This window comes from Anastrepha obliqua, chromosome 4, assembly GCF_027943255.1.
Source record: "Anastrepha obliqua isolate idAnaObli1 chromosome 4, idAnaObli1_1.0, whole genome shotgun sequence".
In the NCBI taxonomy this organism is placed as follows: domain Eukaryota; kingdom Metazoa; phylum Arthropoda; class Insecta; order Diptera; family Tephritidae; genus Anastrepha; species Anastrepha obliqua.
Genome location: NC_072895.1, coordinates 4,277,038 through 4,349,126, shown reverse-complemented (window position 1 = coordinate 4,349,126; position 72,089 = coordinate 4,277,038). Strand labels below are relative to the sequence as shown.

Genomic DNA, 72,089 nt, shown 5'->3' with positions numbered 1-72,089 from the left:
AAAAAAAACAACAGGAAATAAATTCAATATATTTGCGTGATTAATTCCCATTGCCACTAAAATTCACTTAAATCCCATAATTTATTAAAAGAGATACAGAAGACCCAACGAACATTTGAACTTCCGCCAACAAATTTTTCAAAGCTAGAAAGAAACAACGTCCAATGGACCAGAGACGACGGTGCACATGTTTTATTTTGTACCGAAAATGTGCCAACAAACACAACAACAATTTTGGAAATCGTATAATTAGCGTCAGCGCCGAAGTCACATTTGGCTGTAGCCAAGCAACGCCTACAAGGAAAGCCAACTGACTGGCTAGATGACTGGTTGGCCGTCACGTTGACGGATGGATGAGTGCCTGACAAAGGACAACAGCGGCTCGATAGCTTACCGGCTTACATGCACGCTTAGGTGTACATTTGCACGCACTTGCTCGTACACATAACGTAATTACACATACATACACACACATATGGATCGACTATACATGACGACGTCCCAATTCTTTTCGTTACTACTCAGCTTCTCTATGATTCGCAGCCGCAAAAGTAGGGACAGTCAATTGTTGTAAGAGGGGAAACCGGAAAGTCGCATGCACGTCTGTGTGAGTAAATGCGACTGCTGTCCATTCATGCATCCGTAAGATAATTATTATAATTACCTGCGTGAGTTTAGGTTTCTACATTTCAATGGTATAAAAAAATAAAAGTTAGACAAAATACCCAAAAAGACGGAACTCGAAATGAAGCAATGGGAATGAATGAGTGAAGAAAATGGTAATGGGGAATGGCAAATTGTGAAAAGCGGGAAATGTCTGTGCGTGTGCAACTAACCACAAATATCGCCGAACATACTAGCATACTTCATATATATATATATTTTTGTGTGTGTGTGTGTGTGCATGCAGTAGTTATATATTAAGTAGGTGAGGGCGCAAGCTGCGCTGCTGTGAGATAAATTCATTTGTTGTTTATAGCGCACAGAAAACACATATTCGCTTTTAATCAGGAAGTACTTGGCTGCCAGCAAAATACACACAAATATACATATGTGTTTGTATGCACATATGTGTTAGCACGTCTGTATATATTTATAGGTGAATATCGATGCATTTATGCACTCACATTTTCATGGTCAGTGGTCAGTCGAGTGGGATGAGTGGACAACAAAGTTTCTAACGCGAGTATTAGAAGGGTGGGCACAAAGTTTAAATTGGAAAATATTTTATTAAATGCAGTATACATATACATATGTAGTGGTGAAGCTTTAACCTTCTAGCCTACTCGCGATTGGCCAAGTTTGACAATGCGCGCCAATCATTTCTTTCTCCTGCCAACCGGCGCCAGTTGGAAACACCAAGTGATGACAAGTCCTTCTTCACCTGAACTTTGCAACGTAGGGGAAGTCTTTCTCTTCATCTGCCTCCACCAGCTGGTATCAAATCGGATACTATCAGAGCCGGAGCGTTTGTATCCATTCGGATGACTTGACCCAGCCAAAGTAGCCGCAGGATCTTTATTCGCTGCGCTATGTCTATGTCGTCGTAAAGCTCACACAGCTCATCGTTCCATCGCCTGCGATACTCGCCGTTACCAACGTGCAAAGGTCCTCATATCTTGCGCAGAATCTTTCTCTCAAACACTCTTAAGTGACGCCTCATCGGATGTTAAATCGTCCAGGCTTCTACGCCATGCGTTACGACGAGCATTCTGAGAGCCTTATAGAGTGTTAGTTCTGTTCATCGAGAGAGGACTTTACTACTCAGTTGCCTACTTAGACCAAAGTGGCACTTGCTGGCACGACAGATTCTCCGTTGGATTTTAAGGTTGACATTGTTGTCGCTGATGCTTGTCCGAGACTACTTATACAACAATTATGTATTGTATTATTCACAGCTACACTTCGTATCTGAAGGTCATATAACTATCCGCAACCTATGAACCGTCCGGTAGCCTGCAGCTCGGCTTGCGCGAAACTCCACAATTCCTCCATACCGAACAATGTTGATTTGTGTGGCTTAACATTTTCCAGTAAAAAAATGTCATTAAATTACAAGGTGAAGTCTAAAATAAACAAGACTGGGGTCATAAAAATGTTTTTGATGAGTTTGAGCCTTGGAAGTTACATCCCTAGCTGATTTAAAACACACCAGAAATGGCTGTGAGGACATAAAAGGCAAGGAAAAAATCAGTAACCTCCCAAAACTCCATCGAAATTGTTCGTAATTTTATCAAAAAAGAACCAAAATCATCGTCGAAATTAATGGAATCGGAGTTGAATATCTCCAAAACATCGATTTATCGCATTTCAACTGCTCATTTGGGCCTACGCAAGGTCTGTATACGTTTCATTCCGCACAAATTATCTGAGGACCAACAATTGCTCAGAATTCAACATTCGAAAGACCTCATTAAAGAGGCGAGAAAAGACGAGAACTTCCTTTAAAACATTGTAACTGGTGATGAAATGGTGGATGGTGTTGTTTTCAACATGAACCTGAAACTATGCTTCAAAGTGCTGAATTGAAAGCCCCAGACGAGCCACCAACCAAAAAATCGCGTTTGGAAAAGTCCAAAATCAAGACGATGCTCATTTGTTTTTACGATTCCAAGGGAATTGTCCACGAGAAGTTTGTGCCAACAGGTCAAACCGTCAATGTTATTTTCGGTCTTGGCATTTTGAAGTGTTTGTTGCATCGCATTCGTCGAATTCGCCCTGAATACCGCAAAAGAGGAAGCTGGGGCTTATTGCATGATAATGCACCATCTCATCGATCCACTCTTGTGACTGATTTTTTGACTAGAAATCGCATTTTAACCATCAACCACTCACTGTGTTCGCCTGATATGGCTCCCTGTGACTTCTACCTATTCGGAAAATTGCAATTAGCCATGAAAGGAAAGCGTTTTGCGTCCAGAGAGGTCATCCAAAAGACTTGTACCGACATCCTGGAGGACATTCTGGTCAATGACCACGAAGCATGATAATGACGCACTCTTTCGAAAAGCTTTTAGATCAAATAAAATCGATGTTATTAGAACAAAGCTCCTCCTGTCGTTTCTATTTTAACTCAATCTTGTATATTTTGGATTTGAGCTTACATAACGTTTCGATCTCTTGGCTTTGGAAGAAATTCGAAAGTGGCATGGCTTACGCCAAATCAGCAATCAGCATAATGGCGCAGGGGCACCATTTTTTCTTCTTTTGGTTTTTTTTTGGGAGAAAAATGCGTTCCTAATCGTGAAACCAACCGATCCCCCCTAATATTAGTATGCATTTCTGTGTTTCTCGGCGCATCTTTAAAGTATTATAATATTTTTTCGGAGAGAGGGTGGTCCGATTAGTGCGTGTGCTATGTAATTATGCGCAGTTAATAATAATCGAAATATGACATAAATAGACGCACCCTCACTTCGCAGCCCCGAAAAACATTAGATATTCAAAACAGCATTTGCTCACGCCGGGACGCACTTGTATGCTTGCATGCTTATGTATGTATATACACACACATCCCCTCTGGCATATGCACATCTGTGATAAGGGAAACAATTGTGCGGAATAATTGCGGCGAGTGTTTTGTTGGCCACCTTTCACTGGCCGATGGAAGTCCAGCAGTAATTCCTAAGCACTTATGTGTGTATGTATGTTTATGTATGTGCGCATATGTATTCCATTACATGCTATGTGAATGCAGTGAATTTGGGTGAAAGGTTAATGATTGTCTTTATATATGTACTTTGCACGTTTGGCCACTCGTGTGCACCCAATAATGCCACTTTTTATTTGGGCCTATTAAATAATGAGCCACAGGTACAGACATTGGCGGTACGAGTACTGCTCTAAGTCGACTATTTATTTGTGGCTTTGATTGTCACTGCTGATAAGCTGTGGAGAAGATAGAGACACACTTTTTATTGGCCTATTAATTGAGCCATATCGCGAATGGCACCGCATTTACATAATTAAAATTAATAATTAGTTAATGAATACGAACAATTTCCTCTTCGTGCAGATTACCAAAGCTATAGCATATAAAGCATAATCGGAAATTAAAAAACAGTTCTATGATTTAAATAAAATTATTTCCCCCAAAGAGCTTGCAAAATCCTAGTGTTGAATATGATTAATGGGCACTTTAGAGTTCCCAGATTAAATAACTGCGTTCTCCCGTTTTCATTGGAATGACCATAAAGGACTTGCTGAAAGACACCTTAAATACAACCTGGGAATGGTGTAAGAAAGAGGAACTATCAATAGACCCTTCCAAAACCACTATTGCCTCTTAACCAAGAAAAGGGTTTTAAATATACCCGCTATGAAAATAAATGGAATGGAAACTCTCTAATGAGAGAGGTAAAATGTCTAGAACTTATCCTGGATAAAAAACACACCTCAACTCAATAATAAAAAAGTTAGCGAAAACCCTTTGGACAACAAAACAACTTTTAAGTAAATCCTGGAGCTTGAGCCCTAAAATGATCTCCTTGATCTACACCCAATGGCTTTAACAAACAACCTAAAGCAAGCTACCAAAAAACGGATCTAAAACCAAGGAATACTGGAACGGCACAAACGGTCTTAATCACTCCAAAAAGTTCTTGAACTTTAGTATCGAGAGAGCAAAATCTGCGCTAACCCTAGAAAAAAAGGACCTTAGATTACTCTGTGGAGCACTTATAGGCTACTTTGCATTTCAATACAATTGGACTCTAGGACTAGTTTATGCAGGTTCTGCTGTGATGAAGAGGAGTCCATGGAACACTTAATCACCGATTGTGAATCATTAAGTCACAGGAGACACAGAATCCGCAGAACGGAATTCAGAATTAGCAAAACGTTATGGGCCATCTACGACCTCAAACAAACGTCAACATTGATAAACATGAAATGGCGGGGCGCCTGGAGACTCATAACCGGCTACTGGCATGTCGGTAAACAAGCAGGCAAAATGGGCATCCCTCACAACACACACTGTCACAGTTGTAAGCAATCAGAGAAAAAGGAAACGATTTTGCATGTCGCCCTATGGAAGAAGAAAGTGTCAATTCTAGGCAAACCACTGTTCGAGAGTCTCGAAAAACTGTGTGGCTTCGACCTCAAAGGCCCAATAAGGTTCTTAAACCGCACAGACTGGATATAGTCACACTGTAAATAGTCGTTAAACAAGTTGATAGCGAGGAAGCGCTAGTTGGATTCTGGATGAATCACCACTTCAAATGACCAACCGATCAACCTACTAGAGGATGAAGACTTCCAAATGCTCCCTCCTAAGGAGCTGGTTCGATTCCTCGCAATATTTAATAACTCAAATTAAGCACTTAGGGGCGCACAATAGATCAAACTGGCCGCAATGCATAAAGACCTTAGCCTAACTCGTGCAATCATTACCATTACCATTCATCGGAAGTTAGGTACCTTGAAATGCTTGCTTGGCTCCACACTCCATTGGAAGCTACACATTGAAAATCGACTAAAGAAGACCGGCATAGCTTTCTACTCCTGTAAATCCATGTTCGGCAAAAAATGGGGACTCACACCAGAGGTCGTGCTTTGGATGTATATTACAACGTAGTGGTTCTGGAAATTTAATTTATGGACTGGTTTGGTGGGAAGCTCTTTGGTCAAAGTAAAATATTACTAAACTGGGAAGGTGCAGAAGTTGTCCCAATGCTGTCCTTAATGTTCTTTTGCACTCACTTCCATCCCATCGACTTTCACGTTATTTCCATGGCTGCTCAAAGTGGTCTCTGGAGGTAATCTTTTAGGAAGTTAACACTGCATTTCCCTGAACTTTGTACAGATCTCTCTATCCGCAAAATGGAGTTTGTTGTGCCAGTGCAAGCTTTCTAAGCCAGCAGGTTGGGAACGAGGAGGCAAAGCTGTACCTATTCTGGTGTCTCTGTATTCATTGACGGCTCGGAGCAGTGGTTTTCTCTAAATCAGGAGTTTTCTGTAAATAAGCAGTACTTGAGACTACTAGACTTAACTAAGGTAATGCCATTGTGTGGTCAAGTAGGTTAAGGAAAGTGCCTTTTCTTCGTCAATGGACTCACGAATATCTTCGACAACGTCAATAAGAGCAGTTCTACAATTATATCCTTTTCGGATTGCCGGGTTCAAGGACGTCGGATGGATGAACACACGAAAAACTAAATTTCAGAACATTTGGTAGAGGGCAAGAAACATCTATGTTAGAGTTCGTGACTCAAGCTACCCAAATATTTAGAAATTTTTCATTTATTAGGGTCAAGATCTACAAAACCTTGACAATTTTTTGTATCTTTTCTAACGGTCATACATTTTATTCCGCCTCTCTAAAGCTTTTTAATTTCTGAGTTGAACCGAAATGTCAGTGTTAAATAGATTTACTAAATTCTTATGCAAATATTGCATTTGAAACTCAAAAGATGACAGCAGTGACTCTTGCCCCTGACTGACCTCAAAGAGCTTCATTCTAAAAATGTTTCATCGGCTTATGTTGACATGTGAAGCAGGTGCTGAATCGCAAATCCAACCATCGAAAACAACAAATACAAAATTGAAACGAACGTATGAAGATGGACCTGTCAAGTTTCTATGAGCCATACTTAGTATTGTTAACGAAACCACTTCACTTCCTTCGATGTCAATTATTTGCATAGTCGCCTTTACACGTTCCCATATTCTGAACGGCTGTGTGGTTGGATAGCAGCTACTGCATTTGCTTGTTAGCAGATACCAGCAACCGAACTTCTTGCAACATTCCCACTCTTCAATGAATGTGGCGAAACCAACATCCACGCCATAAAAAGTGTCCTCCCAAATGAGGATCGATGCCTTGCATTTCATGGGAAGCTAAGCATCAACAGCAGCACAATTGCCATGCACGCAAACGAGTGCTAGCGAATTCCAGTCTATTCAAATGAAATGTTCAATTAATTTGAATAAACCGCCACAAATCCTTCAATGCGTCACATCACTCCTAACACACACACGCACACACACACATGCACATAGCTCGATCAAAACGATCGTTAGCGGTTTTCCTACCCGCGCCGAATGACATTTGCTGCCGGACATACCATACAAGCGGGGTGAACCGCATTCATTCTTGTTGTTGTGGCAGCCAGTTTTTATGGCCCAGTGCATAGAAGGAAGCAAATGCGTTGCTGTGCATAACTGCGCGCAGTATTCAATAAATTCGCACAAAACCGCTAACAAACAAGCCGCAACGAATGTGGCAGCACAGCAGAGGTACGATACACTCAATACAGCCAACTACAAAGCCAAGCAGCCAAACAGCCAGCACACAAACAGCAGGCAGCGTGCGATCGCGCGAAATGCACCGGCCAAAAAATTCTTATCATACCGCTTGCGGTTGCATAGTGAGTGGTGCCACCATTGCCAACCCCTGCAACGAGCGTCCCATGCGCTGGTTGGTTGCTTGGTAGGTTCATTGGCTGGCTGGTTTGTTTGTTTGTTGAGTAGCGGATGCACTCACCTGACTGGCGGTTTTCGGGTCTTTTGAAGTATCGCCGCTAGTCGCACTCATCAAAGAGAAATTGTCACAACTGAACTAAACTGCGAACTCAGCAGCGACGATTGCCCGCGGAAAACGCGACTGCAAATTCGACTTCAACGTTGGAAGGTGGAAGTTGTTTCTGTAAGACGACATTCTCCCGCGCCATTGCGATTGCGCTTTGGCAGCAGCGAGCATGACTTTGTCAATCGCTACACAAACTTGGAGTGATGATTTTGAACTGTTGGACAGTTGAACGCTGGGATACTGTCATCAAAATGACTTTGTTGATGGCTTCTTTTTCTTCGCTCCGCATGAGACGCTCGAGGACCGTGACGCTGTGCTACTATGGCGAACTTCTGTATATAAATATGTATGTATGTATGTATGTGCATGCACTTAGTAAGTAGGTGAATACGAACACCATAGACACCGCTGCTTCAGCTGAGTAGTAGCGCGCAATGAATGTTACGAAAAACTCTGCATTCTTCTTCTAGCGAATGCGTCTCTTGGCCAACTGCAGGCACTTGCACACACACAGTTCCACACAACCACAAAGCGGATTAACGAAAAGGAAATTCCCACAATTCCCCATGGTCGGTGTCAAGCTATGTAGCCACGAAAGCGCTTACGTGTGCAGGTCCGCCCGTCCGTCCGTGCGTGCGTTTGCCTTGCAGGCCGTATGAGAAGCGGGCGGACTACACTTATAGCCGCAATGTCGGTGAGCTTTGAAGACATGTTCTCAACACAACTACACTCGCGCTTCCTCCGCACTACCACCGCTTTACTACCTACTTGTTGGCGAAACTGATCGCGTCCCTGTTTGATTGCCTTCACTCCGAAAGATGGATGGATGATGGCTGTGCGGCTTGGTGGATATAAACAACACGTTGAATGCTCGTCGCAGTAGCTGCCGAATACCACTGGTTTTGAATGAAACGCCAACTGTCAAATAACTTTAGACATTCGTGAGTGCGCGACGAGGCTGACGGCGATTCCTGTACGTTACTCGAATTGTTGCATTCGTCTACTGGGCATTTAGTCATGGCCTTTCTCAAGTGCAACAGTTTGCAACTCAACTAGCCAAATTATTTCTTTAATCGCTATACCATTCGGCGCATTTGGTGCATTCGTCGCATTGGCTCAGCCAAGTATCGTCTATCTGTCTGTCATGCTCATCGCTTGGCTTGGAATTCGTAAGCAGCATGTCCCATTCAGACCAAAGACTTCCAGCATCGGCACTGCCATTGTAATAGTCTTTGCCTTCGCTCTTAACAACGTTTGCATTCTCGATACGTTGCTCTCTCCTTCTTCCACAGTGTTCAGCTCGGTACAACTACATTACAAGCTGGCAGAATTTTTACGAATACCACGTCTTGGCCGGGCTATTAAATTGCGTTACGTGATTGTAAATTCATTGATATAATCCACAAGCCAAGGCAGCAAGTTATTCACGCGATTCGAAGGGAGGACTGCACTCGTACTACAAATAGTTCCTTGATTCATGCTTACTACTTCCAACTATTCGCTTCATAAGTGCAAGGTTACGCATGGGAAAACGATCTAGGAAAATTCGTAAGCGAAATAGGTTTGCCTGCATGTACTGCCGCGACAAGCTTTAAAACCAGGCCTGATTTTAGTACTTTTTACTTACAGTTTCGGTTAAGAAGAATAATTAAAAAAGTGTTTATTTACAAACGGGAACTAATAATACAATTATTCTCACACGTAAATAAAGCAGCACTGGTTGTCAGGGCCTTCGGCTCGCTGATGCATAAATGATTAGCTTAAAAGTTTTTCATGTAAAAGTGAAACTAGAAAAATTAAGTAATTAGTACTACTTTAAAAACAGAGTGCGTTCTGCCTAGAATGCGGAGAAGAGGATGAGACCGCGCACCACTTTCTGTGCGTCTGCCCAGCCTTCGCTCGAATCAGGCTTGAGGTCTTTGGCGCTGATGTGTTAAGAAGAGACCAACTTGGCTTCTTGGCACCACTACTCAGATTTATTCTGTCGGGTCGATTTAAAGAAAATCAAAAAGGCAACCCGAGTGTGGACAATGGTACTGTACTTGCTATATAGTTGTCCCGGCATCGAAAAAAAAGTTAAAAATATAATAACTACTTAATAGAAGAAAGAAGAAAACATCAAATCAAATTTTTCAATCCTAATTGAACTAGAAATTCTGACATTTTTGATGTGCCCTATGATCAAAAAGTACCGGGAATGACTAATTGACTGTTTTCTGCGATTGCCAAGGCGTAGTGCACCATGAGTACCTTCCATCGGGTCAGACAGTCAATAAAGAATGTTATTTATCCGTTTTGAAGCGATGGAGAGATGCTGTACGTCGGAACGTGGGCAAACGGCCGGAAATGTGGACGAACAATTCTTGGATTTTGCATGACGATAACGCGCAATCGCACCGAGCCCAAATTTTGCTGGATTATTTGCGAAACACCAAGTAAATACCATCGTGCAAGCACCGTATTCACCTGATATGGCCCCGTGCGACTTCTTCTTGTTTCCCAAGTTAAAGTTACCACTTCGTGGAAGGAGATTTCTGTCGATAGAGGAAATCAAAGAGAATGCGACGAAGGAGCTGAAGGCCATCCCTTCGTCGGCCTACCAGGGTTGCATGAAGGACTGGCATAAATGTTGGCACATGTGCGTTGCTTCAGACGGGTCATATTTTGAAGGAGATAAATCAAAATTGGCCTGAAATTTAACGCTGTTTTATTTTATTTAAACAATCCCGGTACTTTTTGATCGTAGGGTATAATATTTTCTGAGGAAGTAGTTCTCAACAGTACAGAAGGTATTCGATTACGGAAGATAATTTTTCTGATCGGTGAAAAATGTGGGCAGTCGTTGAGTAGATGGCAGATCGTTAAAGGTGCTGAGTGCCAGTGTTGGCAAAAAGGAGGACTAGAACCATTGCAAACGTATGAATGGGTGGTGATAGTGTGCCACAGTTGTAGGCGGACAAATGCTTTACTATCGTTGTAACAGTAATTTAGTGGTAGTTTACTCAGCTTATCATACGGCTGTAAGCAGAAGCCTCCGTGCTATGCTAAATCACCAACAAAATTTATACTGCCGAAAGCTCAAATAATCTCGAAATTGTTGTCAATTTCGTAATAGGCCCATAGTTTGTGACGCCATTCCATGTTCGTCCGATTATACAAATTCAAGGCAGAATAACAGAAATTATGTGGCAGGAAATCTTGGAACAACGCACATACAGGTATTTGAAAGATCTACGGGGTCAAAAGTCCATTTAACAAAACAATAAATACATTTACAAAAATGACTTCCTGAGGTACCTGACCCTTCCGAGAACAAAAGCCAGCCCCTCCCGCGCACCCTACAAGCATTTGACATACGATAACGGCAGTCGGAATTCGATCGTAGCACCTCGTGCACGTTATCTGATCTCGGCACTCTTGCAAAACCCAAACTTTAAAAGTGAAATTTTATGTTTTTGTGTTCAACAGTGGAGTAAAGAGTTATGGATTCTGAAGCATCAGGTTAGTAATGAATGAAATCAATTAGAATCTTACTAATTTTCAAGTATTAAAGTTAACTTTTCAACCCTATAAGTACACACCTTCGCAAACTACTTTTTTTTTCTTAAAATAATATTTGTTAGTCAATAAGTAATACTATCGAGATAGATCCGGTTAAGATTCGATTGTAATTGTTTAGTATGTACCTTGTTTTGACAATTCATCAAAGAATTTGATCCGGATAAGTCCGGATAAACGGTATTTTAGTACTTTGAATGTTGTTGGTAAAATTTTATGAAAAAGGTCTTTTCCATTACAAGGGATTAAGCGAAATATTTATTTGTTGTAGGTTCAATGGGAACATCGGGAATGAGGATTGTGACTAGAAAATACTTGTTTGACCTCATGAACAATGAAAATTTACCCAACCTAGGGGCAAGGCTAAATTTCTTGAAAGATCAGTTATGTCTATTAAAGGATTCTCTGACAATCAAATTGAGACGTTGAAAAGCAATTTTGCACATTTCGAATCAGAATTTAAAAATCGATGGACTAAAGCTCATTATAAAGAAGCGGTATTCCTAAAAAGTAATGAATCTTGGCTGAACGGAACCTTCGCCATTCCCGTTGTTGCCGACAGTCAAATCGAACAGAACGACCGAGTAAATCTTTTGGAGATCTGAGCGAAAGAAGTAAAAGAAGAAAAACTGAGGAAATGCGCTCTAATTTTGATCAAAACCTTATCGTGCATGCTGCGCAAGTAGAATTAAGAAAGTCAGGAAAACGAGATGCTTCGAATGTGCTAAAAGAAATCATTACTTCGCCAACTCGCGCAACCAAATATAAAAAGGCCTATTATCGAATAAAGTCATCAAAAGATAAAATTTGCCCCTTATCTGTCCAGGAAGCAATGCAAATGTTTATCGATGCAGATCTAACACGAGACCAATACGAGACAATAAGAAGAACAAATAAGAAATTCTTTCCTTGTTATAGTCTTTTACAAAAAGAAAAAAGAAATGTTATCCGCCACCAGAATCTTGCACTGTAAATAGTACAGGTGCGGAAGCCGAATTGCAACCCTTGGTCGACCATACCGTTAGACGATTATCGGACTAGCTGGAAGAGGTACTAACAACATTGAAGGTCCAAGAATGTGAGACCCTTAAATTAATTTGTAAATGGGGTTGCGACGGGTCCCAACAGACCCAGTTCAAACAAAAGATTGAAAATGATACGGATTCAGATACGAACATTTTTCAAAGCTGCTTTGTTCCTGTAAAAATTAGTATGCGGCCAAAACATGGAAAAGACTATATGGGAAAATGCTCATGCCTGCCGATCCAAACCTAGAATTTTCTTCACGTAGCGATGAAGAAAATCTAGATAATACCATCTGATTGGATGCTTTTTTTAATTGTTTATATTTTTTTATGTTTGATCTTGTAAATCTTTCTTCATTCTCATATTATATTTCATTCAATAAATGTTTTAAGTTCATTATTTTAGTTGGCTTTATTCAGAAACATCCATTAGCACACGTTATACCCAAAAAATACTTTGGCCCCTTAGATTGTTCAAATACCCCTATGTGCAACGTTTGCTTGAGGGAAATCAAAAAGAGAGCATTAACTACTAGAGAACCGACAAAAAGGCTGCCTTATGGCAGATCATCCAGGGAAAATGGCTCAAGATTACTCCAAGTCAATGCCAGATCAGGTGCTCTCCGATTTGCGGAAGTTGTAAGAATTTTTCAACAAAATATTAACAGTGCGAAGTATAGAGTTAATACAAAAGAATAATTTTCTTTTAAAATACATTTTTTCCAGATGACTTATGTAATGGCACAAAATCTGTTGCGGATTACATTGTTTTGCTTTTAAAAGTTTATTGGTTAACGTACAGTAACCAATTGTATGAGCACAAGTGTTTATATGTATTTTATTTTAGGTGATGCAATGAGTTGGACTGATTTTTCAACTTGCTTGGTCTGACATTCGTATTAAATGAATTAATTTTATATACATACATTTAACCTGGGAAATTGTGGGTCGAGTTTAGGTGCTTTGCTAATAGTCAGTGAAATTAAATGCTACTTTATCGATTTTAAATTATTTTTGTACATACAACGGGTAACTTTAATATTCGGTTTTTATTATATGGTCCTAAATTTGAATTATTCTTAATGGAATTTGAAAATTTGATAAAATCATTTTTCAATACATATTTATTTCAACTTAATAAACGAATATTGACAATAGTTAAAAAAATTTAATTTCCATAAACAAAATAGGAACAGAACCAAGCCGCATTTATTAAAGGTGGTGGCACTAAATCCACAACAATGTTTTGTACGTCACGGCAAAGTATTGGAAAAGTATAAAACAAAAACTAAATTCGCCTTGTTTTATTTCGTGCTGACAGCCACGTGGACACAGCGAAAGAAACAAAGACAAATCAGCTGATTTACCAACACCACCTTTAATAGATTCGCTTTGAATAGAACGCACAGAATAGTCAACGGTTTTCGGTTTTTCAATGCGGTAACAAAATAATTATACAAAAATGCTTAAAATCAACAAAATTAATATTTAGTACTAAAGCCTTATTTCTAATAACATCGGATAAATGTTTTGACAAGTTTTTAATTATTTTTTGCATATAAACTGGTCCAATTTTCACGCATTATTCCTGCATCTTTTTTTTTAGTTCCATGGGAGAAGTGTTGTTGTTGTTGTTGTAGCAGCATAAACAATCCCCATACATACACAGGGAATGCTGGTGAAGTGACAGTCCTTGGCCGGATATAAATCCGGGTCATTCCGGTTGCGTAGAACTGACTGCCGTGGGAATGCCATGGGAGAAGTCGCACACTAGGGTTTAGATCGGTGATTGGGGAGAGGTAGCAATAACTTTTGGCCAATTGTAGAGCACCCACTCTCGTACAATATGGGCTTTATGCATAGGGTCATTATCTTAGTGCACTTTAAAACTAGGCATAATGCCCATTTTCTAGGCCTAGAATTTTCAAAAAATCGATTTTTTTTGATATTTCGAAAGTATAGACTTTTAGGAATATACTGTAAAATTTTTTGAAGGATATTCCCACGCTATTTTCGATTCTACAGCCGTTTTAGCAGGTACAGTCAGATTCGTCACGCGGTAGCATTAATGGAAAATATGCACTCTCAAAACTTTAAACTTGTCAAAAAAAAAACTATTTAATCGAATCGTCGGTCGTATTAGAATCACATTATTATTCCAATTATTTCATATCTTTTTTTATTAAAAAACTGAAAAAGAACCCGATTTTTAGAGTGTCAAATTCAAAATCGCGCCATTTCGTCAAATTTTTTTTTTGTTTTTTATTCTAGTGGCGAGGCAAAGCTTCAGTCGTACTGATTAATAATTATAATTATAATTATTATATAATTTTTTTGGTCTTTGAGTTTCAGATAAATAGAAGAGCCAAAATTGGCATCACCGTTCGGGTCCAATTTTTCGGGAAGCTCAACTTCAGCGCCGTTTTTAAAATTACTAAAATAAAAAAAAAAAATTTTATTTTTGTATGTAAAAGAAGTTAAAAAAAGCCTTAAAAATTTAGATATCGTTTTTCTTTTTTTATTGTAAAAAAGATTCCTGAAAATACCTCAAATTTTCGAGCTCTAGACCTCCGGGACCCCTTAATAGATTCAAATATATTTCACTATTCATATTTGTTTCTATAAAAACAAAATTGCCGGTTATTTTTACCGGATGAAACACACCCCAAACCATCACGAACTGCCAAGCTATAACTTTCGCGTCACTACCGAATAAGTTAAATTTGCCCTCATCCAGGAAAATAACATCAACCCACCAAGTTTTATGTGTTCCTTAGCAAAATTCAACCGCAGCTTCCTAGTTTGTTTATTTACATAGGATTTTTTCTAGCTACTCGGCGATTACAGGCCTCTGATTTCAGAACACGAAGAATGGTTTGGGGGTGTTTATAATTGCATTAGTAGAACTGTTGGTAAATAATAGGAAGTTTATTTCAAATATCAAATTTTTTTATTTAATTTTTTTTTTTTTTATTAATATATTATTATTTTTTTTTATTATTATTTTTTTTTTTACAGCTAATATCTTTCATCAATACATCAAAGCAATCTAGAATCCAATTTTAATTCAAAAAAAAGCATTTGAATTTTAAAAAATACCTGCATACATACATACAAACAGCCGTATGTATGTACAAATGAACAAAAGTATGCTAAGAATTATCACCAAAGCTGGCCATGCAAATTTGAAATCAGAACGTCTATGAAATTCAATTTGGAAATTTGAAAAACTAAATGGATGAAAGTGCGATTTTTTGTTTTTTTGTTTTTTAATTTTAGTTCAAATTATTGTACTTCATTCAAATCAATTTCTGAAATCGATGTCTGTTGCCACTCGGATAGCATCCGATGCGGTTGTTAAATTTTCTCTTCTTGTTCGATTTTCTTACAAATTCATTTTTTTTTTTCAAATGTGTTACGTATGTTTGTGTATGTATGTATAGCCATTGTCTATCTATTGGTCACGCATCAAATCAGGAGTATCACCTTTAGAACCTGCAGTATCGCAGTAACTTATGAAAACTTTCCTCAATGGCTAAGTGTGAATAGATTCATATTCGTTGCCGCTTGACATTCTTCTGCAAACGATTTTAGTAAATCGTTTTTTTAATTTTTTTTTATTTGAGGATAATGAATATTTTCAATTCTCAAAAGTCTTTCTGAAGACAAGAATGTGTGTAGGCGCATATTCTTGTGGCCTTCAACAAAGCATCTTCCTAAGAAGATGGAGTTTTTGCTAAAATCGCTTAACGGTTTTAATTAGTCGGTTTGAAACTGAAACCCGTTTAATAATGATCCTTGATGAACACAAAACGATGATGTTGCGGCAAAATTCCAAAATTTAAGAACTCGTTGTTTTTCAATGTAAATTACAATTTTTTCTCACAATTTATTTCAAACTATTCCCTATATATACACAATTATTTCAAACAAAACCTACTTATATTCACAGAAAATTATAACAAATAACAAAAGTTGAAAAACATTAAAGTATTTTAAACTAATACTAAATTGGACTCAACAATCCTTGTATAGAATTTATTATTTAAGAATTTAAGAAATGAATTAAATCATAAGTTTTTTTCTTAATTTTTTTTTTTTCGTTTACTTTTGAGATTATTTAAATCCTAAGTGATTTTTCTCTTTTTTTTTTTTTGTTTATTTTTGAAATTATTTAAATCCTAAGTGATTTTTCTCTTTTTTTTTTTTTGTTTATTTTTGAAATTATTTAAATCCTAAGTGATTTTTCTTAAATTGTTTTTGTTTTTTTTTGAAATTATTTAAGTCCTAAATGATTTTTCTTGAATATTTTTGGTTTATTTTTGAAAAAGTTGTGCTTATTTCAAACTCCTTGTTTTTGAATATAAACTTTTTACCAAAGGGTTGTCTTCAATTCACACAGGTATTTAAGACATAAATTTTCTGATAATGAGGCTGGTAGGCCACGATTGAGGTAGACCGATTTAACATCAATAATCCATTGAGTCCCAAGCATTATGCGTCCATATTCTCAACACTTCCTCCTGCCCTAAGTTATGTTAATAGTGGGTTGGTGTCAAAATTGTGTATGTACAAAATTCTAAAAACAAAATTCTGCTTTTTAAAATTCTGCTTTTTTAAAATTCTCCTTTCTAAAATTCTGCTTTCTAAAATTCTGCTTTCAAAATTCTGTATTAAAATATAATGTTAACAATGTTAAAGACGTAATGTAATTATTTAATTTATTATTATTATTATTTTTTATTATTATTCGAGATATTAAATAAAAAATAATAATAATAATTTTTTCTTCAGTTTCGATAGAATCCACAGTATTTTTGCGTAGAATTCTTCGAACCGCTGCGAAGGATTATTAAGAAAAGAAATGAATTAAGTCACACTAAATGTAATTGGCTAAACTAAAATATTATTATCGCTTCAACATATACATATGTATATTTATGGAATAAATGTTTATTTTGTTACTTCTTGTACGACGAAAATCACAAAATTTGAATAAAGCGAAAAATTCTGCTTAAACATGCAGAATTTTGAAAAAGCAGAATTTTAAAAAAACAGAATTTTTTTGCAATTTACAGAATTTTGTCATCCAGAATTTTGTAATACAGAATAATGACACGCTCCCGTTAATAGTTTTGTTTAATCATATAAATATGGATATGGGAATAAGTTTCCCATAATTTATTTTCATTGCATTTGCTTTTTCAAAAGCCATCAAACGTTTAGGCCTTTCAGCTATTGGACAACAGAGTAGGCATGGACTTCGATCTAACGATCCTCGCCATGCCCCTTGACTCCATGCCATCCAGGGTCGTATTTGACAAGAGAGACATTGTGGTGCTGCCAGAGGCTCAACTGTGGTCAAACTCAGAAAATTAACCCGACAAACACTGTTCTCGCATTTTCACTGATGGCTCCAGGGCCGAGCACGGTTCAGGCTCTGGTGTCTACGTGGAATAAAGCGGGACAAAACTACACTTTGCTCTTGGAATGCACATATCTGTGTTTCAAGCGGAGGTGTATGCGGTTCAAGAAGCGATGAACTTTGTTGTGGAAAACAGATGAAGAGGCAGATCTGCATGTGTCTGCAGTCGAAAATGCCCAAAACGTTGCATGGCCTTGAAAGTTTTCTCTCCGTTCTCGCTCGTCCATCGACGCCTAAAAAGTTTCGCTTACAAAAAAAATATTGCAGCACGCACAGTTTCTGTGGATATTGACGACGCTGCTCGAAGTAAAGATTGTTTGAGACTCTCCAAATTTCTGTGAGGTCTGCGATAGGCCATGTTTTCCAATTCTGGCCACAAACCGTACTCCAATGGATTCAGATGTGGACTTCCAGACGGCCAATCTTCTGCGGTTATGAACCCAGTGATATTGTTTTTTAGCCACGCTTAGTGGTTTTTGCCTTATGGGCTGACTGGAAGATCCAAAGCTGTCCATTGGTAAGAGTACTGCTAAACTGCTTCACCACGCCTTCTAAGGCATCCTTCTTGTACATTTTAGCCCCGGTCTTAACCACTTTTATTGCAGAAATCAAGAGATGTAACGCCTTTACAAAACACCCCCCACCAAACCATTACGGAGGCTGGATGGTGGCCACACTAAACCCTTGGAACAACATTTTCTGCGTCATTAGAAGTTTTAGCATATATTCTGTCATTTTGCATATTACAAAAACCTTCTTGGTTATTATTAAAAACTTCTTCAGCAGTGAAAATTTTCTAATCTGTGAAAAGAATATTTTCATGGCTTTAACCGCGTGCCACCGAAGAAGCTGGTTGCATCTGTCGAGTCTTATTTTCCTCAAGCGCGTCGACTTTTATGGCTGCACTGGTTCGTGCCAAGCCAGGACCATCACTTGTTTTTTGTCTGTCACTTCAGACGCTTGGGAAAATGATAGGTCATGCGGTAAACACACATTCTCGAAATATTATAATACATTTTTTCAGCTTTTTCGTAAATCTCACTTGCACTTTTACCTCACTCTTGTAGTGCAATCAGTGCAATGCGATTTTCCTTAGCTCCCCACTTCATTGTTAACAAGTGAAATTTGCCACGAAACTGAGTACGTTTTATGAGTAGACAATGCATAGGAACAAAAACAAAAATAACGGACCGTTTAATGCGAATTTGTGCTCGCGATTTACGAAAATAATTACGAATGGTAAAAGTGAGTAAATGAGATGGTCACTGGGTTTGTCTCATAGACTTCACTTGTTGGGTACCCCCACAGAAAAAAATCGGTAGAGGTAAGATCAGGCGACCTGGGTGGCCAGGATATGTCACCGAAATGGCTTATCAGTTTGTAGCCAAGTGTTTTGGCTTGGCGGCAGGTATTCCGAGTAGGCCCCACACGACTGAAAGAAAACGATCAACAAGACTTTGATTTTGGATAGATAATTGTTGGTTCGTTTCAATGTGAAATTCATATACTCAGCCCTCGTCCACGATAAAATACCACGACAGCAATAGTGGATATTTGTTTTTGCAAAAACCTTAATATAATTTTCCTAACTTTTTCGATGCTTTTGTCAGTCACAGAAGTGGATGGACGCTCGGCCAAGATAAATCATCAACCAGAGTTGGGCCCACTTTAAACTCCATGTGACACCCGAGTGTTGTGTTTTCGACATAGGCAGATGTGCTAGCCTAGAAAAAAATTCAAATTTGCAGGTATTTTTTCAACAGAATGTAGATATTCGGGTAAAACTGCTTCGTTTAATAAAATTGTTCTCCCCAAATCGAGTTATTTTTGAAGTGAAACTTCTTACGCGTCGATGGCCTAGCGAGAATGGAGGTAAAATTTCAAGGCATATGCAACGTTTTAGGCATTTCCGCGAGAGAGAAAAAAGATATAACGTAGTAGAAAAGGAGAGAGAGAGAGCTATACCTTATATATATCTTAGATTGACTTTAAGCTATAGTTTTTCCTTGTGGTTGCTAATTTCTAGTGAGAAATAACACTGCCTTCTTTTTGGCGCTTGTTTGTTGGTGCAAACTTGGAGGAAATATATTTTTTGTGCCTACTTTTTGGGGTTATATTTCCTTGGTGCCTACTGTTTGGGGCGTTTTTTGGTCACAATTTTTTTGGCGTTTTTTTTTTTTGGTGCCTACTTTTTAGCGCTTATTTCCGTTTTCTGTCTGGTGCTGGTGCGTATTATAAAGTGCTATCCATTCCGGCGTCGGATTTATTGGTATTGCCTTGTGGTAATTTGTGCCGTTGCTATGGTCCTGGAATCGCTGCGTTTATGCGGGTGATAAGCGCTCGGAGTAGTGCGCGTTGTTGCCACGGTTTGTGTCCGGCGTTTACCTACACCGGTCGACCCTTCTCCCTTTTTTGTAAATTTTGTCTATTTGTATTCTCTGCAAATGTTGAGAGTTTATTTAGATATATATTCTTTCTCTCCCTCTCATTCTCTCTCGAGTCTCTCCCTCTTTCTTTGTCTCCCTTGAAAGTTTCACTTCTGTTATGTGTACCTACTACGCTACATGCACTTTTTTGTGTTTTATTTTCCTAGCAATGGCATTATTTTAATTTTAGTTTTTCCTTTAGCTCCTGTTGGAGCATAGGGCGTCAATGATACGATATTTATTAATATAATTAAAAAAGCTATTATCTGAATTAAAATTCACCACCAAATGAACCTAGATATACAGACATATGTATGTATGTGTGCGCATATGTACATATATTAATAACATTTTTCTTGCCGAGTAATTTAGCTGAGTGAGCGTTTCGAAGTCTAATACCGTCATTTTACCGCCAATATGTGGCGAATTAGCTTATCAAAATTACTCATTTAAAGCAGCGTACAAAAAGACACACCAACAAACGCGAAAGGAGGTGAGTATGGCATTAAGTGCATTATAGGCATGCATCCATGTGTGTATGTATGTAGCTAATTGAGAAACTCGCAGGTTCACACAATGACAGTGAACAATATCAACGATATCACTACCACCAATCGCAACAACAAATGCTCACAGTAAATACTGGAAAATTGCGCGCAAATTAATTACGCTGAGCACCATTTATCGTTAATTAAATTGTAAGCAAACTGATTTTGAGACTTAAATTGTAGTTGACAGTTTGAGCGTAAAGCAAAAGAGCAAAGTAGCATTTGGATAAGAGATTCAGCGACGCTTGATTTGATTTTTGAGAAAATCGATTAAATGACTTAATCTTGCAAATGAACTAGTTTTAAAAATAATAAATAAGTTTCAACATAAAATGATAATTTATTGCCACATGCGGCCGGTATGCTTTAAATGCAGTAGACTTTGTCACTGCCGGCGCCATCTAGCGGTGGTGAGCAAGCGTTTGAAAGGATGCTTGTTGGTAATGCAGTGCACGCGTACAGTGCCAGTGATTGTGGCAATGCGGTTTGTACCATAAACTACATAATTATTGTACGGCTGCTTGTGAGCAATGCCTACAGTAGTTCAACTGAATTGGTGGAATATAATGCATTAAAGGCTAACACTTGAGGCAATCGATCGATCGAATAAAAAAAGCATTGCTGGTGCTGGTGATGATTGTTATTTTTGTTTTTTTTACTTTTTTGATTTATAAGAATTGTATGGGAATTTTTTTCGAATTTAAAAGATAAATTAAAAGTACGTTCCCATAAGCAGTGATTAGCAATAAATCTACAAAAATGAGCTACCCGTTCAGATATGGCAGATTAGCTGCAAAATTGACAATCGGCTGTCCAGATTGTTTTGAGAGGTTTTTCCTCATATAAATTGGTTTGGTGCCATATTTTAGCGTTTTTGGTTTGTTCAAATTATTATCAACGATATGAAGGAAAGACTAAATCTTTGTCGCAATTGCTACTAGTAATATGCGCAATTTGCTACTAGTAATATAGGGTTTTCCAAAAGGAGTTGTTATTTTGATATTCACAGAAAAATGCTATTTTTTAATATAAATGATCGGATGTTTATTTCATTATAAAGAGGAAGGAATGCCGTTAATAGCGGAAAATAACATCAGGCAAATGACCACCACGACCACGCTTACAGGACAATATCCTTTTCATAAAATTTTCCATAACCGAATTGCAAAGTGGCTGCCCTAGCCCTATGTCCTCGATAGCCTCACGAACTTCGTCTTTGAGGTATTGAATCGACCCTGGGCTGTTGGCGTAGACCTTCTCTTTCATGTAGCCCCAAAGAAAAAAGCCACAAGGTGTTAAATCACAAAATCTCGGTGGCCAATTGTGATCAACTCTTCGAGAGATAACACGGTCCGAAAACTTTCCCCGTAAAGATTGTTGCTTGTGTGGCACGTAGTGCCGTCTTGTTGAAAATAAACGTTGTCCAGAATACCATCCAATTCCGGCCATGAAAAATCGTTAATTATCTCTTGATGTTATTGAAATGTTATTTGAAAAACCTTTAGACAGTTGAAGGAAATCCGTAAACGAAGTCCACTGAGGTTACAAAAAATTAAGGCAGCATGCAATTGCATGCATTTTATAATAAGCAATAACAGGCAACCGCCGTAGCCGAATGAGTTGGGCGTAACTACCATGAAATATGAAGCATCCGAAAGTTTTTTCTAATAGCCGTGGCCCCTCGGCAGGCAATGGCAAACCTCCGGAAGTGTTTCTGCTTTCTTTAAGAACGGTTAGGTAAAAAATAAAGTATCTGGAGTATTCCTACCGAGCTTTATTTAAGTTGAAACGATTCAATAATACCGAAAGATATAAATTACACCTCAGCTCTTCGAAAAGTAATCATCGAATTACAGAAAACCGGGGCTATTTCAACACAATCGAACGTTTCAAAAACGATGGTTTCGAATGCTTTGAAATATTTTTCTGAGTATAAAACAGCAGCTGAGTATAGTTAGCCAGATTGTTAGGATGATATCGTTAGATTGTCAAAACAGTTGGACAATTGGAAAGCCAATAACGAAACGAACAGTTGCGCTTCGATTTCCAGAAGCAGGGCTTCACGGTCGATTGGCACCGAAAGAACCATTAGTAACAGCATCGCAACGACTACGCCGAGTTAAGCTTACTCCACAGCACATATCCTGAACTCAAAATCGAAGGCGTAACATTTTATTCAGACTGTAGGAAGTACGTACAGCGGCTTAAACGTGCAGCATTCGTCCCCAATTCCGTCTAACCAATCACTAAAGCACGGAGGAGGCTCAATAAAGGTATGGGGCTGCTTTTCATGGAACGGCGTCAGGCCAATTCATCGTATCGAAGATGATTAGAATGCGGTCATGTATTTTCAGATGCTGCGAAATGCAATGCTACCTTAGGCGGAAGAAAATTTACCGATTTGGAAATTTCAACCAGAACAATAATCCGAAGCGCACTTCTCCTCGCATGGCAAAAAAGTTTTTCGAAGAGAATTCGATCATCGCGTGCCGACATAAATCCAATAGAACATCTTAAAATACTTTTTCTTCTTTTTCTTGATTGACGCGATAAATTATTACGGATAGTTAAAAAAATACATAAAAAAAAGACTTTAGAAACTTATAGAAGTCATTATTTGACAGCGAAAGTCAAGTTTCATTGAAATCTCTTAGAACGCGGACAACAGAAGCATTACGCGTATAATTCGTGTTAAGAAGTTTAAGATGAAATCAGTAAGTATTGCGTAGAGAGTTGGGATCTGAAAGCGAATGCTCCGTAATAGGGATGAACAATCAATTTCACCTTCAATTACACTTAAAAACAAAATACTGTGAGAGGATAGACCTTCTGGTCTTTAGTGACTTTAAGTTATTGTAATTAAAATCAAACTGGAATTATAGGAAGGGATAGAACTTGAGAATTTTAACGACCTGAGGGCATAAATAACGAATACTTCTGTCACGTTCAATTCTCTTAATTGCAAATTGTTGGCAAGATCTCCACATAAATATTGCATACTCGAATCTAGAGTGAACACAGAAAGTGCGAAGTAATTTGAGAGTGCAAGGGCCCGAGAACTTCGAGCTATTACGCCGTATAAAACTTAAGATTGAGTAAAAAGTGGATACAACAAAGTTAATGTAGATAAAAAATGCGAGTCAAATATCACACCCAGATCATTAAATTCATAAACTGATTGAAGTTAAGTTATAGCAATACTCTGAGATGACTGAAAAATATGAATGAAAATATGACAATAATTTTAGTTGAAAGCAGCATGAGAAGCTTGCTTGATATTCAAAGAGATGCCAGAGTTACTGCCCAGCGTACGAGCGCATTAACCTCCGATTGCAATATAGGAACACCTTGATCCGCATCCCAATCGCAAAAATATTTTCAAATCATCAGCATACAGAAGAAAATTGGCAAACGAAAAACAGGTACTAATATCATTAATAAATAGAACGAAGAGAAGAGGCGCTAAAACACTGCCTTGTGGCAGCCCTGAAGATGCAATGAAAGATTCCGCGCATTCTAAATAAGATTGAGTATTGGTGCGAATTGCATGGTCTTTCGGTGAATCCTACAAAAAGTACCTTAGTGATTTTCACTAGGAAACGCAATATGGAAGACCTGTTACTACCCACATTGAAAGGGGTAACACTGCAACTGTCTTCTGAGTCTAAGACTGGCGATAGTACACTGGCTGTACAGCACCCTGATTAGACCCATTATTACATACGCTTCTGTAGTATGGTGGAAAGCCACAATAGTTAATTCCAGAGTAAAACCCCTAAACAGGCTACAGAGAAGTGTGTGCTTGGGTATCACAGGTGCCATGAGTACGACATCTGGGGATGCCCTTAATGCTATTCTGAACTTGCAACCTCTAGGTCTTCGAATTCGAAAGGAAGCAATGAAAGCGGCGTACAGGCTCAAGTTAAACGGAGCACTGGCCACTGTCAGATATACCACCAGTTGTCGGAGCGGTGCACACTGTTCTCGATGCCGGTGGACAATCGGGGGCCTGTCAATGGTTAAGTCCAGAGAACCTATTAACAGGATATCAGCACACTTTGTACACCGACGGATCCAAAACCAGTGATGGAAGCGGATCTGGATGGTACTTAGACGAAGACACTAAGTACTCCTATGGCACAGGACAGATGGCCACGGTGTTCCTTACGGAAGCTTGTGCCATCTTGAATGTGCTAATTGAGAAAAAGTGGCCAGGCAACAGTATTTGAATTTGTAGTGACAGTCAAGCTGCACTGAAAGCCCTTGATAATCTACGCTGCTCTTCGAAGTTTGTCGGTGAATGTAAGACAAAACTGAACAGTGTTGCAAAACACAACAAAGTTAGTCTTATCTGGGTGCCTGGTTATTGTGGTATTGCAGGGAATGGGATTTACATTCGCATTCCTACCGTTTTCTTGCTGTTTATTTCCAGACCAACCTTTCGTGCAGCGGTAACTAGAAAATTTACTTTGGCCTGCATGTCGAAATGCCCCCGAGAAAGCAGGCAAATATCTTCAGCATAGTCGAGGTCGTGTAGTTGGCGGAATAGCGTCCAAGTGATGCCTTGGCTCCTTTTTTCAACATACATACGTACTGCATCACTTCGACAAGTGTGACCGCGAAAAGAAGTGGCGACAGTGGGCAGCCCTGTTTCACACCGGATATTGTTCTAAATGGAGTGCTTGTGGCGCCATTGTGGAGAACTGTTCGCTCTGCAGTACAGTAGAGTGTCTTTATAATCTGCAAAGTGTTTGTAGGGTCTCCTTTTTTTCATATTGCAGTGCGCTGGATGGTATCAAAAGCCTTCTGGAAATCAATGAACACCATATAAAGACAGATACAGATTGAAAACATCTCAAATTTATAAAATAAAACGCAGTATACAAAACATTTAAGTGATTTAATTGAAAAAAAGTCTTAAATGGGCAGAACTGGATATCGTTCTGGAGTCATGGAAAACTCGATTTTTCGGATTCGTGGCATCGTGCGAAGCCTCAATGGACACTCGAACGATGTTTTATGTCATGCAAAATGGCATGCATGGGCTTTGGAAATAAAATAGAATTTCGCTAATACTCCACACGCAGCTTGTTCCATTCCACTCCATTTCGACCCGCCCTTATTGAATACCCTCATATGCTGCCCTTTTCTCCACTCTTTGCTGCCATTTTAACCAAAAATTTAGTATTATTTATATTATATTTTTAATACAATACTTTGCGTTGTGTAAAATAAGAACTTAGAAAAAATTGTATTCCTCATATTCCTGATGTTTATTCGAATTTGTGCAGGTAATTGCTTCTGATGGCCGTTTTAAGAACTTTAACCTTTATGGAAGACTTTTATTCACCAAAGTATTTATAATAGTTAACAAAACATATTTTTAGAAATCAGCAGTACTTCTACTTCAAGCTAAACGCAAACCAAGCGCCAGTCAAATATTTGCAAAAAATAAATTTCTCTTCGAGCTATCAAGCAAATTGGAATTTCAAATGAACCTGCATATGAAATATTAATATCATAAAATGCCTTGTTGCTGTCAAAATACCCCCTAGACGTACCCGCAGAACTATTAACTGTCATGTAAGAGTTGGTTGGACATGCACTCGGATGAAGGCAAATCGAGGCAATAGCATTGGTGGCCCAATTACGATATTGTGAGTGTCTCTGGATAGTGGACAAGTGTACAAGGAATGCGAAGCGAATGGACTTGTGTGACATTTCTTTGTCACGTGACAAGCAATTAAAAAACAAACTTACATACCCACAAACGCATATGTAACCGAGGAGTTATGAAAGAATTCAGACGCTTGAAGGTGAGCGTAAGCGCATAAGCGCCGCAGCAATGGCGTCAATCACTCGCTGGCCATCTTCATACTACACTCCCTGCTTAGCTGAGTGTTCCGCATACGCAGCGATATGCCGCATGCGTGATACAGCCACGCTTGACACGCCACACATAGCGGCATTCGATGGTTGTGGGACAAATGAAATGCAGAGGAGGCATGTGACACCAGGCGGGTTTGTTCACCATTTGTTTGCGACACAAATATGGCAATGCATCGCTCTTACGCTGGCTCCACTGCTACTGTTGCAATTTGCTTGAATTATTTAAAATTCACTTTGACCCAAAAGACTCGATTAATTATTTATGAACTGAAAAAAGGACAATTCTTAGCCGTACAACAATCGGTGTACAATTGAAAAGCCAAAGCTGCTGAATAGGAATTAACATTAAGATATACAAATGGACGTAGAAGTGCTGCGCTTACTTAAAATACCAAATTTATTATTTTTCCAGTTGTCACCAATCAGAATTTTTTCCCGCCGCGCCTACTTACGAAATGCCTTCAACGCCCAGCCCAGTGGCTCTGTATTCGTGTCCCTCCCATTACAATGCATTGTGTAGGCAAGCGTATGACAGTCAGTCTGTCATAGCAAGGAAATTAATTTTCAGATTAAGCAGGAGAATTTCCACAAATGTCAATATGCTTGAAAGGATTATTTGAGCTTTGTGGGATACGGAAGTTTTCTTTCGTACGCAATATAATATTTAAATAGTTGAGAATTGATTGCTTTGCCATCGTAAGTGGCACACACTACAGGCTCTGACAAACCCACAATATTAAAGAGAAATACCTTTTATCAATGCCCCGTTCAGCCTACTTGTTTGCATTTGGTGATATTCACAATTTGTTATTATTGCTTTGACAAATATTGACGCACAATTATGGTAATTTAAGTAAGTAGGGAAAGCCCATTATGAATTCATAGAGCTAAAAGAAAATCAAGTACATAGGAGTGCATACGCTTTACCTCTGATCAAATTGAAAAGCGGCTTTCCAAGAAGCCTTCCATGGTTGGTAAGCGACAAATCGTACGCAATTTTTAGTTCTGCATGTGAAATATGAAAATAAACAAACCAAAGCGTCGCACACCAAAATAAATACTTTCAATTTACATACTCGGTAGAGCAAGATCATTAATACCTCGTCATCCAAAGCAGAATTCCCAAAATCGTGGAGAGATTCGATGACAACACCTATGGAATAAATTTAAGATACAAACAAATGCGACGCATTCAGACAAATAGATGGCTTAAAAACCTTAGAAAAAATGCTTAAGAAAGTTTTCAACAATGTATGGAAAAACTAGCCTACACTCGAAATTCCAATCTGGTTTCAGAAAGAAATATTCATGGGAAACCGCAATATATCTATATATAATTGGCGCGTATACCCTTTTTGGGTTTTCGGCCAAGCTGCTCCTCCTATTTGTGGTATGCGTCTTGTTGTTTTCCACAAATGGAGGGACCTACAGTTTAACTTTAAGCCGACCCCGAACGGCAGATGGTTTTTTTTATGAGGATCTTTTTCATGGCAAGAATACACTCGGAGGTTTTCCAATGCAGTTCACGCGTGACTAGAGTTGGGTTTCGGGAATTTCCCGACGGGAATTCTCGAGAAATTCTCGATATTTTTCCATCCCGAATCTCGAGAATTGAAATTTTTAGCATTTCGGGAAATCCCGAATCTCGAGAATGTTTCAAGATTTCTCGAGAAATCCATTTTTTTTTTAATTTTTGTTGTCAAATATTAAGAGAAAAAACAATTCTTTCAAAAGTAAAAGAATACACATACATATGATTAATACCTGGAAACACCAAACTGTAACGGTCATTATGTTACAAAAAATCGCACACTACATACTGTTTCGCAGAATCACATACAATTCACACCATAGTTTCAATTACTATGCGAAAAGCCACAACAGTATAACTGTTCCATTTGTTTATTTGTTTTTTTTTTTTTTGTTTTAGGGTGACTACAGAGTAAATGCTAGATGCGTTGCTATGCTATGTCGAGGGAAAGCACTGTAACATCAAGCTAATGAAGTTTAGTTTTATGTGTTTCTTATATTTAGCAGCAGTTAAGCAATTAGAAATGCTTTGAAAATAGTCAAGCAATTTCAATTTGTTCGCAGACTGCACAGACGACGTTTGTAAATTTATTTTTTGTAGTGAGCGGGTGCATTTCATTTTGTGGTAGCTGATTAAGTATAAATTATACACCGTATAATAAAATATTTTGTGGTCCAAATATTACTTATTTTTAAGTTTTAAATCGACGTATCGTTGACTGTGAGTACCGGTTAGTTACTTCCTTTAAAAAACAAAATTTAAAACAAATTTTGAATTTTTAGCATTAAAAATCATGAGTTCAGAATACGAATACGACCAAGTGTGGCAGCTTTTCAAGCGATTTGACGACGAAGCAACATGTTTGAAATGCAATAAAATCATTAAATGCAAGTCATCGTCAACATCTGGACTTCACCGTCACATGGAGAGGATACACAACATGAAGCGAAGGGAACATGAGGCTCCAAAAGAACAGCCACCAGCCAAGAAGACCCGAACTCTTCACAACTTTTTCAATACTTCTTCCTCGCCTGAATCGCTTGAACAAATTGTTGCAAAATTGGCTGCAACAGATGGAATTCCAATAAACGCGATAACAAAAAGTGAGTTCATTCGTAATAGTATCAGCCGCTTAGGATTTCATCTTCCAAAGTGTCACAAAGCTGTTCTGGGTTTGGTTATGAAGTACTGCACGAAAATAAAAAGCGATTTGAAGATCAAAATTGAAAATTTTAAATCTGCACAGCGTAAGTTTAGCTTGAGCATCGACGAGTGGACAAGCGTGCGTTACATGAACATCCATATATATTATGACGATGGACAATCTGACAACCTTGGCCTGGTTCGCATTCAGGAATCATGTCCCGCTGAAAAAGTATATGAGCTCGTAAATGCAAAGCTTTCAGACTTCAATATAAAACTACAGTCCGACATCGTGGCTATTACAAGTGATGGTGCCAGTGTCATGATCAAATTTGGGAGACTATCACCAGCGCATCAACAGATTTGCTACAATCACGGCATACATTTGGCGGTCATGGAGGTAATGTACCAGAAACGAAAAGTCGCAAACAGGATATACGATAGTGACGTAAGCGATGGAGACGATTCGGATGATAGAGGCTCCGATGAAAATGAAAACAATGCAGCCAGTACTTCATTTTCCGACATTAATGCGGAAAACGCTTCCGATGACGAGGACGACAATATCATATTTGTTGCTGACAAGACGGTCACTATAAAGTCTGCATTTGAAATCGTAAAAAAGGTTCGCAAGATAGTTTTGAAATTCAAGAACTCGCCTGTATGGAATGCCATCTTGCAGGATTAAGTTAAAGAGGTAGAGAAAAAGAGCTTTTCTTGCTGTTGGATTGCAAAACACGTTGGAATAGCCTGGAAACTATGCTGGCCAGATACATTTGCATCAGCAAGCATGTTCGTAAGGCGCTCGACACTCTTAATTTAAATTTTATGGCCACTACTGACGCAGAAGAAAAGTATTGCGAGGATATCATAAATGCTCTTAAACCTATACGTGTTGCTGTAGAAGCACTTAGTCGCCAAAATGTGAACTTACTTGCTGCGGATTATATTCTCAAATTTTTGTTCACAAAATTGGAGAATCAGCACATCGAATTGGGCAATGAACTCTTATCCAGCCGAAAAAAAAACTTAACAGCTCGTAGATCTAGCCGTTTGTTATCGGCCTTTAAATATTTACACGATCCAGTTAACAGCTCTAGTGACAAATCTGAATTTTTCCACACCTGTTCTAAAACAGAATTGATAAAAGAAGCCGAAAACTACTTGGTTCGTCTATTTTCTACGAGCATTCAAGAAGACCAAGCAGTGTCTAGTTCTGACGATGATGACGTATTTGCAACCAACAACGTCGATGAAGAAGATAATGCGAAACAGCTTGAAAAATACGTTCAGCAATGCTCAAAACCGAAAGCAGACATTGCGCAACATGCGGCGAACCAGATGTTTTCGTCGCTTAGAAACGAGCTAAAACTATATGAAAAAACTGGAGAGAAAACACAAAATGTTGAAAGACTGATCGGGGCTTTTAACACTGTTAAGCCAACATCAAAATGAGAGGAATTTTTCTACAGCGGGTAATTTTGTGTCCAAAAAGCGTACGCGATTGTCAGACGAACCCATTGACAGTCTGTGTTTTTTAAAACACTATTTTGGGAAATAATGTTTACAATCACTTTTTTCCCCTATTTTAATAAGTATAATCTTGAATTATTTTTGTTTTGAATTTTTTTGTAATTATTTTTGCTTCACTTTTTTGTTTGCAATAATTGAAATAGTAATATTTTCAAATATTTTTTTATGTAATTTATACTTTAATAAAAATAAATAAAAATAATATTTTATGAAATTCATTGCTCTTACACTGGTTTTAGATTTTTTTTTAATTTTTTGGAATTTTTCCCGAATTTTCGAGAATTCTCGAGAAATCTCAAAAATTATTTTCGGGAAATCCCGCATCTCGAGAATTGAAATTTTCGTTATTTCGAGAAATCCCGATTCTCGAGATTGGGATTTTCTCGGGAAATACCCAACTCTACGCGTGACCATCTAAATAGTACCGCAGCATAAACTTGTTTGGACCACATGGCAGACCTTTTATATGGCGGGAGGCCAACAAGGAGCTCAAACCCTGAAATTTGCGAGTTATTACAAAACACGGCGGTGGCAGCGATATGGTTTGAGGGCATGAACATGTGGGATCAAATGCAGTTGGAAATCGAACCTTTAACGAGGAAACACGGAACAAATATGTTTATTTAAAACTTTTGCAAGAAAATTTGGTTCAAAGCTCCAGAAAATTATGTACAAACTGCTTTTATCAATATACAGGGTCCGGCACTCGAATTATAACCAATTAAAAAGTTAAAAGTAAAATAAAAAATGTGTGAAAATAATACAAAATTAAGAATCAATTTATTTTTGCTCGATATGACCACCTTTTGCCTTGACTATGGCCTTGAGACCGTCCAGAAACGAATCGTAAGCTGCCCGAAAGTGACTTGCAGGTATTTTGGCCACTCGCGGACAATGGCGAGTCTGACTTGTTGCTGCTTTGTTGTGAGATCATGCGCCTTTTGGATCTTGTAAGGCTTGGCGTTGAGATCATTTTTCGGTACGCGGCAGATGCTACGGTCAGATATTTTGTGTTCTTTCGCCATTTGATTGGCACTTCGTCGGGGATTTCGCTCGAGTTCCTCACTTAAATAAATTCAATTAAATTATAAAAATTCTAAAATGTGTGTTTCACTACCTCAAAGCCAAGTAAGAATAATGATCGATACAATTTCATTTAATTTGGTTACAGAAGCCCTTTCCATCGCGTATCCGTGCTCGAATCGAATGGAGCAAGTCAGTTGACTTCCACGGTTGGTTATCAATTCGTCTCATTTTTTACAGAAACATAACAAGTGAGAGTGACGTCATCGTGACATCAAAACGACAGTCTCAAACGAGGACCTGATGGAGAATGGTTACTGAAATGACAGATGCATTGTCAACGGCTCACGTCCTGGCTCATTACAAAAGGTGAGCGCTACAGAGTCTGTGAAAGAACTTTTAAAGAAGTGGCGAACTTTAGACAACGACTTGATGAATTTGGTCATTGCATGCGACAATCCACTTAACCATGCAGGACTAGAGGAAGTTTGTTGTAGTGGATTAGCCTCTCTCCAATGTCTAGAAGGGTAATGCCTGATGCTGAATGCGATTGAAAGTTTATGATAAAAACTTCCTCTGGGGCACTTCCTGCGATGAATGGGCGATGTGTTTGTAATATTTAAAAGTTGCTATTCGTCGGGCAAAGGATGGTATTGCTACAATAGATTATGCTCGCGCTCTACTTCTCTCTATTCATCAGTTTCTTTTCAGATTTGCGTTCTATTTTTAATAAATACGCAACTTTGGAAGTGCTGCTTTGGAAGTGCTGCTTTGTAATCCGTTATAACTTGGTTACTTATTTGGTCCGAAAAAAAATATATTATATATTTCGGTCTACTCTCAGAAATTTGCACATTACTATAAGTAGAATGGAAGTACATTTGTGTTTTTCTCAAATACATTTACGCTTTTCTGAAATAGTACTGGTAAGGTATGGTGCCAAAGCAAAAAACGTTAAAACCTCAAAGGCAATTTCTTTGGAAAAAGGACGAACAATTATGAAAGTTTCATAATAAAAAAATGTATAACGACAACTTTGTTGTTCCATAAATGGAGGGACCACCATTAGAAAAAACCTTTTTTATAATTTGGTGTTTCATGCATACAGATTTGAAATTTTTTTCAGGGATGACGCCCGTGAAGAGGAAACTCTCATGAGTACTCCTATACCGGCCTTGTATAACTTACAGCCTCACAGCTACACCTACGTACCAAACACCTCCCCACTATCTACCACTCTACCCACGGAGCTGCTAAAAAGATAACCACCACACGGGGTTGGTTAGCTGAAAGGCTCCTAATTATTGTTGACGCCTGCGAAGCTGCGTGCCTTAAATCAAAATGGATATGTATGTGTTACATGCGCCCAGAATCTCTTCCAGCTATTAGCTGATTTCAGCATAAAATCCATAATAAATTTTCCGCTTAAAATTTTAAAGGTTTCGGGAGTATAGCGTGGGCATTGCAGCAAGACGTGTTCAACATCTTCTTCCCTCTCCGTGCAGGTTGGGCAGTTTGGTGAACTGTCATGGTCAAATCTGTGGAGGTATTTTCTAAATACCTCGTGCCCTGAAAGGAATTGAGTTAGGTGGTATTTGGTTCCCTCATGGTCCCTTTTTACCCACTTTGTAAGAATGGGTATTAGTTCGTGCGTCCATTTACCCTTAGGGGACCTGTTAAACTAGTCCTGCCAGTGGGCGATAGAACGCCGCCTTTATTATGCTCTACCGTCGAATTCGGATAGTCTTATAAATAATGTCTGCATTTCTTTAGCCAGGATGTCTACTGGGATTAGTCCTGCAATGACATCATCAGAAATTGTACGGAAGCCGCAGATAGCCGGCAACGCGCTTAGCCGATAGACGACTATCAGCTTTTTTCCGTAGCTATTTGTGTGCATTGCATCAGCCCAGATCGGTGCCGCGTACAAAAGGGCTGAGCTAAAAACCCTGCTATGTAGTATTCTTTTGCTATAACGAGGGCCACCGTCGTTTGGCATTATTCGTGCCAGACAGGGCTGCACACTCGATGCCTTCATCACAGCGTATTCTAGGTGCGTTTTTAAGTTAAGACGACTAGAATACATCCCCCCTAAGTATTTTATAATTTTTTGCTTGTTCACTCCTGTCGGGAGCACAGGGCCTCAACAAGACTCTTCCATCGCACACGGTTCTGTGCTGCTGTTTTTGCACCTTCCCATGAGATGTCGGCATCTGCTAGTTAGCGCAGCATCGACCTTCTCCAAGTGTTTTTTGGACTACCATGACCTCTGCTCCCTTGCGGGTTCCAGTCCAGAGCCATTCCCGTGATGCTGTCTGGTGGTTTTCTCAATGTGTGACCTATCCATCGCCCCTTTTTGCATTTGATTTGCCTAAGAATGGGTTCGTCACTCATAAATCATTCGTTAATCTCCACAGTGCGTCGATACTGATGGTGTTTGGCCAGAATATTCTGCAGATGGCGGGTTTTGAATTGACAGTTACAGTCCCAACTTTTACCATCATAGACTCTACTGCCTTTCTGCTGCTTATTAGAACCACATCAGTTTAGTGCTCAACTAATTCCAGGTTCATGGACGTCAACCAAGCCTTGATCCTACTTACTGATTCGGTGGCGATTCTCTCAATATCTTGGATGTGTTTGGACTCTATTACCACCGCGATATTATTCGCGAATCCAAGGATTTCCGTTCTAGGAGGCATATCCATGGCAATGGGCTTAAAACTGATCCTTGGGGGACACCTGTTGTTACATTGTACTCGTCAATGCCTTTCGGTTCTAAACCTCAGTTTACGGTCCCAAAAGTAGCTCCCAATTACTCTGATATTATAACTAGGAGCCCTACTTTTATGTGGACGTTTTTAACGTCCAGAGCGTCGAGTCTGTGCACTTCCGAATGGTAGTGAAGCACCTACCCACTCGGCTACAGCCGCTGGCCATTTGTGGATAAACATCAAGACGCCAACTACAAATAGAACCTTCTCCTCGGCCAAACGCCCAAAATGCAGACACTTATACCGCCAAGGACAGCTTCACAACATTGATTAATATTTTAACCAATTGACTTTGGCCTTTCTCTTCACCAAATACATGAAAAGGTAAGATCAGAAAAGGCGGAGTGCCTTATTAATTTGTTACCTTCGCAGCGGCAATGTCGCATGCAAACGCACTTCCATAGATCCACACATTTAAATGAAATAAAATGAGATATCCGCACATTACATGAAAAAATCAGCATTGCATGTGCATGAGTGTTGTTGTTGTAGCTAATGTCAATCATTCACCAAATTATGTCATTAAGTTGTTAGTTGGCGCGATGTTGTTCGACGTGTGCGTTTCAAAGCTCATTTCCTAAGCTACCCATCGATGTGCGAGCCGCAGAGCTGAATGTTGTTGGGGAAATTTCTTCCACGTTTGTTTTTTTGTTTAGCAGGCTGATAGTAATTTAGAATTACAGTGTTATGGTGGAATGCAGCAGAGCTGCGCGCAAAAAGTACTAAGCTGAAGTGGGAATCGGAAGATGACGGGATGACTGCGTCGGTGGTGGCTTAGTGCTGAGAGCCAAACACGAGTAGTTCGTGATTATAGTGACTTGAAGGTAGTGACGATTCTTTAAATCGACTAGCGATCGTGACGCCAATAGTTTAGTTGTTGTTTTTATTGTTGTTAGCGATGAGGCTGCTACTGCAGTCGTTGATGATTGCAGTCGCATATGCGCAGTTGAGGCATAAAATTGATGCGCCAATCGTCGTGCGTACGAGGTGAGGAGGAACATGCGGCATAAAAAAAATGCATATTCATGTAATGCATGCATGTATTTGTGTGTATGTGTATATAAGTATATATACATACACGTACGTACATTACTTAGATAGGGGCTTATTTACGTTAATTTGCTGCAAGGGTGCGTGTAAGTGTGCCGCCTAATGCTGCTTTGTATGCGTTTCTGGTGCCACTTAAATGTAATCACTTCTCGTGTATGGCGCAACAACAACACCAACAGCAGCAACATCAATACTAATCACACCAACCGGCCTTAACAATAACTAGAGTGCCGTGCTTTATGCCACCGACCGCCATTATCGTCAACATTATTCCATGCCACATTCCAGCGTGTAGTCGATGCGATTGCGGGTGCTGGTGGAATGTGGGGCAGGTTGGTAGTCGGACAAAAGTAGAGGCAGAGGCAGGGGTAGGGGCTGAGACAGACAGTCAACACATCATGTGCATCGGCACATCGACACATCGTCAGCAGACCCGGCACACTTCAACCGCAGCAATTGGCTCATCATTGCTATCATTATTCGCATGATTATTGTTGTTATCGAACGCGGTGAGAGCGCGACAACAACTGCAACAACACTGCAAACATTAGCCACACGAGTTGAATCTAAAGCATACTTAAATTATTGTTATTTGTATTGTTGTTGGTAATGAAAATTACACCAATTCGTCGGAGTTCAAGTCACCATCAATTTTATTTACGCCAGCAGTCGACAAGAGCGACAACGTTACCAACAACAATGTCAGCAAAAAGCAAAAACCGAACAAAAAGTCACTTAAACAAAAACTTAAGCGAGCTAACAAGCAGATCGCGAAAATGGTTTACTCTAAATGGATGACTTTCGTAGACTCATGAAAGCAGAAATGTATTAACATAATACCGAAACCCTTTTAAGAAAACAATGCAGCCAACAAAACTGGTTTCTGTAGTCGTTGTAGTGTTTATTTATTTATTTACAAGGTTTTTGTATTTACAGTTTGTGTCAGAAAAAAAGAACCGCGATTATTCATGAAGTATAAAAGATATATATTTACAAATTTTGTTACATGAAAGTATGTACAAAACTACTAGTCGCAATCACTCAATAAGCCGTGTAGCCTCATCGTTGTCGAATATAAGCTGGCATCTTCTCGGCCTGCTTTGAACCAGCTTTTCTGCGTAGCTCGTCGACAAGCAGGACCAGATTTCGCGAACATGACGCACGAGTTGCTTTCAATCATGGACTGGCCTTCCGGCAAGATGCGTTTTCATAGTTTCCTACACATTTTCAATGGGGTTGGCATCTGGGGACTGGGAATGCCAGTCCATTACTGTGATGCCATTTTCTTGTTTTGCTGTTTCTCAATGTGTTTTTCTGAGAGTAGTGGTTTTGACGATGTGGGACGGTAGGATATGTTCACCTCCTTCAGTCGTCGTTCGAAGGTGTTGATACTCACATCTATTCCCTTTTTAGCAAGAACTGATCGTGCTTGGCATAGTCGCAAAGAAGGGCCCCGCTTAAAAAGTGGGACGATCACTTTATCCTGCTTTTTTGTCGTCACTCGCTTCAAGCCCCTCAGAAAAGCCATCAACATTTTTGTACCATTTATTCCGCAGATTCCACATCACAACAACCTTTTTTGATTTTTTAAACACTTTTGCAGGCGCGGCGTAAGATGGTTTCAATCCTTTCGAAGCGTGCATAAAAATACCACCTCGAAACGCTTCGCTTACTTTCCACTAATTTTTGTTTGATTGCGTTTACGGGGAAGTTTCGAACGACGCTAACCTGAGTTAGCACTGACGTCATAGCCCTTGAGTGGAGCTATTACGCAGCAAAAAGCAGAACGAAATATATCTTGAAGTTACAGAAGAAAACCGGTTCTTTTCTTTTAACACAGACTGTAAGTCTATGAATTTCTATTCTTACCGGCTATGATACAAAAGTGACTTAGATTAATGGAATTCGGATTGGATACTTATATAATATGGAATTCGAAAGATTTAACCCTCTGTTGGACACCCTTTTTAGGACGTTCGGTTGAGCACCCGGATCTGGCCTTATTCATCCTTTTTAAAAGGTTATATCCATAAATCGATAGAAAATTAAATTTTAGAAAGCTACCGGGAAGCTCAAGTCGTTTGCTATAAAAGAAATATTTTGAATTCACGTCCAAAGCCGAAGAAGTCTAGTCAGACCCACGTGCACAACGGAAGGTGCAAAAAACAAGTCTTGAATGCGAAAACTCAAGAACAACTTCATTGTTAATGGAATTTCATTCACATATAGCGCGGGTAAGGGCAGCATTACTGGCATATAAAGGGTGTTTTTTTTAGAGGTTAGGTTTTCAAGATGAAATAAAACGTATATAATTTAATGTTATGGCCAAGAATTTAGCTTTATTATAAAGATAAGGGTTTGCCATTATGTTTTAAAAATGATTTCGGGCAAGTGGCCGCCGCGGCTGGCTCGAATAAATTCCAGCCGAGAGGCCCAATTTTCGACCACTTTTTGCAGCAATTGGGGCCGTATGTCAGCAATAACGCGCCGAATATTCTCTTCCAAGACGTCAATCGTCTCGGGCTTATCTGCGTAGACAAGCGACTTCACATAGCCCCACAAGAAATAGTCCAGCGGTGTTATATCGCACAATCGCGAGATAATGCGCTCACCAAAAGTTTCCTTCAATAAATCGATTGTTGCGTTGGCTGTATGGCATGTAGCGCCGTCATCAACATCGTCCAATTCAGGCACGAAAAAGTCATTAATCATAGCTCTATAGCGCTCTCCATTGACTGTAACATTATGGCCGGCTTCTGTCCATAGAGCACACCAAACAGTAACTTTTTGAGGATGTAACGGCGTCTCAGCAATGGCTTGTGGATTATGTTCACTCCAAATGCGACAATTTTGCTTATTGACATACCCATTCAACCTAGGTCTAATACTAGACCGAAAGCTAACATGGAAGGCAAATGTCGAAGATAGAGTAAAAAGGGCGACAATAGCACTATACTCTTGTAAACAGCTGATAGGACTAAGTTGGGGTCTCTCCCCATCTATCGTATACTGGTTGTACACGGCAATTGTCAGACCTATCCTAACATACGGCATATTAGTATGGTGGCCAGCTTTAGATAAATTGTACATTAAAAGAACCATGGCACACGTACAAAGAATGGCCAGTCTTTGCATCTGTGGGGCCCTCAGAACCACACCCACAGATGCACTAAATATCATGCTCAACATTTTACCAATAGAGCAGTACGGTAAGCAAACAGCTGCCAAAGCAACTCTCAGACTAAGAGAAATCGGCCTACTCAGAACGAACCGAAGAGGACACTCCCTTTTTAGAACAATTCCCCTGCATTCCCAACACAACGGATTTCTGTAGGACCAAGGACATCAATTTTAATAAATCCTTCGTCACAGTATTTCCTTTCAAAGAGGAATGGGATAACGGGCTCATTGTTAAGATAAATGACTTAAACATCTACACAGATGGCTCAAAACTGGATAATAAAGTAGGTGGAGGGGTCTACTCCGACAAACTCGGAGTACGCCAATCATTTCGCTTACCTGATCATTGCAGTGTATTTCAGGCGGAAGTCACTGCCATAAAAGAGGGGCTTAAAGAAATAAAAACGAGAGTATTATCCACAAATGAAATCTTCATTTACTCGGACAGTCAAGCAGCAATAAAAGCGCTGGAATCAAAAACGCACTCGTCAAAAACAGTTCTAGAATGTTTTAAACTACTAGATGACGTATCTAAGTGCTACAAGGTGCACCTTATCTGGGTACCAGGCCACAGGGACATTCCAGGAAATTGTAAGGCGGATGAACTTGCAAGAGCCGGTACAACGCTCGATCTCGAACCGGATAAGGCGCTGATACCCATGCCTATAGCCACTTGTAAATTACTTATAGACAGGGAAACCATCAAAAAGGTAAATACAATCTGGCAAAACCTCACAACATGCGAACTAAGCAGACAGACATGGCCGAACTGGAACAGCGGTCGATCGAAGATCTTGCTAAGATTCAACAGGGAATCTATAAGAAAAATGATAGGTGTATTAACAGGTCATTGTTTAATAGGCAGCCACGCTAGAAGGTTAGGACTACCTTACTTCGATTTCTGTAGAAGCTGTCTAAATACAGAAGAAGAGGAAATAGTCAGACACCTTTTATGTGAGTGTGAAAGCCTAGCTAGGAGAAGGCTGCGCACCCTCGATACAGCATTTCTAACCGATGTAGCGGATATAGCGCATCTAAAACTAACGAAGCTCTGCTCGTTTATTAAAGCAACCGGATGGTTTGAAAGGGAACACGTAGAGTAAGGATAAGCTCCAGTGGTATCACAATGGACCTGCCGAAGGTCTAAGTGTGTCTCACGACAACCACCCTACCTACCTACCTACCTACCCATTCAACCAAAAGTGAGCTTCATCGCTGAACAAAAACCATTATTTTCGAACCGCGCGAACCGAACCATTATTTTCGTAATAAATTTGCACGATTTGCAAACGTTGTTCAGGTGTAAGTCTATTCATTATGAAATGGCAAACCAAACTGAGCATAAATCAAGTGACAGCTGTCAAAAAGACCATCTATGAAAAAAGTAGTGCCAACTTGAAAACCTAACCTCTAAAAAAACATCCTTTATAATATATATATATATATAATTGGCGCGTGTACCTTTTTTGGGTGTTTGGCCGAGCTCCTCCTCCTATTTGTGGCGTGCGCCTTAGTGTTTTCCCCACAAAATGGAAATGCCGCCATTACTGGCATACTTAGTTTTAACAACTTCCCCATAAAAAGAGTAGAGCTTCCTGGGAACTTGATATAGAACAAATTCAATCCTTTCTAGCAAGTAGGAGCTATCAATGACTCAGTAATAATATTACGAGTATTATGAGTAAAAAACGTATAGACCTTCATATTGCTACGTTCTTGAGACTTATAAACATGAGATGAGCAGAATATGATGGCATGGGATCAATAAAATTCAGAGACCGAAGGGCATATTTGCAACAAATTTTTTGCACACGTTCGATTCTATTGATAGCTTGCTGACTTCATGGCCTCCAAATAAAAACGGCACATCCTGAACGAGACCTAACAGAGTAACTTGATGGTATAGGGATCAGAGAACTTAGTGACGAAACGCAACAAGAAGAAAAATTTTGAAGTAATATAATTAATTCGGTTATTAAAAGAAAAGTTGTTATCAAAGGCAGCGCCAAGGTCCTTAAACTCACTAACACACTAAAGACCACAAGTCGAAAGGTAGAACTTAGTACGCACAATGTTGGTTATTTTCGAGTAAGACATTTGAAAGCACTTGGACAAGTGCAGCCAAAGACGTGATTTCTGGCACCACAAGTAAAGCCTTTCAATATCAGCTTGCAGTTTAATGGCGCTTGAGTCTTGATCACTGAGAAGACTTTAAGGTCATCACTATTAAAAGACTTTTGATATCATTGATAAATAACACAAATAAGAGCGGAGTACAAATAAATAACGCAAATAAGAGATAGATGAACTACCATCAATTGCTGAAATTTGAAAAAGACGAGCCAAGACGCACCGAAAGCATGTTGACTCCAAAACATTCAGGCTATAAAAAAGCCCCTTGAAGCTCTGGAAAGTAAAAGCGTTGATTGGCAAGGAGGAAAGAAGAAAAGTGGCAGAAAGAAAGAGGTAAGATAGAATAGAGACAGAGACAGAGATAACTAGTCCTGTGAAAATTTTCCAGATTCTTTGGCAAATCTGAAAATATCCTCCAGTTTGAGAGAACGAATTTTACTCGTTCTCTTGACATCAGAACCCAAAATTAGTAGCCTTGCTCTAGCAAACTCAGAACACTCAGAGAGAAGCTGCTCAGTGCTTTCCGACTCCTCTGAGCAAGACAGGCAAATCGGGTCATCAATGATTCCAATAGTGGTCATATTGGGTTGTGTCCTGTAATAATACCGACCATCACCCGAACGTTTTTTCTACAAATAGTTGTCAGAGAGATCCGAGAAAACGAAGTTTGGAAAACGGATCCGTTTCACCCCACTTCCATTAATTTCGTGATCACAACTGCTAAGGCGTGAACTGGAGCGTTGTCGTGATGTGAAAGGAAAAACTTTTGACTTCCTCGATTCAAATGAATGCCAAACATAAAGTAATAGACTGATCTGGCTGAAACTTGGGCTGGGTTCTTCCAAGAGATGCTACTAAGTAAAAATAGCCTCGATATGCGCCAGGCATGCCATCGCTCTGACTTTGCACGGGCTTTTCAAACGACCCTCGTACATAGGTAGATATATGATTCAGGTCGGGATATTTTTGTTTTGTTTTTTGACGGCTCGTGCCCTACATATTGCATATTTTTAATTAACTGAGGACATTTTGATAGAGGAGTTAGACGTAAAAGCCACTTCAAATACCATCACGCCCCTATCAACAGACTTCTTTCCAAATGTTAGACTTCCCCATATCTCTCCTACTGCGTAAAACAGATCAGTGAAGTATATAATTATTATTAACTAGGTTTTGAAGATTTGAGGACACTTTTCCTGCTATAACTCCCGAACAATCTTATGATATCATTAAGCTTCATATGGGACGGAGGTAGGCAGTGACTAAACAACATGTCGCTTAGTGTATTTCAATTTGAATTTCAGGATCGTTTAATTTTAATTCACTATGGGTTCTTTGGCCAAGTCAAACAAGGCGACTCTCTCCCTACAACCGTTTTCAACTTGCTACTGCATTACGCAATTAGAGATGGGGCAAATTTTAGCAATTTCTTTACCCGCTCAGGGTTAACCATTGCAAATGCCGATGACATCGCGATAATAGCGCGAAATAAAAAATACCTGGCCGAACGTTTTCTCAACATCGAGAAAAGTGCTGAAACCGTAGGACTCTAAATCATTGCAGAAAAGAACCAAATATCTGAAGTTGTCACGCAAGGTGGAGAGCAGACGGCCAGAAGATATGGTAATTAGCACTCACCGTTTCGAGGACGTACACTCATTTATGTATCCGGGCGCCACGATACAAAACGACAATAGCTCACACGACAAAATACAAAGCAGGATTGCGGCAGGAAACAGAGCATATTTCGCTCATGCCAAACCATTAAAATCTAAACTTCTTACGAGGGATTGAAAACTATGTCTACACCAGTCAATAATACGGGCAGTTCTTGCGTACAGCTGTGAGTGCTGACTTCTAAAGGTGAATTGTGCCACAAGAGTATTCGAACGAAAAGTGCTGCGAAGGGTGCTTGGTCCGCTACGACTGCAAGATGATATCTACCGGACACGCTACAATGAAGATTTGTCACAGCTATGTAATGGCGAGGACAATGTGAAATACGTAAAATCCCAAAGGCTGCCATGGTTTGGTCATATTACGCGCATGAGAGATGACAAGCCCGTAGCGCCTAAAGCATGAGGACGTCCAACACAAACATGGCTTCAACAAGTTCTAATGGACCTCGAGCGCCGAATAGGTTGGTGCATGACTACCATTCGGGCTCCGAACAGAAAACTGTCAAACTTTCTACTAAAACTTGGAAGGAAAGACGTTCAGTTGATGGTCGGTATTGTTACAGGACACAACCCATGGGGTCAGCATTGACCACCATTGGAATCATTGAACACCCAATGTGCCTATCTTGCTTGGAGGAGGCAAATAGCACTGAGCACTTTCTCTGTTAGCGACCTGCTTTTGATAGAGCAGGGTTTTGGGTTTCGATTTCGTGAGAATGAGTAATATTCGTTCTTTAAATTGGAGGATATTTACAGATTTACCAAAGAATCTGGAAAATTCTCACAGAACGACCTTAGAACACTGGATTGCTAGAAACTGGAGAACTGTTACCGAGGATCAAGGGGCATGGAAACGAATCGTGAACGAAGCTAAAACTCACCCTGAGCTGTAAAGCTGTCCAGTGTGGTTGATGTGTTCTTTGGTAATCATGTCCATGAAGTCTTAATTTATCATTACATTTCAATTCACTCAATTCTAAGCCAAAAATAGTTGAACCTGCATCAAAAACATCATCACCGGAACAGAGAACCTCCTCTTTTTACGTATACACGCAGAAAAAGAGACACGAAAGTGTAATTGTATTTTTATTTATAGTTGTTTTCAAACCAACTGCACAAAACAACAACAAACATTAAAATTAAACTACCTTAAATTACTGGCACAAAAGTAGTTACCAGAAAACTTTACTCAACATTCATTCATGCTTTCATGAGCGATAATCAACCAAGTTAAAAACAATTGCAAGAGCAGCAACGAAAATAAAAACAGCAACAGCAACAACACAAAACTATAACGACATTTAAATTGCCCCCGCACCGCATAGCAATTTTGGTCAAAAATGAGTGCTGTTGTTGACCAACGCCGGCGAGACGGCCACTCAACGCTAGCAATCAAAATATAACAACAAAACCACAAAAAATAATAATATAAAAAAATTTAAATATATGTACATGAAACTCGTAAATGCCCGACAACAAAACCAACACCGAAATGTGTGAAGTTTTCACTTTCATTTCAATTGCTATCAATTTGCTGGCCTTTCGCTTATTGCTATAATTTTTGGCCATTCTATATCCTCATATTTTTAAACTTTTTTTATTCTGTTTTGTTTTTGTTTTTTATTTGCTTTGCTCTAAACAATACGAAAACTTTACACGTTGCTTAAGTGCTTGACATTGTTATTTGGTTTGACTTTTTTCCTATTTTGGTTTTATTGTCACTTTTACTTTCCGTCGCAGAGGCAATCTCAGTTTTTCAAGTTGGCCATAATTGAGTCATAAAACGGGTCATTTTCGCTGCCACTTTCATTGAATTGGTTGTGGGGCTTTGGTTTGTGTTTAGGAACGTTGAAGTTGGCTGGTCGATTGCTGAGTTGGAAAAGTGATTACTCACTTACTATACTTTATAGTATCACAAATGATTAGTGGGTAAATAATATTGGCTGGCGTGTCAAAAAAGGGATGTATGTTGTAGGGGCAGCAATACAGCTCTAATTGCTCTTCAAGAGTTTGGGGGGGAAAAAGTATACACTAAACCCTAATTGAATGTGTGAAGCGTAACAAAACTATCAAAATGACAAAAATGTGTTGATAATTAATTGATGAGGTTAGAACGCGGAAGCGAGGGAGATACTAAAATTTTTTCCGATAGTCAAGCGGTCATCAAGGTACTGACGACGCCAGGGTGCAGATCCAAACTGGTGAACTCCTGTAAGGCGGAAATCAAATCTCATGGGTGAGCAGGTAACATTTCGCTGATCTGGGTTCCAGGACATAGGAACATAGGGAGAAATGAAATTGCTGATGACCTTGTCAAGAAGGAGTCGAATGAATTGGTCAGAGTTCTCCTACCCCGACATCGACATCCCCTTGACTGTTTTAACTTGACTGTTACTCGACTTGTTTTTCAGCAACACACAAATCAGGTGGAGCTCTATTTCTTCGTGTGCTATTTCTAAAAGCCTTTGGTCCCAGTACAATAGACGCACGACGTAGAAAGTCCTGGAGACTTCACGGCATTCAATTCCCACATTTCTAGTTATCCTTACCGGTTATTGGACGATGGACACTCACGCAGAAAAGCTGAGTTTGCCATTTAATCCCCATTGCAGAATCTGTGGTGTCCTTTCAAAGAAAAAGAAAAGTGGTTTGTCAACTAGACGCTTAAGGTCACTAACTGCTGCTTTCTTCCACAGCCTGGGTCAGTGAGCCAGCCTAAATCACATCAATCTTCTACCATACGACTACAGCTCTGGCTGAATGTAGATATCTGTCTGTTGGAGGTTTCTTAATAGTATCAAAACGGCGCTTTAGTGCTACTAGGGGAGTGTCAGACAAGTACTTCAACCATTTCCCCAACCTATCTAATTTTACATGCACATATATAATTGACTCTTACACTCTTTTTGGGTGTCTGGCCGAGCTCCTACTCCTATTTGTGGCGTGCGTCTTAATGTAGTTTCACAAATGGAGGGACCTACAGTTTCAAGCCGACTCCGAATGGCAGATGGTTTTTTATGAGGAACTTTTTCATGGCAGAAATGAACTCGATGGTTTGTCATTGCCTGCCGAGAGCGATTGGTATTAGAAATATAGTTTTCTATCATTTGGTATTTTATGCACAGAGATTCGAACCTGTGCACTTCCGAATGTTAGTCACGCACAAACTCATTCGACTACGGTAGCCGCCGCATAACTCCTTATTTGATTCCAGGATCCAGAACTCTCTCTTTCAGTGTGCACCGTTCTCACCCATATCATCTTCGGTCGACCATGCGCTCTTTTCCTACGCGAGTTCCATTTTCGCAATGTCGGCGTTGTCTATGACGTATGTCGGTGGCGTATGGCGAATTCAGCTTCGTTTTCTCTTCTTAATATCTGAATTGATGGGTATTTCGAGTGTGAGCGAATAGAGGTTGTCATTTAAGTTGGTGTTTGGCCAGAAAACTCGGCAGATTATACGTAGGCATTTGTTAATAAAAACGGGAATTTTTTTGCAGATCAAGTCAGAAATTTTTCATGTCTCTGAACCATACAGAAGAGCTGATTTAAGGAACTGAAGATCTTCAGTTTAGCATTTCGGGATACAACATTTCTTTCAGCTTGAAGACAAATGTTGTAATAACCTGCTGTAAAAATGTACCGAGAATTGAACCTTTAAAAAGAAATTGTCAAAATTCGAAAACAAGGTTCAGATAAATAAAGAATATTATCTGGGTTTTAAGCGGCAAACTCTTCGAAAAAGCGTAAATTTGTGTGAAAAGTATTTGGTGCTACACCCTCTTCGGGTGTTTGGCCGAACTCCTCCTCCTATTTGTGGTGCGTGTCTTCACAAATTATACGATCATACGGTGCCTCAAATTTGTATGCATTACGCATGTCCATTTGTCTAATAACTTCACACGAACAACTTATGGACTTGGTGTGGCTCCGGCTGACGTTTTTCTTTTTCGAAAACTCAAATTACCACTTCGAGTCAGCCGCTCTCAGTCGATACATACGAGTAGAATCCAAATATGGGAATTTCCGGTTAGAACTGAAGTCGATTTTAAAGGGTATATCAAAAGACGGGCCTAGATGACGTTTTAAATTAAATAAAACATGTATAAATTTAGATTCCTACAAATATTTACCATTTTGGTCGACCACCTTTTGCCATTTTTCTTCTAGAGACATTATTCCATCAGTGTAAAACTTTTGTGGTTTCTCGGCGAAAAACTGCGACAAGTAATTTTCACAGGCTTCTCTTGAAGCCAACTTTACTCCATTAAGGGAGTTCTGCATTGATCGAAACAAATGGTAGTCCGATGGAGCAAGGTCAGGGCTATATGGTGGATGCATCAAAACTTCCCAGCCAAGCTCTCCCAGTTTTTGCCGAGTCATCAAAGATGTGTGTGGCCTAGCGTTGTCCTGATGGATGACGACGCCCTTTCTGCTGATCAGTTCTGGCCGTTTTTTTTTTTTTTGATTGCTTGCTTCAATCTCATCAGTTGTTGAGAGTAAAGTGTAGAATCAATCGTTCGAGCAGGCTGGAGCAGCTCATAGTGGATGATTCCTTTCCAATACCACCAAACACACAGCATAACCTTTCGAGGTGTTAATCCTAGCTTTGCGACTATTTGGTGAGCTTCACCACCCTTGCACCATGATCTTTTCCGCACAATATTGTCGTATTTGATCCACTTTTCGTCTCCTGGTACCATTCGCTTCAGAAATGGTTCGATTTCATTTCGTTTCAGCAAAGAATTCGGTCCATTAAATTTTTCACAGACAATTCATGTGGTACCCAAACATCGAGCTTCTTTTTGTAACCAGCCTTTTTTAAATGCTTCAAAACCGTTTGATGATGAATGCTTAGTGCCTTGGCGATGTCATGGCAGCATATGTGACGGTCCTGGTGAATCTTTTTCATAATTTCATCGACTTTTTCAAAGATAGGTCGACAGAAGTGAGGTGCATCTTTCACAACGAAATTTCCAGAACGGAAGCGAGCGAACCATTGTTGTGCTACACGAACTGATACAGCATCATTTCCGTAAAATTCACAAATTTCATTGGTGGCTTGCGTGGCATTCTTCCCTTTTTTATACAAAAATTTCAAAATATAGCGAATTTCTTCATTATTTTGACTCATTTTTGAACAGCTATAACTTTTTTTCAACTGTCAACAGGTATCTGTCCCCCTAAAGACCTAAATTTTTACATGTTTCATTAAGCAAAAAAACAACATATAGGCGCGTCTTTTGAGGGACCCTTTGTGTATGAATTTAATACAATACTAATTTCTGACCGAAAATTTGTTCATTTTTTGGTTATTTCTTTCCGAAATTTGGAAAATTTTCTTTTTCTCACTGCTCGCCATCTTCTGTATTCGCTCCACCGGGAGAATATAGTACTCTGACATACTGTTTCTTTCCTATTTACTACTTTTCTCTTCATTTTTACCAATAAGGTTTGTTGAGAGCTTCTGCACTAAAATACAGCAGAAAGGCGTTTAAAGAAAAAATCGAGCAAAAGATTACTACGGGAATATCTTAACATCAAATATTTTATTAGCGTGTTTTATTAGCATTTTTCTGCCTTCGAACTTTACTCTATCTCGTAGTATACTCAGTCCCTTAACCGACTCTATTCTGCGAATAAAGTTATTATAATCTAGTGAGCTAAATATAAACTTCTAACAAAAATGTTCATCAGTTTGGTACTTAAAAATGAATGCATTAACTTTGCGCTAAAGCTTATTTCTTTATTATAAAAGAAATTTAATTGCAAACGCCTTCTGTCTAACCACTTTGATGTCTTTATAAATCACTTTAATTCATTTCAATTATCCCACATTAGAAACAAACACACATGTCGCAACTTACTTACAAGCTTAGATTGCCAAGCGATGGCAACTAATAATAACAGTTTAGCCCCAGTAAATCAACACCTCATCAATTGATCAAAAGCACCAAGCACCAGGCACCAGGCAACCACCAATCGAACAACGCTCAGCTAGGCTGACGGCTGACGGCTAACCGCTCAAAAACGGCACATTAGTAAACTAACAACCCCACAAATCAGCCTAACAACCGAGCGACCAGCAACCATCAACAATCAACCATCAACCTACCTACCATACACCTAAACTGAGCAATCGCAGCAAATGATTTCACATCAATTTCTCACGCACTTTAAGTGCGCCACTTAACGCGCATCAAAAATCAATAATCGATTAAATAATTAGAAAATTGTGAAAATTACTGTAATTTTGAAATCAATTCAACAATGTGAACGCAAAAAATAAACAGACTGAGATGCATATGAACTTCAACTGCTGGCGTACACCAACAGAATACATTATTTCAGTGCATATGCACACACACATACACACATAGGTATTTACTTGCAACGCTTGATCAGTTGTTGGTATTGGTACTGAAGCTGCTGCCGGCGAAGGTGATGTTGGTGGTGACCATCGTTTAGCTATATCAGCCTTCCATGTTGTCAGCCTCGTTACTCGCTCCTGCGCTGTCGTACTGCCGCGCTGGCGTTGTGGCTGCAAGATTCCATGCAACTTAAAATGCAACAAAATAATCGCATTATAATAAAATAATAAACCAAAATTCTTCTGATGAAACCTGCTTCAAGTGGTTACTTGCAAACACTCATACAACTGAAAAGAAAGTCCCCAACAGCGAATTTGTTGGGACAGCACGAATCGGAGTCAGCACCGAGAAGTTGGTAAAAGAACTGAAAGGTTAGGATCAAATATTGGAGAGCGCCAAAACAAAATGTTTTTTGAGGATATTTTTAAGTGGAGTTAAATTTATTAAGTTTTTTTTAAGTTAAAAAAGTATCTTGTAAGTAAATATATTAAATGCCTATTGATTAATTAAAAAAAGCCTTCCGATTCTGGCTAGTATCCAAAAGAAGATGATTTTTTTGGAAAATATTTATACACTTAATTCAGCGCAGTTTTTCACATTTAATTACATCAATATCGTTAGGACTTGTAATTTGTACTTTTGCCTTTTTAATATACTCGTACTAAGTTACATACATATTACGGCATCTAAAGTATTGACCTAAGGAAAAACTACGAATTCTTTCAATGTTAACACTGATGTTAAGCAAGAAGATGCGCCATCTACAATAATTTTTAATTTGGTTTCAAACGTTGCCATCTGCGAAATCGGCACTGGTGTTGCTATCTTCACAAAGAGCATTCAGATCTGTGGCTATGTTAATGATTTTGCTATTGTTGCAAGAAATCCACGACTACGCGTTAAAACTCATTAATAGAGCAAAGCCACAAAATACCTAATAAGGTCAAGCAATACTTGTCGCTACAGCAACCAGTAAGTGGGTGCACATAACAAAAAGCGGAAACCTTCAAATACCTGGGTATAAACCTTAGCAGTATAGCGGACCTCCTAATCTGCGCAAGCGATGGAATCCAAGCTGCTAACAAAAGTTACTTTCCACATCTTAAACTGCTCAAAAACAAACTACTCTCATGGCCGTGTAAGCTGAAAATCTATAAGACCCCAATAGCAGCAAATGGGTGCGAGGTATAGTTGAAAACCACCAACATTATGAACCACCTTCTACGCTTTGAGCGAAAAGTACTGAGGATAATATTTAGGCCCAGTAAAGGAAGCTCATGGGACTTATGGAATAAGATATAACAACGAAATCGAACAACTAATAACGGGCCAAAACATTAATTGTGCGCTTTGCTCAAGCGCCGAGGTTGCAATGGTTTGGGCATCTACTAAGAATGCACGACAACAGCGTAACGAAAAAGACCGTCAACTCTTGTGTGTGTGCGGAAGACCTCCAAGAAAATGGATTGTTGATATCCAAGAAGATGTACGGTGCATAAATGCTAGAAGGATCGATGCAATGAATCGAGGCTTATAGAGAGCCTAAGGAAGTAAGGAAGCACTGGCTTACGCCGAGCTGCAATTGCCATGATGATTTTTTCTTTTTGTGAAAAATTAAGCAAATTTTTAAAAAAGACTTTTATATGACTTTCTGTAATACTAAAAGTATTCACAAAATTCACATCGATAAGCCTGAATCACATCAAAATGTCATTTTTTTCATTTTATTAATTTTTTTAAATTTCTATTTCACTCGATTTTTGGGTTCTCCTTCGCATGAACCTCACATGGCAGCTAAAGATGTGGATTTGTAGATAAAAAAACCTTCTCAGAATTACCAAATGTGGCTTGAATACACCAAATTTGGTACACGCCTCGATATTTTCTACAAATTGGGGCCCTAAAATCTAACACTCGGCGTTGTGGTTACAGAAAGAAATAATCTCATTTAATTTTGGTGTTCATGTCCACAAAATTTGCATGTAACATTTGAGCTAATAGCAGATACACCGAGTACTTTTGTTAAATAATTCAGCATTTGAAAAATGTTTTTCCTGTGAAATATTTTTAGTTATATACATCAAAGGATGTAGATTGAATATTCTTCAAAATCGGTGCTATTGAAAAATTATTAAATAAATTATGTAAGTATTAAAAACTTAAGGGGGGAAACCAGTTTAGACTGATCAAAAAATCGATTTTTTTTTATTGCATAAATTGTTAGTATAACTACTAACGAAAATGTGGTAAAAATTTTAAAGCGAAATTCGCATTATTCCCGATTCTATGTTCACTTAAATGACCGCCCGTCGGTGCGGCACCGTAGCGCTTACGATGCGATGCTTTATTTCAAACGCGTTTTTCTCGAAACGCCTTTTTTTCAACTGGTGGACACTCTGGCTCAAAAAGTTATTGACCAATCGTTATGAAATTTTTTCGGAGTATTCTTTATTCAATTCTCATTCATATGAACCTAATTCTGGGATTTAAAAATATTTTTTTAAGCAAAATAGATGAAAAAATATGGTATGAAAAAATTCCATGTGTTCAGGAGTTACAAAAACATGCAATTTTCAATATTATTTTATTACAATTAGGTTCATATTCTTAGGAAAAAAATAACAATTGTTTCTGATGACAGAGAAAAATTGCAACTTCAGAAATGCCCACCAGCAAGATACACGGATGGTGATCGCCCATGGACGGCAAACTCTAACGTCACTATTCCCGGCGGAAATGGCTTGAAAAAATTTAAAAGTCATTTCTGATTATTCCTTCCTTGTTCAAAAAATTCACGAAAAACACCATAATTTCGGCCTCCTAAACTGGTTTCCCCCTTAAACTCAGAAATTTTATTTTTAAGAATGATTTTTTTCAATAACTAATCTTAATACTTTTTATTTAACTTTTAAAATTTTTTTTTAAATATTGTTCTATTCCGAGTTTTCAAAAATACCAGCAATTCATCAAGTAGCTTTGGCTCCTGTCTCTACTCAATTTAAAAGGAAAATACTTTTTTCGGCCAAAAAACTCTACAGACGCTAACGCTACGCACACAATTATAGTAAAAAAATTCAAGGCGAAAAAACACCATTAATTAGTATTCACTAAAGTTGCCTTGATCACCTCCAGCTATAAATTTCACAAACGTCAGACAGCTGCGCCATGAACCACCAAACGGCCATCCACCTAAAAGTCCAACCATTCATCCATCTATTCAACCACCTATCCATCTGAGGAGATAGAACTGCCATTGCCCAGCAAACGATCAGTCAGCCAATTGCCCAGACACACCGGCAGCACGACACCATTCATCAAACTTTGTTTCGTGAAATTCATGAAGCGTGTGGACTTTGGCAAACACTCGATTAAAATCAACTTCAATTTGTAATAAATCAAAACTATATCAAAATATATGAGTAGCCTGCGTCATTGCACCACACAAATGTGGAAGGCAGCAGATGAAAAGCAGGAATATTGGTGGAATGAGGTGGCGAAGCGTTGGTGGTGCGAAAGCTTAAATATTTATATGCGTGTGTATGTAGCACAAGGCTATTGTGCGATCAGCGAAATTATTATACTCGTACGTTGTTATACTCAGCGCTCGCGCGCCCAACACTGCCTAACGTTATTTTGTGTGCTCTTGTTGTTGGTGAATTTTCTTGACGATCGATGAAGAAGTTGCGCGTGTAGGCAGTAATTGCTATTCAACCTACTCTGAGCGCACTATATCAACATATCCCTTTCTTTCTAACTTGGAGACTTCCTGCCAACGCGTTGATATATGGGCATTGCTTTGCTTTCCCGAGAAATTCGAGAGCACCAAAGGGCGGATCAGACGTAAATCACTCACACACAGAATTTCACTTTGTTTTTATTTATTTGCTGCATGCAAAGCGGGGAATTTGCATATCGAGAAATATACATTTAAATATTTTAAGTGAATTTTAGGTTGATTTAATCGAAACGTGTTTGTCTTTTTCATCTCTCAAATTATTACAATGAACTGTTTCTACTAGTTTATCTACTAGTCAAGCTGCGATCAAGACCCTGTCATCGTCGTATTGCAGCTCTCTTCTGGTAAACTCCTGTAAGGAGGAACTCAAACGTCTCGAAAGTGCAGGAAACATTTCGCTTATCTGGGTTCCTGGGCACAGGAATATACGAGTAGAGGGAAATGAAATTGCCGATGAGCTTGCCAGGAAGGGGTTGACAGAACCAGTTTCAGTTGTCTCCTTCTCAGACTTCGGTGTCCCCTTGATCGTTGTTAAAGGGAAACTACACAATTTCTTTCTAAAAAACAGCGCGACACAGACGGAGGTCAGTCTCATCGTGTACTATGGTATTTCGAAAACACTATGGCCTCAATACGATATAAACAGAACGCTTAAAGTGATGGAAATCCCCCGCCATTCAATTTCCGAACTCATTGCGGTGTTCACTGGTCACTGGGTGAACGGTACTCATGCGGAGAAGCCCTATTGCAGAAGGGGGCAGAGGACCTGAACATTGCTTGTGGCTCCGTTCTGGGCATTGCAGTTTGGGTTTGTGCCCCGTTGCTGCAAAATTGGTCCCAAAGAACCTGAATTTCATGCAAAAAAGGGACCACGTTGATAACGCCAGAGGCATGATTTCCAGGCTGGGTTCGAGCCATCATCAAATGCATCATTACTGGAGACGAGAAGTGGGTTTATGAGCATGACACGCAATCCAGACATCAGGCAGGTGAATGGAGAGCGCCGAATGAACCAAGACTACACAAACCAAGTCGTTTGCAGTCAAAAGAGAAAGCAATGCTCACGGTTTTTATAGATTGCAACGGTATTGTACACCACGAATTTTTACCAGAAGGTCAGACGACTAATAATTAATAAGGACTATTATTTAGGCGTATCGATATGAGACGCTAATGTGAAGCGATTCGCCAAAAAATAAAGGATTTGTGGGAAAACCACTCGTGAATTTTGCACCAGAATAACGCAACGTCGCACAGTGTCGTCATTACCCGTGAATTTTTCCCCAAAAACGAAGCGAATACCATTCAACAGCCATCGAATTAACCTGATATGGCTCCCTGCGATTTTTTTTATGTTTAATGGAGCCAAAAAACTGTTACGGGGAACGTGTTTTAACTGTCGAAAGGAACTCTGTGATCAAGCTGGTATATGGTAATGGTTGTACGGGTAAGGCTAAAGCCTTTATGCACTCCGACCAGATTGATCTATTGTGAGCCCTTAATTACTTAATTATAATTATTTAGCATACCGAGGAATCGAACGAGATCCTTAGGAGGGAGCAATTGTAGGTCTTCCTTCTCTAGTAGGTACGAGCCCAATATTCTGTGTCTCCTGTTGCCTAACGCCTCACAGTTGGTGCTTAAGCGTTCCATAGACTCCTCTTCATCACAGCAGAACCTGCATAATCTTGTACTAGATAGCCCTATTGTGGTAAAGGGTTTTTATTACAGACAAGTGACCTGTAAGTGCTCCACAGAGTAATCTGAGGCCCTTTTTATCTATGGTTAGAGCAGATTTTGCTCTGTTGGCATTGAAGTTCAAAAACTTTTTGGAATGATTAAAAGGCCGCTTGTGCCGTGCCAGTGTTCCCCGATTTTACAATAGTTTGGATCCATTTTTTGGTTTCCTGTTTTATATTATTTTTGTTGAAGCCGAAAAATGGGGTTGGTTCAATAAATAGCCCTTACGCCTCTTTTTTGGCATAAAAGTCTACCATATCGGCCAGTCTGTTGAGTGCATTGTTACACTCTATTCGGACTTTTGACTTTAATATGAAGCTATCCAAGGCTTTGAAAACCGATTACTGTCCGAAAGTATTTTAATTTTTACTTTCTCGAACCCTCTTTTGGATATGATTTCCACTGTTTCCATTATGGCAAAGAGCTCCGCATGGAAAATTGTGGTATCTGTACTTAGTGTTAGCGATTTGTGTGCTCTAGGTCCCACTATTCCTGCTCATACTCTGTGTACCATTTTTGTGAGTCATCATTTATCCTTGTTGGGTTAGTGTTCCAACACTCTACCCTAGACGGGAAGATAACCTTGTATATAGAGTACGGGTTCCGTGTGGTCATTCGCCTGGGTTATGCTTACTGCATGTTGAACCCTGTTCAAGATATGGAGGTGTCCAGTAAAATCTGCTGGTTTATGTTTTTCTTTCATATGAAAAGAGAGTGCTTGCATAGTAGCTTCCTCTTGTATTGATAAATGTAGCGGTGGTAAATTTAAAAGCGCTTCCATGCCATCAGTTGGGGTAGTTCTCATGGTCCCTGTTATGCTTAGACACAGCAGCCTTTATAGTTTACACTGTTTTGATATAGCAGTAGTTTGATTTGTTTTAACCCACCATACCAAAGCCCCATATAGCACAATAGGTCTTACCATTTGGGTGTAGATCCAGAAGGTTATTTTAGGGTTCAGACCGCAGGATTTGCCCAAGAGTTGTTTTGTTGTCCACAGGTTTTTCGTTGCCTTTTTTATTCCTGAGTTGAGGTGGGCTTCTCAAGAGAGTTTTTTGGCCTGATAACGTCTTATAATTCGATTTAGCCGGCTGCACACACGAAAAAATGTGTCGTTATCTTGTTCAATGGCCGTTACCTTGCCTGAACTGCAAGCGAGAGCGCGGAACGAACGACAAAGAGCACAACCGGCCCCCCGCGTTCGGCAACGTTCGACATCTGGCTCTCTCCTACTTGAGTGAGCATATTATATATATGTATGTATATGCGCATTTGTATATAAATTCACATATTTGTATTTGCATATGCCTTCTTCCTGTGTGCATGGTAATGAACCATTTCTCTGTTGAGAATCTCTATATCCATACAAAATATCTATCAAAGAAATAAAATTAAAATTTTGTTTTGAAAATTGCAACCGTTACATCAGTATTTTCCTATGACATTGTCACGTTAAACTATCATCAGTAAACCGACTTTACAGACAACCTCTTTTTATCTAAGATAATTTCTAGATATTTAACCTCTTCCTTTAGAGGTACGTCTATTCCATTTATTCCCAGGGTGGGTATATTTAGAGCTCTTTCCTTGTAAATGGGATAATAGTGGTTTTGGAAGCGTTGATTGATAATCCCTCTTTCTATAGTTCGGCTCAATGTTTTTCCTTTTTAGCAAAATAAATAAGTTGTACTGTACTCGAGTTTATATTGCAAAACTCTTTTTGTATGGATCTGTTTTGTGCAAATGTAAGTTGAATATCAGAATAATTTGCCAAAAGTGCAGCCATTGAAAGCGAATTTTACTATTCATTTTTTGTTAAATAAAAACAGAGTTTTCGCCTTGAAAGTCGACATCTTGCCAGTACGATTATTACCGATTGAGCGTGGCTGTCAAATGCTAAAGAATTTGCATGTCCAACGCAAAGTCCATCACAAACAGGTTGAAAATTTGCAATGGCATACCACATGAATATCTTGTCCATACATACAAACATACATATTTGCATGCATGTGCGGATATTCATAAATAAATGTTGCTTTGTATGTGCACATTCGGCAATCGCTATAAAATTATTTCCTTTATAAAATTTTACATTTGATTGAAGCAAATATTCAGCTCATGCAATTTGATTGAGGTCAGTCTATTGGTGAATCATTGAGCTTTTTGTGAATTTGCGAACACCATCAACCAATACTTTACGTGTATTTCTATAATTCAGCAGACTAGAGATTATAGAGAAAAAAACTAGCAACACTTTAACAAAGAAGAAAAAATAAAAAAATCATTCGTATCTGTCGAACATCAGCAGAACCAATCGCTTCACAGATAATTACATGGTTGGCATGGCTGTCCAATTGTTAGAAGCGGAACACAATGACACGATAGGTAGTAGGAACAATGCAGTTGATGCTGAATGCTGAATGACGAGATGCACGAACAGATTTGCACGCCGCCGTAGATGAATGCCGGTGCCAGATATGGCGTCAATTGCATGCAATTCGAACGTGTTACTAGTTGTTGGACAACAATTGCAAAGTTTGCATGAAGTGGCAGCGACTTCAGGAGATGTCGAGACTTATGGCTAGTAATTTATTGTTAGTTTGAAATTTGGTCAAATGATATTTTGACAGAAAAAAATACCCTTAGTGATGCTGAATGTGGACATATAATGGTAGAATGGCAATACCTTCAAAAAGTGTTTTTTGTTTTCAACAAGCGAAGAACTTTGGCCATCCGAGTTGGAGTTAAATTTTCGCTATTTATTTATTTATTTTTTTTTTCAAGTGTTAAAAAAGAGGATAGGGAAGCAAAAATGAGAGTTATCTTCCTTTTGCCATTTTAGCGCCATTGCCTAATTAAGCGCCTAATCTAAACATAATCGGTAGATGACTAAAAACATGATTTGGCAATATTTGATTAGAAAGCAACTGTTAGTTAACTTCCGATAAAGCTTAGCGGACGGTGAACTGCTTGTTCAGATGCTATTCAAAACTAAATCTGGTCGCTGATAAATAAAAAATGAAAAATTAGTACAAATTATGTTAGGAAATATTATAATAAAAGGAATCAAAGAATCAATGTAAAGTTAACATTTATCTGTAATGCAATTTTAACATAACATGGGGAAGTTAACATACTGCTATTGCTGATAGAGCTAACTCGACATCAGCTAATCAGATGTTCATGTTATATGGTATACCGTTACACCCATTTATTTATGAATGGCTTCGACTTCTTCAAATAAAGGGTGATCAGATTGGAAGTACTTTTTCCAATAAGGTTTTTTGGATAGATCATATGTGGCTACTGTCAAACCACAATTTTTTTAGTATTCATTGACATTTCATCTTGGAAAATTACAAAAATCGGCGCTCTGTGAAAAGTGTTCATCGCGCGCTCAGGCCAACTTATAATGATGAGCGATGAGGTCCATTTTTGGCTTAAAGGATACGTCAGTAAGCAAAATTGTCATATTTGGGCTGAAGAGCAACTCGAAGCCATTCAGGAACAGCCATTACATCCACTGAAAATAACAAACAGCCGTTTGGTGCGGCCCATGGGCTGGAGGAATCATCGGCACATATTTCTTCAAAGACGAGGTTGGCGCCAATGTAACAGTGAATGGCGAATACCATAATAACCGACTTTTTGAAGCCGGAAGGTGAAGCCAGCCATGTCATGCAGCCCGTGAAACAGTGGATTTACTTCATCGTCGTTTCGGTGAGCAATTTATCTCTCCTCTCGGGCCAGTGGATTAGCCACCAAGATCGTGTGATATCACACCTTTGGACTTTTATTTGTGGAAGTATGTAAAGTCAAAATACTTTGTGGATAAACCAGCTTCGATTGAGGCATTGGAAGCCAACATTACTAAAGTTATTTACGAGATACCGACCGAAGTCCTACAGCGAGTCATTCAAACTTGGTATTTACAGATGGCCGAATTACGGCGCAGTTGCGCCTTTTGAAAGGGATTATTTTAAAAAATAAATGTCATTAATGGTCCTATACAAAAATATTAAAAACTGCCCTATCAGTTTCAATTTCCGTTGTTATATTTCAATTTGAAATCCAATACAGTTGTACCTCGATTAACCGGGTTGCTCGGGACCGGGCTCAGCACGGATAATCGAAAACACGGTTGAAAGAGGTTTTTTGAAATATTCAAAAATTTTATTATTTTTATTTATTTTTAAAAAGAACATGTAAATTTGCATCTATTAACATACTTATGAATACAGATACATATCTTATTACTGTTTTTATAATATACTTTCATATACATACATATAGGTACATAAATGCATATTTATATTAATTCTTTTAGAATTCATTTGTTCCTTAAGTAAATGACTTTGTATGCGATACACTTGTATTTTGTCTGGTTCTGAAATACCTGTACCAGTATAGTTTTCTAAGAACTTTAACAAAACACTACTAGCCTCTATTGCTTGAGCTAATGTGGGGGTTTCTACCGTATTACCTCCATCTGATTCCTCTGAATTTGACTCAAGCTCATATTCTTCTGTTTGATTGACCATGTTAACGATTTCATCATCAGATACAATAGCAAACGGTGCGACATCAATATCGCACTCCATCCACTTTGAGATAGCATCAGCTGTAAAACCAGGTGGTATTAATACATCTGATTGTATCTCAATACTAAAAGTTGAATCATTTTCATCATCTTGAGATAGTAAGTTATTCCAAACTTTATTTAAAACACGTGGGGTTACAGAATCCCACGAAGTCGCTGCTGTCCATAAAGCTGACTTAATGTTCAAAGATTTAACGAATTCGTGTCGACTATTAGAATCCACAAGTTTTTGCACGATAAATTTACGGTACTGGCATTTGAAACTCCGAATGGCTCCTTGATCCATAGGCTGAATCAAAGATGTACAATTCGGTGGTAGATATTTTACTGTAACATTATCAGATATCATTGCATTTACATCCGGGTGTGCTGGACAGTTGTCTAATAGCAAAAGAACTTTGCAATTCTTTTCGAGACCAATGCGTTGTAAATGTTCTCTTACCTCTGGTACAAAATTGTTGTTAAACCACTCCAGAAATAGCTCTTGTGTTACCCAAGCTCTCTTATTAGACTTATAAACTACAGGAATGTATTTAACATTTTTTAAACATCTTGGATTAGCACTTTTTCCTATTATCATCAATTTACACTTGTGAGTCCCAGCTGCATTTGCACAAAGTAAAGCTGTGATTCTTTCCTTGGACTCTTTGTACCCCTCAATAGAATATTCATCACCACTCGCCAACGAATTTTGGGGCAAACACTTCCAAAATAGACCGGTTTCGTCTACATTATAAATTTGTTCAGTTGTAAGTTGTTCATTTTTAATGTATTCGTTTAAGTCTTCCACAAACATCGTTGCAGACACATAATCAGCACACTTCTTTTCTCCTGTGGATTTCAGCCTACGAATTCCATGCCGATTTTTGAATTTTTCCAGCCAACCAGATGAATACTTACACTCGGAATTTATGTTTAATTTACCATGAAAATATTTTGCCTTCTCAGTAATCATTTCGCCTAGAAATTGCATGAAATTTTCAGTTTATGTGGATGTCTGGATTTGAGTAATATTACCTGTAATGGGACATCCCTTAAATCTTTCTTGTCGAAACCATTCATATGTTGCAAAATCAACCTTTGGATTTTCGGATTTTTTCAGAGTACAGTTGTACCTCGATTAACCGGGTTGCTCGGGACCGGGCTCAGCACGGATAATCGAAAACACGGTTGAAAGAGGTTTTTTGAAATATTCAAAAATTTTATTATTTTTATTTATTTTTAAAAAGAACATGTAAATTTGCATCTATTAACATACTTATGAATACAGATACATATCTTATTACTGTTTTTATAATATACTTTCATATACATACATATAGGTACATAAATGCATATTTATATTAATTTAAAATATTCGTTTAAAGTAGTTTGTCTTTTAGAATTCATTTGTTCCTTAAGTAAATGACTTTGTATGCGATACACTTGTATTTTGTCTGGTTCTGAAATACCTGTACCAGTATAGTTTTCTAAGAACTTTAACAAAACACTACTAGCCTCTATTGCTTGAGCTAATGTGGGGGTTTCTACCGTATTACCTCCATCTGATTCCTCTGAATTTGACTCAAGCTCATATTCTTCTGTTTGATTGACCATGTTAACGATTTCATCATCAGATACAATAGCAAACGGTGCGACATCAATATCGCACTCCATCCACTTTGAGATAGCATCAGCTGTAAAACCAGGTGGTATTAATACATCTGATTGTATCTCAATACTAAAAGTTGAATCATTTTCATCATCTTGAGATAGTAAGTTATTCCAAACTTTATTTAAAACACGTGGGGTTACAGAATCCCACGAAGTCGCTGCTGTCCATAAAGCTGAGTTAATGTTCAAAGATTTAACAAATTCGTGTCGACTATTAGAATCCACAAGTTTTTGCACGATAAATTTACGGTACTGGCATTTGAAACTCCGAATGGCTCCTTGATCCATAGGCTGAATCAAAGATGTACAATTCGGTGGTAGATATTTTACTGTAACATTATCAGATATCATTGCATTTACATCCGGGTGTGCTGGACAGTTGTCTAATAGCAAAAGAACTTTGCAATTCTTTTCGAGACCAATGCGTTGTAAATGTTCTCTTACCTCTGGTACAAAATTGTTGTTAAACCACTCCAGAAATAGCTCTTGTGTTACCCAAGCTCTCTTATTAGACTTATAAACTACAGGAATGTATTTAACATTTTTTAAACATCTTGGATTAGCACTTTTTCCTATTATCATCAATTTACAATTGTGAGTCCCAGCTGCATTTGCACAAAGTAAAGCTGTGATTCTTTCCTTGGACTCTTTGTACCCCTCAATAGAATATTCATCACCACTCGCCAACGAATTTTGGGGCAAACACTTCCAAAATAGACCGGTTTCGTCTGCATTATAAATTTGTTCAGTTGTAAGTTGTTCATTTTTAATGTATTCGTTTAAGTCTTCCACAAACATCGTTGCAGACACATAATCAGCACACTCCTTTTCTCCTGTGGATTTCAGCCTACGAATTCCATGCCGATTTTTGAATTTTTCCAGCCAACCAGATGAATACTTACACTCGGAATTTATGTTTAATTTACCATGAAAATATTTTGCCTTCTCAGTAATCATTTCGCCTAGAAATTGCAGGAAATTTTCAGTTTATGTGGATGTCTGGATTTGAGTAATATTACCTGTAATGGGACATCCCTTAAATCTTTCTTGTCGAAACCATTCATATGTTGCAAAATCAACCTTTGGATTTTCGGATTTTTTCAGAGTATGTCTATTTTTTAAACCGTGAATTGAATCACTTTCCGATTCATATTTCAAAATTTTTTCTTTGTTTTTTATTAAGTCTCGTACAGTTTGTTTGCCAACACCATATTTTTCAGATAAAAAATGAACGGATGGGTTCTTGCGATATTCGTTAATCAGTTCTATTTTCTCTTTAATTGAAAGAATCTTTCTTGCTCTTTTTGTCAGTTTACTTATTGATGGAGCCATTTTCACAAAAGCACCTGTTAAGAGATCAAATTTCACTTACAGACTGAATGAAAGTGAAATTTGATACAAATTTATTACATAAAAACAAAAAATGGGAATCACCGAATTTTATTTCTTTGCACATTCACTTAAATTGAAAAAAGTTATTATACGCCGCACGGATAATAGAGGTAAAGCACGGTTAATAGAGATATAAAATCAAACACACAGCATGCCGGTTAACAGATGTACCCGGTTAGTAGAGGCCTGGTTAACCGAGGTACAACTGTATGTCTATTTTTTAAACCGTGAATTGAATCACTTTCCGATTCATATTTCAAAATTTTTTCTTTGTTTTTTATTAAGTCTCGTACAGTTTGTTTGCCAACACCATATTTTTCAGATAAAAAATGAACGGATGGGTTCTTGCGATATTCGTTAATCAGTTCTATTTTCTCTTTAATTGAAAGAACTTTTCTTGCTCTTTTTGTCAGTTTACTTATTGATGGAGCCATTTTCACAAAAGCACCTGTTAAGAGATCAAATTTCACTTACAGACTGAATGAAAGTGAAATTTGATACAAATTTATTACATAAAAACAAAAAATGGGAATACCCGAATTTTATTTCTTTGCACTTACAGAATGAATGAAAATGAAATTTGATACAAACTTATTACATAAACAAAAAATGGGAATCCCCGAATTTTATTTCTTTGCACATTCACTTAAATTGAAAAAAGTTATTATACGCCGCACGGATAATAGAGGTAAAGCACGGTTAATAGAGATATAAAATCAAACACACAGCATGCCGGTTAACAGATGTACCCGGTTAGTAGAGGCCCGGTTAACCGAGGTACAACTGTACCTCTAAATTGGTCACCCTTTAATATATTATAATTTGCTGCAGCTGCACGTGGCAGTTTTACACCTTTAGGAGTGCACATAGGAACACTGCTTCAAATCGTTTTTCATACACAGAACTCATTTTGTTAAAACAACGTACACCTTCTAAATTTATTACGAAGCTAACAAATTGCACCAAACCTAGACGAAAATGAAATTGTCATACGGTTAAGTTACCCCCGGTCAAAAGCAATATTAACCAAACATGGGAGAAAAAAAAAAAGTTATTTTAATTTTTCTCATTCGCGTACTCGAACACTTTTTTGTCAGGGCTAATCTTCCAAAGAGGAGAACCAACAACAGTTTCAAATACAAGTAGAAGACTTTTCAGAGTATATTATAGGCTAATTTTTAAGCCGCATATAATATATAACCCCATCAAAACTACAAGTCAGGTGAGAGGATTGTATAAATGCAGAACTCATAAAATATGGCGGAGATAAGTTGATGTTTTTTTTTGGCTGTGAAGTTGAGTTAAAAATGCCTTCGCACCATATATGTAGTAACCGTCGCTACTAAGTGTGTGGTGATTTCACTAAAAATATCCCTCCTCTTCTCTTGGATTTTTCTCTCCACCCCGGGACTGTTTCCGCATTGCTTCGAGGTAGAGGGCCAACATGGCGTCCTAAGAAGGACATTTACTTACTCACCTTACGTCCAGGGTCGCCTGTTTTGAGAAACCTATGCTCAATGCTCTTCAGTATAAGTTTCCATTTCACGCTTCTTTTTTCGGATAATATCCTCCACGAAATTAAAGACGGCATTCCATTTTTCTTCGTCTATCATCATTTTCTCGATTATTTCTTCAGATGTAAATACACCAATAGCTCGTTGCAGAGCTGTTCTCTCTATGTTCCACCTCTCGCATTTAAAGAAGGTATGCCCCGTATCATCAAACTCAGTATCTCCATATAGGAGAAGAGTTGTTTAAATTGCCACATGAGCTAATACTTCAAATTTGGGGAACGGAAAATATGCCCAAGGAATGGTATACAAGCTTATTTGTTCTATTTTATAAGCAAGGGGCTAAATAAAACCGAGCAAATTATAGGGGGATAGCCCTTCGCAACGTGAGTTATACAATTCTATCAAGCATACCGTATGCGAAATGAAATGTGTATGGAGAAGAGATTGTGGGCGAATACTCATATTAATCGTCGACAACATGTCATAAATATTCGACAAATGTCATGAGTTCAACATTAAGCCACACTGTCTCCTTATAAACTCTAAACAAACGTTTGATAAACTTAACAAAAATATATCGATTATCACCTGAAAATACTGGGTATACCACAAAAATATTATGTATAAATCTGTTTAATATGACTCTGATCCGCTCAAACGCTAAAGTATTAATAAATGTTAAAATATCAAACGAATTTGAAATGAAATCCGGCGTAAGACGAGGCGAGTTACTGCCAACGTTTTTGTTTAAATTAGCAATACATTCAGCAATCAACGAAATTGATCAATTTTTTAAATAGACACAAATATGCGCATATGCTGACGACATCGTCATCCTTGCGAGAAATAGGGAGACTCTTAAGAACGTTTTCATGCGGCTATTGCAAGCAACAAGACCAGTGGCCCTCAAGATAATGAAGAAAAAACCTAGTACATCACGCGATCTTTTCAAGAAAGTCACATCAGAATCGGAAGCTGTAATTTTGAGTTCATACAGGAATTTAAATATTTGCGCTTAGTACTCAGCATAATTAAATATCCATCCTTATCAATACAAAATCGCCCTCAGGCAACTAACAGATCATATTTTGGGCATATCAAACTTAGGAAATCTTCATTGATAACAAAAAAACAAAAATTGTCGTAAATTTACTCATGTAATTTGAAAGAAAAATGTTTAAGGAAGCCGGCTCTATACGATTAGAATACGGTTTATACCGTATACCGTAAACCACGAACTCAATGTTGTAATATCGGGGTGAAATTTGAAGCGGTTTATAAAGTCGCAAAGATTACGTTGGTACGGACACTTCCTCAGAATAAGCAACGAAAAAACGACCAAAAAAGTCTTTGAAGCGAAACCAGAAGGGCCACCCCAGACCAATATGATCAGGGGCGGCGAAAAATATGTTGTTGGTATAGGGTGCCCAATACTCGAAATTCACCGAGTATTGGATTCAATACTCGGAATGTTGAAACAAGGGTCAATTTTTAACTGAATAACAATAAAATTAATGAAAACCAAAACAAACTACAACATTTTCTCAAAATTTTACATGCTTGCTTTTCTAAGAAATAAATTGTGTAATTACCCTTTAACAACAGTCAGGAGGATGCCGGTGGGCGGATAGAAGAACTCTGAGACCAGTTTACCCCTCTTTCTGGCAAGCTCATCAGCAATTTAATTTCCTTATGTTCATATGTCCTGTAACTCAAATCACTAATAAGAGATTTGATCTCCTCCTTACGGGAGTTGACAAGTTTGGCTCTGCACTATGGCATCGCCAGAGCCTTCATCGCGGCTTGACTACCAGAAAAAATATTAATATCTCCCTCGCTCCCACGTTCCCTAACCATTTTGCATGCCAGCAGGAGCTCTAAGGCGCTTGCTTAAGGAAAATACTTCACATTTTTAAAAAATATTCCTTTTTTTCTAAATAAAAACTTTGTAATCGTAATAAAATTATTCATAGGTTCCGAAACTTTCAAAAATTACTCAAAACATAAAAACACGGCCATTGTTGTCCAGTTCACTTAGGCTTACGATTTTTGTGCTTTTCGAAATAAGCTTTTTATTTGTATCAGAGTAGGATAAATAATTTTTTAACTAAACAAAGTAAACTCAATTTAACTATTGTAGAAAAAAATTAAGCCACAATATAATAACTACTTTTTAAGCGAAATGTTAATTGTATTTCATAATCTTCTCATGTTAATCTTAAGCCCTTTAGCAATCGCAAACATCGAGGTATATTCGTAATGATGATCATTCAGTTTTGCTGATTTAATATGTCCCTTGAAGTTTTAAATGGATTAATTATTTTAAAAATGTATATACTTCAACTTTTCAACACCAACACAAAACTTCCTCCTGTGAATCAATGGGAAGTTATTTCGAAATACTTTGAAACATTTCTCACGGTGTGCCTAAAAAACATCATAAAAATCTGAAATAGTCTCCCTTACATAACTAAGTAAATACTTGTGTATGTAGACATGCAATTTTTTCTCGGAAGGGCTTTGTTTCCTGCACCCAAAATGTGCATAGAAAGTTCCCAAGCCATTACGCCCAAAGCTGTTTCCTTGCCATTATACGAATCCTACGAGTAAACGTGTACGTAATCAGGGTCCGTCAGTCTGCTTTTTCAGCATATGCACTCATGTATGTATGTGTGTACCCATGTATGTGTATTTGCAACACAGTTCAACTGAAACGGAAAACCTCAAGCTGTCCATCAAGTTGCGGTTTAACGTTTGCTTGTGCAATCAGGCATCACTGCAGCAACACCGCAAAAACGGCAATAGAACCAAAGAAACTAAGCTCATAGTTATTCGCCAGCGGTTGTGGCAAGCCAAAAATACTTGCAACATATATGTAAATATGCACGTCCGCACTCATACCTGCCCACATCTGTATGTGCATCAGCACTTCTCTCACAACTTGCATCAGAAGCACCCAGAGCCAGCGTAAGCAACAGCGGCCACAGTACGTCCAGCAATTCGAATTCAACTACACATTTTTTCTTGTTTTATCTTTTTTTTTTTGCGAATTGCATGTTGCATGTGGCATGTTGCAGTGTTTTGCAGCATACTACTATTCGAATATTCGTTTGCGTTGCGAGGGTAGAAAACCCCTAATAAAAATGTCACGCCATGACAAACAACATGGCAGGCATGCGGTCTTACCTTGTTTCTCTAAACTACATATTATTTGGCTCTGTCGAATGTGGAAACAAGGCTTTTGCTATTTTAGCCTATTTTGCTCTGTTGCTTTTAATTCGATAGCCTTAGACAATTTTGAGATGAAATTCGAAAAATTAGTCAGGCAGGGAGAAGTGCCTCAAAGTGCACGAAATAATTATTCGAGAGCAGTCAACCGCCTATATAATTTTTTGTTTATTTTTAGCCAATTACTTGAACAAATTGATCACCAAACTGCCGCTAATTGAATTTGAAACATTTCAACAAACTTTCGCACTACTTTCTAGCCCGCCCTTCAGTGGCATGAAAAGCACAAAGTCCGGGGAAAGATATATAAAAGATTAGGATGTGAAGAAAAACTCCATCGATAGATCATTCGCTGACAAATGGCAACTTTTAAGAATATTTTTAGATTAACGATTATTAAAAAAATATATATAAAATGAAAATTAAAAAAAACAAAAGTCGAAGGCCCTGGCCGCCAGTGGTCCTTATTTCCTGGTCTTATAAATAAATAAAAAACACTGCCTGTGAATTATATGAAGAACTACTGTACAAAACTGTAACTTTCAAAATAATTGGTTCACTAGAATTTAAGTTATGGCGTACACGACCTTCAAAAAAGCAGAAGTTGTTTAAAATTGAAGTTGTTTAAATTTTTCCAAAGTATTTGTTTTTTTTTGCCAAAAAAAGACTTATGAGCGTCAAAATGCTCCACATGCGATCACTCAAGTTTCACGAAAAGGAATCAAAGTCGAGCAGCTATAGAAACTCGACCAGGAATAATGGACGCTCAGATACTCCAAACTTCGTCAATCGCCTTATCAAAACTATAAAATTACGTGCAATGCCAGTTTTAAACAGGGATGATTGATTTACTTTTTTTGCTCTTTAACTATGGTGAGAAAGAACATTGGGAGAGTAACTTCAGCTGCCACGTTCACTTGTGAGATTCGGCAGCCGAATCCCCCACAACAATTTCACACACTCGTCCAGTCAATCGTTATTCGAACGGCAACGCAGTGTCATTGGTTGATTTTTTCCGCATATCATCAACACAATCTCAGTTTTTTTTTGTAAGCACAACCCAAGTGACGTCAGTCCATCAGCTGATTCTGTCAAATTCGCTCAGAGCAAAATAACAGTCTGTTAAGGAGCATACCTCTAAAAGCTTTCCATTATTAGTTTTAAAGCTATTTATTTAACTGGTGACCGCAGATCCCAACTACCAATGCTTGGATTTCAATGACCAATGACAAAAGTTTTCTCTGCAAGTGGTCACTTCTCGGGATTAAATTATTTACCTTTAGTTGTGAATGTATTTGTATTATTTCTCTTGGAACCAATTTGGCGGCCGTAGAGTGCGTAAAGCTGTAGGTCGCTCATTTAAGGGGTTATATACAGTTAGAATTTTCAAAAAACCGATTTTTTTCTTTTAATGTACATATATTTAAGAATACACACAGAAAATTTACTATCGTTCCGGTGGATATTTTCGAAGTTACACGCAAATTTGAAAAGGCGTTTCATAGTACTTGTAAAGTACTTTTCAAACTTTAAGCGTCTTTTTCTTAAAATGGTGTTTTCAAAGTCGGTGACAAATGTTAGTCAAAAACGGTTAAACCGATTAGTTCAAATTTTAGCACCAGTTTCTGAAATATATTTTTTAGTAATTAATCGCAGGTTTTTTTCTCACCGATACATATTTTTTTTTTGAGAAACCACCATTTTGTCAAAAAACTTTATTTTGCTTATTCCTTCGATTAATTACTAGATTTAACATTACTTTAACGAAATCTGTTTGGTTTTTTTAATTTCAGAGGATCCAGTTAAGAGATATAGTGGTCATCGCAAAACGTCTTTTTGTCCAAATAAATATTTTTACTAATACTAAGTATTAAAATACAGTTAAAAGATGACATAATATGTGTACAAATTTTAAGATCAATAAATTTAAAAGTTTTCTCAGAAAACAGAATTTTTTCTCGCTTTCTTCGACCTTCTAACTGCATATAACCCCTTAAGCGAGACATTTTTTCAACAGTACACACCTAAAAATTATAGTCTTCATTTATTGATCATTTTAACGGTTGTGATAAGCTGTAACAGATATTTTAATATAATAGAATTTTCGACAGAGATTTTTTTAATGATTTCTTTTTTTTAAGAAAAAATGGAAATATGATATGATGTATGATAATATTAAAATATTTTAGACCTTTTAATATCTCAAAAGTGCATGCTTCCAATTCGTAAAAGGTACGATCTTACAATTCAGTAGTGCTCGAATGAAAAGCCACTTCGCTGAAGAGCATAGACTTCAAATTTTCGATGTGATTTTTTAGTCGTTGTTTTTGAACTATCACAAATTGCTTCGTTACTTCAGTCACAGTTCATATGCCAAGATCACGATGAAGATCACTGTTCCTCATATAGCATGGCGCGTTTACTATGCTTTGCAGGGTTTAGTTTTGCAGAATTTGTTGCCGATTGATAAGCTTGAGCGGCAATGAGATAATATAGCTTATTTAATTTCAAGTCAAGCTCTTCTCGTTGGAGATAGGAGATATAGCATCGAAATGCTTCCCTAGAGAGAACGACTGTGTTTTATTTTTTAGATTTGTGTGCATTTCGTATTTTACGCAAAAGTACTATCATTAAGATACGACGAGAGCATTTCGTAGTATTGTGTTGGCAGCATGGACTTGAGCTTTTGGAGGAGCCCTCCGTGCCATACTTTGTCAAAAGCTTGCAATATATCAAGAAATACGGCTGAATACACTTTTCCTTTTCCATAGCGCTTTCTATGGTACTTACGACTCTGTGTATTCGATCGAGTGTACATACATACATAAGTATATGTTTAAAACGATTCCGAAATTCTAATTTTTTATGAGTAGTTTTTTCATTTCAGAAATACACTCGGAAGTTTGCCATTGCCTGCTTTTTCTTAATTTTGGTGTTTCACGTTCTCTCTGAATTCCGAATGGTATATGGTATATACTTGTTGCCCCTTGGTTTTGTGCTGCTTCTTGCGATACTAATGGGTGTACCAGTGAGTGATCCGAGCTCAAGTCAAAACCTTCAATAACAGACAACTGGACTGTCTGAAGGTTTTGTAGACGAAGAAATCAATTAAATCCGGAATTTCTTTTGTGTCTGATGGGTAGTAAGTCGGTTTACCAGTTGAAATTGAATTAGAGCCTGCATGCCGCAAAGTTTTATATACTTCATATATCCGCACAGAAAAGACTACATATCTTCCTCTTATGCTAAAAGCATAAATGCGCAAATGTTCGAATTTTGACTTAATGGGTTGTTTTATTAACCTTTGAATTTTATACTTTATGTTATACCAAAACTCAAAATACCGCAGCCACAAATAATTTTTCATACCAAAGACCAAACCTTCTAATTTTGATAGATGGACGATATGGAGTACGTTCGAGATAATCTGAAACAGGATATGCTAGAACAGAATGTCCATGTGTTGAAGTCTTATTTTGGACTACCTCTCCAATTTATTGGAGAAAATATGATAGTACGCGGGGATACCAAAAAATGATCGTGGGACAAATACTATGGCCCATCATCAAATTTTGTTCGCCCTAAAAATTTGCAAGCGTTCTCACCTAAGTTTATTCGTATTTCGGAAAGGAGTATCTGTGCCCAGAGTAAATGCATACAATTTTGAAATGGTCAGTTCATTTTTCAACGAGCTGTGCTAATAAATTCTAAAGCCATAAAAGCGTTGAGCTTTTTAATAAATGCATACTTATGGCGACTAAATGGCGACTTTAACTGACAACAGAGGTCTGTCACATTTTCATTGGCAACGCTCCTTCAAGCATCCATCACGCCCGCAAACTTCAAGTACAAATAACACAAAATAGCACTGCGTTGCAACAAACAAATGTGTCAGAAAAATGAACGAGTACAAATGGGAGACATGAAATAAACAGACAACACCGAGAGACACACAGACTGACTGACAGACAGACAGGCAGGCAAGCATGAAAAACACTCAGCAATGCCGGAGGATAGTCGGAGCTGCAAATAAACTATAAAAAATGGCGTTGTTGCGAGCAAAGGAAAAAAGACAAGCAATGAAAAAGTGCGGCGAAAAGGCCACATTTAACCAACGCCATTGGTAAAATATATTGCAATCCATTTGTAAGCAGCACAAGCACAATGCTACACACAGCAACTGGCAACTGGCAACAGGCAAGCGGAGAGTAGCGAGCAACAACGAGCTCCCACGCCTTCAAAAGGCTAGCCAACAATAAATAAAACCAGAGAGACAAAATAACCAAAGCGAAATCAGCAACAACGTAAAAAAAACGGGAAGAATAAATGGACGTATGTAGATACATATATATGGATGTATGTATGTATGTGTGTATGTATTTAGACATGAACAATGTGCACTTCAAAATGTAAAATCGACTGACAGACACCAAGCAGAACCAAACTGGAGAACGTGAAGTGCATTGCGGCCATTTGCTGCTGCAACAGCAACGCCAACATCATCAGCAACCACAACAACAACAACAACAACAACAACACTGCAAGCCAACAAAAGCGATTGCAAAGGTTGGGCAGTCATCGAGATATGCGAATACGGCTCAAGGGCCAACTGCAAAACAACATCAAGCAATAAGGAAAAAAATAACAAAAAATAAGCAAAAAAAAATCAAAGATTTTTCAACGAAAAAACGAACCAACAAAATAATGAGAATTAACGACTCTACAAACGTGCTAAGATTTCCAGCAACGATAGTGCACCAACGCCGCCAAAAGCAACACAACACCAACAACAACACTGACAACAAAGCATATCGAAACCACGAAACCTTGTGGCCGATCGCAGCATCCAGCATTCAAGACAGCATTAAGCAGCATCCGCTGGCACTGCCGGGGACAGCCGCCATAGCGCACGACGCCATTTTCGCACACAAAAGTAAAAAATGAAATGAATGGAAATAAAAATGGGAAAAAGCTACAAATTCGAAGAAACCAAAAAAAAAAGAAATATTTACGCATTGGTTGCACGATTCGAACGAACGGCATTGCAAGTTCGGGCTATTTTTTTAGATTTTTTTTTTTGTTTTTTTTTTAGATTTGATGCACATACAGCCTTTTCACCACTCTTCCTTTTTTTCTTTTGTTTATGCGGAATCGAACGATCGATCGATCACAGCAAACACAAGGCGTAACACCAAACTGCACCAAACAAAAAACAAATCAAAGCAACAGCAAAAATAACACTCGCTGCCATTGCAAGAACAATTTTTCATTTTGAATGTCGAGTCGTCTGGGGAGGCCTTCAGTGCCACGCATTTGGTCATGCGGTTTTGTACAATCGTTCCATTTCGTTTCCTTTTTTGCTAAGGCCTCGCTTTTTTACACTTTTTGTTTTTCTTTATGAGCCCACATT

General features: G+C 38.4%; 2 protein-coding genes across 2 annotated transcripts; both read right to left on the bottom strand.

Annotated features, from left to right (window-relative positions):
• Positions 1-46,011: 46,011 nt before the first annotated feature.
• On the bottom strand, positions 46,012-59,688 carry LOC129246383 (jerky protein homolog-like). Its single transcript, XM_054885158.1, has 4 exons — positions 59,481-59,688; positions 58,768-59,411; positions 48,834-49,004; positions 46,012-46,074 (listed from the first exon to the last, which is right to left on the bottom strand). Exons 1-4 carry the CDS (start codon positions 59,686-59,688, stop codon positions 46,012-46,014), a joined length of 1,086 nt encoding a protein of 361 aa, XP_054741133.1.
• Positions 59,689-60,230: 542 nt separating this feature from the next.
• LOC129246378 (jerky protein homolog-like) lies at positions 60,231-60,896 on the bottom strand. The gene has a single exon (XM_054885149.1). The coding sequence runs from the start codon at positions 60,894-60,896 to the stop codon at positions 60,231-60,233; it is 666 nt and encodes a 221-aa protein (XP_054741124.1).
• Between the last annotated feature and the right edge of the window lie 11,193 nt (positions 60,897-72,089).

Bases quoted from the DNA above. Each gene is read 5' to 3' on its own strand.
- LOC129246383 (XM_054885158.1), bottom strand. From the start codon at position 59,688: ATGTTTGTGGAAGACTTAAACGAATACATTAAAAATGAACAACTTACA. The intron at 59,412-59,480 runs GTAAATTGATGA...ACATTCCTGTAG, and splicing joins TGCAGCTGGGACTCACAAGT to TTTATAAGTCTAATAAGAGA. The intron at 49,005-58,767 runs GTAGAAACCCCC...TTGCATTTTAAG, and splicing joins AATCAGATGGAGGTAATACG to TTGCATGGAATCTTGCAGCC.
- LOC129246378 (XM_054885149.1), bottom strand. From the start codon at position 60,896: ATGATATCTGATAATGTTACAGTAAAATATCTACCACCGAATTGTACA.